Genomic DNA, 72,089 nt, shown 5'->3' with positions numbered 1-72,089 from the left:
TTCATCCTGATCAGATTCCTGAATCACGTCAACTGGTTCCTTTCAATGTGGAGGAGTAACAGCTTGAGTTTGAAAACTCAGTTCAGTTGCTTGTATCCACGACCTTAGTCGTGGATACAAATTCATGACCATAGGTGAGGGTGGGGATGTAGACTGACTGGTAAACAGAGAGTTTTGCTTTACAGTTCAGCTCCGTCTTCACTAAAACAGTCTGTAACAGTGACTGCAATACTGAAGCTGCCTGTCTGCAGCCGTTCTCACAATCACTCTACTCTTCACTTGTGAAAAAGAACCCAAGGCCTCTCCCCCTACATGGACAGCGCATGCCATTCTTTTCTGTGAGAGAGCCATGAACTCAGACTTGGCAGTGAAGAGTGTATCCGCAAAACTTTCTTCGCTTTTGGGGGGTCTGTTTTCACGACACCGGTGTCGATCCACTGTATTCGCTAAGTTTTTAAACCGACTCCCAAGGTGGAAATATTTTGTCACATTCGCGATCCCTCCCTCCTGTAGAGACTGCTGGAGCGCTGTTACTGTGCATGAGCATCTCTCCCCTCCTCCCCGATGACAATAGTTCCTTCTGCTCATGCGCCTGTAAACAAACATGGCGGACCCGTACTGGTATGACTCGTATTCTAGTTTCATCGTCCATATCAGTAGTTTAATAGTTGAGACTCACCCCTGATAGCATACGATTTGTCATCAGTCCATACGATTGTCAGGTACTCTCCATTTTGTTCATGTTTATAGTGTATTGTTCTCTGCACGTAAGAAAAAGCGCCTTCCCATGGCCCGGCATACTAACTACATCGTTGTCAGTGTGTCCACTGCTGCAGTGTGAACGCACTCATGTGAAACGTTGTTGTGTAAACGCAGCCTCAATCAGCCAAAAAGACCTTCCTTCCCTCCTCCACACGATGCCGTCTTTGCCTCGGCTGTGCCTCAACACCCTATCTATGTAAGTCATAAACTGAACGGGTGACAAGATTCAACCTTAGCAGAGTCAAGCAGCCCCCATAAACAAGTGTGACTTAATGCTGACTTGCCAAGTATACAGACGCAGCTCTCACACTGGAAGAACAAAGACTTGCTAGCACACATCAATTTGATATTTTATACTCCCTAAACACCTTTCCCAGTCCCAAAGCACTCGATGGATGAATTCCTATGTCCCATCGATAAGCTGTGAGAGAGTGAAGAGCTGGTCCCTTGTTCCAAGGACTGGGTAGAATCTGAAATATTCCACCTTTATTTGAGATGTAAGCTCGAGACAAAAGTTAGTTGCACTTGGTATGCAAATATTATAATGCAAAGCATTATAAAATAAAATAAAAAAAACACCAAAACAAATATGTGACAGAAATACAATTTTTAATCTGTCAATGAACAATTGTATGGTGTTGTTTTCCAAAAATGTTATGATGAAAATATGAAATAATAAACAATAGAAAATGTAATGTTCATCCATCCATCCATCTTCTATAACGCTTATCCTGTTCAGGGTCACGGGGGATCCCAGCCTACTGTGGGTCAGGGCAGAGTACACCTGGACAGGCCGCCAGTCCCTCACAGGACAAACAAATAAGAGACAGACAACAACTGTCACGACGAGTGAACACTGTTTATTTACAATATATACAGTATTAAAGGAAAAAAGGGCTTTGGTGGTCATGGAGTCTGAACACAGGCAGGCAGGCAGGCAGGCAGGCAGGCAGGCAGGCAGGCAGGCAGGCAGGCAGGCAGGCAGGCAGGCAGGCAGGCAGGCAGGCAGGCAGGCAGGCAGGCAGGCAGGCAGGCAGGCAGGCAGGCAGGCAGAAGGAAACAGTCAGCAGCTGCTCTCAGTAGTTTTCAGTGGCCTTCATTAACTTCCACACAGCTGAATCCACTTGGCCTTTACCAACCAGCCTGAGAGAGGCACGGGGCAGGTCCAAGCCATGGGTCTGACCTGCAAACGCAGCAGGAGAGGGAGGAGCTACTGCAGGTACACACAAACCCAACGTTCCCAACCAGGCACGCAGGCCTGGAGAGCCAGGGCTGTGATATAACACACTCACATTCACACCTACAGACAATTTATTGTCACCAACTAACTGGACAGGTATGTTTTTGGCCAGTATTTGAACCTGAACCTTATTGGTGTGAGGTGAGATCATTTACCACTGCACCAGTTTGATGTATCATGAAATACATTTTGACCTTTTTCTATACACAATGATTTTTTTACTTTTTTTTCAAATAAAAATCAAAAATACCCAAATGGACGAGCATTAAATGTCACATGTTGCTGTTGCTCATAGTAGTGGGTGAGAGCAGTACATGCAAGATGATCTGGACTTTGCTAAGTTGAGTGGGGTACATGTTGTAGCCACTCACAAGGGTGTATATGGTGTTCTTCCATGTTAAAAAAAAAAAAAAAAAGACAAACAGTCCAGAAATTACTCTGTCTCTGTGTACCCCTCCTTGCAACTACAAACACTACACTGCTATGCCAACATAGCAATGGTACAATGCAGGGCTCTACATCAGAATGAACTTTTTGAATCACCTGACATTGTGGCTGATAGATTTTAAAAGTAACAAGGCACTTGTAATTTCCACCAGCCACTCTTCACTCTTTCTCCTCTCTTTCTTTCGCTTTTTGACTTTCCTCTTATGAGTATTTCGGAAAGCGTCTTTGCTGCAGTCTCTTCCTCCCATGCAGTGGCCCCTGCTTTCTCCTGTTGGGCCTTGGTGGTCTCCATAAGGGTGTTTAACCTTATGACCTCCTCGTTCTTCTGCCTCACTTATGTGAAGGTTGGAAAACCGCTCTATGAGGTCGTTGATGGTGACGCAAGATGTTTCAACGTCGTCCTGGCGAGACCGGATGCTGCTTCTCAGGTGCTGCAGCTCCTCCTGGGTCTCTGTCAGCTCTGCCTTGGTGGTCTCCATCAGGGTGTTGAACTTTTTCACCTCCTCGCTTGTGGCTCAATTCAACTCTGAGGTTTTCACAATCAATGTGATTAAAGTGTAGAGCTTCTGCCAGGTTGAAAAACTGCTCCTTAAGGTTCTTGAAGTTGATGCGAGCTTCTTCAGCTTCATCCTGGTGGGACGGCAGACTTTTTCTCAGGTGCTGGACCTCCTCCTGCATCCCTCTCAGGAGTTGGTCCTTCTCCTGGAGCTCGGAGTCCTTCTGCTGCAGTTCACACTCTGAAGCTGTGACCCGGCTCCTCCAGACCTCTTTTTCCTCCCTGCAGTTTCTTGTTCTCATCCTCCAAGCTGCTGAAGCGATGCTGCAACTTGCTGTCGTCTGCAACCATTTCCACACTGAAGTTGCGGTAGAAGAACAAGGCAACAATTGCTTAGGGCTATGGCTATACATTGCATTTGACAATTATTATTGTATAATTGTGCTACTACAGTATTAATGTTATTGCTATTCTTAGAATTATTATATTCTCAAATTATTATTCTATTTTATATTTACTGGTATTCTCATTGTACGATTATTATTGGTATATTATTATATTATATTACCTTCTTAGAATTATCTAATGCTGTTTATCATTATTATAGTTTTTATCATTGGATTATAGTTACTGGATTCTTATATTATGATTGATATTATTATTATAACCATTACTACGGCTGAGTATAGCCAGTAAACTATTTGCCAACGATAACAGTATTATCACAATACAGCGATTCTGCTCGGTATGTCACTGGAAATTTCATCCACGATACATTACGATATCTGTCTCGCTCAAGAAATTCAGAAATTATTGACTGCACTCATTTCACATGATTTACAAAACATTGTCAATCAATTTCACATGAATGACAGCCCAGTAAAACAAAGTGTGTACCGCACATTAACACACACAAACAAAGTGTATACTGCACATCAATGCATACAAAGTGTATACTGCACATTAACACACACTAAACAAAGTAGCTACATGTATGACGTTTTAAAAAAATCAAACAGTTTAGAAATCGTTTTAAAATTCAACTGATAATTCTACTTAAAGATTGAGGAGTATATCTTCCCATCATCGATGTTCATTCCCCCTGCCACCACCACCGGTCCAAGATGGCGGTGCTGTTGCTGTGTCCCTCCTCAGTTATGAGGCGTCTAATCTTTATTATGTCTATGGCCACACTGACATGATCGCCTTTCACTAACTACTTTAGGAAGCCCTCTAACACCTTTCCTTAACCCCGTGACGTCATCCACGGGTTTAAGGTAAAGTCGATAGATAAGGCATTAGGAGGGACAATCCGGACTCCGACAAACCCGGAAATATAAATACGACGAGTGGACACGACCACATTACACCAAAAACCAACATAGCCAGCGGATTTCCTAATCAAACTAAATACTTTTGTTACCGAAACAAAGAAATGACATTTACATTATTGTACAAGAAATAAGAAATGTGTTAAAGGAAAAATAAATTAAATACTTCAAACTTATACTTAATGCAACATTGCCATCTATTGGCATGAACAAAATTTGCTCAATATGACGTCTTTCAAGCAGGAATGGTGTGATCAGGTATCGACTAGTCACGCTGAACAGAAAGACCCGCGAACAGCCCTTGCTGATTTGCATTGTATTGCTTTTGTCTTTTCCAGACGGCTTGACTCATCGAGTAAATGCAATGACAAAAAGCAAATGGAAAAGACAAAGACAAAACAGGAGAAGCATTGACAAAATGGAATAAGCAAAGACAAGATAGAAAAAAAAAACATGACTGCCTTTGTATATGTTTTGTATTGTTGATTGTCTTTATATTTCCACATTTATTTCCTTTTAATTTTGGCACTCCTGTGATTCCATAGCTGGCGACAGATCAATGTGATGCTATTTCAAGATTCAGGGAGCGTTTAAATATTCATCGACATTATGGAAACTCTTCATTTCCATAACTTGAGAACAGTGTGCATGGTTTCACAGCTGACACACAACAATTCAATTGTCCAAAAAAAAATATAAAGGGAGTTTGACAGTTCATTGTCCAAAGTGCACACAAAGCCAACCAACTAATTTCAACAGAGAGGCATGCCGTCAGTGTTTCCAGCTGAGAAACATTTCAAATAAATAAAAAGGGTATGGTGATTGTTCACAAGCATCAAATCGGGAGTGTCTTAAAGATCATCCTGTAAGAATGGACAACACACCCAGTTATTAAGGTTGTCACGCACACATTTTTCATCAAGTACTTGAACACCTGAACAATATAAAAAGGCAAGTGATGCTCAGCAGAGACAGATCCAGCCTTCAGGAAGACTCCTGAAAACTCCTGATCATCATGATGAAGCTGATCCTCTCTTTCACTCTCCTGTGGGCATTCTCCACCAAACATATTTTACAATACAACTTATGCAGGTACAACACAAGTTCATTTATTATTAACACGGAAATACAATTTAGAAATTGTAAAAGAAAGTTTAATGATAATAATAATATTATAACATGTATCCATTAGTAAATCTGCCGAAGCTGTTAAGTTTTACTTTGATTTCTGGAATGAATGACGGATCAAAATAATAGATGAAACATAATTAGTTATTAATTCCTCTGAGAGATATTGAAATGTGACAGCACAGGGAAAAACCTCTGGAGATAGGAATTCAAGAACAAAAAACTAAACTAAAACTGTGAAAGTAGTTATGTACATATGTATAAACCAGGATTAAAGCTCAAAGTTAAATCTAAATGATATTCTGACAAAGACTTCAGACATTCAAGATCTTCAGACATTTCACCGTTCACACATTTCTTTTCATAAAATATTATTTTTCTTTGTTTGTTCCCATTACAGCTGGAGAAATCGAGTGTGACGTATGTACAGATGTCAATGATCTGAGCTGTGCTTTCGGAGAGACAGTTGAAAGAGAAAGGAGAAAGATTGATATATATATTTCAAAGTTATCATGAATACACTTTTTCTTTCTCTATACATACAGAAGACTCTGAATCTGTTTTCTTCGTACTTTAATCATCGACATAAATTTGTCTGTCATGACTAATGAAGAAATTGTTTGACTCAAATTCAATCTTTTCATCCACAGTCTTGAAAGATCGCCAACAGATCCGTGTTAATGGATGTGGAACTTCAAATGTGTGTGACATCGCTAATGACATCAGAAATCTGCCTTTCCTGGAAGAAGTGGGAACAGTTATTTTTACAGCAACCTGTTTCCTTTTTACCACAACAACTACACCTGCCCCAACCACAACTACAACCACTCCCGAGCCCACTACAACCACTCCTGAGCCGACTACAACCACAACCACAACCACTCCTGAGCCGACAACTACTGTTACTGAGGCAACAACAGTTTACACTCCGTCACCTGAACTGTTAGCACAAATAAAAGCTCTGCTGCAGGAACTACAGCAACTGTCAGCCAAGATAAACCTTGAGCTGCTCCAGCAACAACAACTAGTGCTTTTCAACCTGCATCTAAAGCTGCTTGGTGACCAAAACAAGCTGCTGGAACAACAAGAAGAACTGCCAAGTGACTACCACCAGCAAATTCCACTTCACTACCAGCAATGCCTGCTTGTAAACAACCACAAGGTGCTCCTGCATCAGCTCCACCTTTCTCTTTGTGGGCAACAGAACCTTTTGGGGCTCTTCCAGAAAGAACAACAGGTCATCCACCAACTCCAAGAACTACTCCAGAGCCACCACTATAACCTGCTGCCCCACTACGCCAGTCACCTGCAGAACTACTGTGACCATAAGGGCTCTACCACAGCTGAAAATTAGATATATTCTGCTCTCCTTTAAATCATTTAGAGATCATCAACATGCATAATGACTGTGGTGAACTTTTGGATTTCAATTTTGATTTTTCTTCTAGAACTTTTTCTTTAAGACAGTTCAGTGGTTTTAATCAATCATGTGTTTCTTAATGGTCGTTACATAGAAATATACGAAATATAATAATATACATTCATCAAAGCTTAAACCCTTCGATGGGGTCCATTTGAAGACATTCAGTTTTTATCATTCACAAATAAATGATTAAAATTCCAAAATAAAATAGCTGAATTTATTTTATTTGCTTCATATTTCATGACTTTTAACTGATTAAGCATAAAATTATCATGATGACATTTTTTCCAATTCACTGAACACATATTACACGTATTGGTGTTCCACTGGGGTCAATTTGACCCCAAACTGTTTTTGCTGTGTAAAGCTTGTTGGTCTGTCTGTGTGACCGAACATTCCCACACCTGCAGGTGCAGAGCTGATACTTTTGATACAGGGTGAGGTATTCCCGCAACAACATTGGTAGTTCATGCAAAATAAGGGCGGTGCAAACACATCAAAGCTTGCCTGACAGCTCTCTATTCAAATCCTTCCTCATTGTGATCTGTGTGTGCTGCAATCTGCACTGCTTTCTCTCTCTCACCTGAAAATGTCCATTGGGAAAAGGTTTACTGTCCACAAGGATTTGGAACAGCTCTTTGGCTGTGAAAGTGACATAGAGGAGAAAATGTCTGACACAGAAGATTGTGTTGAGGAGGATCCTTCACATCTGATGAGAATAGGCGTGTTGACCCTCCCGTTGTCTCTCAACCACTAGCAAACACCATTCCTTCCAAGAATGTAGAGATAATATGCTCCCTTTCCCCATTTCAACAGCAGGGTAGAATATAGCCATGGTCCCACGCCAGAGCGGGGCGAGGCGGGAGGGTACAGTACGGCAAAGCGCACAAAAGCCCGACTCTGTTTGCGCGGTCCCACCGCACACGTACGGTAACATTTAGGCGGGGTTGTGAACAATGCGGGTATGTGTCGGGCAAACAACAGGTCAGACGGCCATCTGAGTGAAGCCTTGAAGGCCCCTGCATACTCCCTTTTTGAACCCATAAGAACAAGAAGAAAATTCGTCAGTGACGTCAGCCAGCTGCTGAAAAAAAAGCTTTTTCGGCAGGACCGTTCATACTCCGATAAGAAGCTGCCGAACTCGCAGGCCACGCCCCCTCACAGCAGCCACACGTCTGTGATGCAGCGTTTAAACTTTTCAACTGCAGTTTATTTCTGGCCTCCAGTGCTTTCACAAATACATTTCTCTGAACTTTTTCAGTAATAAAAGAAAGTTTTTGTCCGAGCGCGATGTTGGTCTGGTATTAACTACAGGAGATGACAACTGTTCGTGATGCGTTCAGGTGCATCATGTAAAAGCCTTGACATTTTAACGAGCTGCGGCGCTCGTACAGTAGCGATGTTGCAAGCTAAATATGATTAAAATATGACTGATAGTCATGAGCAAACTGGAACACGCGTGCGCAGTGCAGAAGTTTCAGCTTTAGACTCAATTAGACATTGACAAGTAGTGATGGCCATTATACACATTTTTTAGGCGGTTTTTAACAACACATCCACACATTTTTGACGGCTGGACGGCTCACTCCCTAAAACCATGATCACAACTGGTCTTTCATGTTTCTTGTATTTCCTCATATGCTAGATACAAAGACATGCTGAAAGAGGACTGAAAACAAAACAATTAAAGCATTATTCAACAGAAATATCTGACCATCAAAGTAGACACTGTGTTTGTCTCACTGAAACTGCTAACTGGTTTGACATGAGAGGAGCCTGATAACTAAAAGCACCGCCTCTTCATCAACTTTTAGAAAACCTCGGAACCTTTTTCGGAACCAAAAAATAACCTAGCAGAGCTGAAAGTGATCTGGGTAATATGGGACTAAGTAATAGCTCTTTAAGATGTGTTGGAGCTTGGTTGTTGAAAACTAAGTTAAAAGTATATATACTTTTGAAATTTGAAATTTCTTTCCAGATTTCAGAGGAAGCCAATGAAAAGAAGTTAATATTGGAGTCATGTGATTTCTCCTGCTGGTTTCCGACAGTACTCTCACAACAATATTTTGAATCAATCAAAGACTTCATAAGCAGGTGCTGCTATCACGGTGACACAAACAACAGCAGCACAACAATCCTGCTCCACGGCAATGAGGGACAAAAGGAGGGAGTGCAAATTGTGAGTGATTCATATTTTGCTTCAATAGTCTTTTGGAATGTGAAGCTCGTTTAACTTGCAGCACTGAGAAATGAAAGCATGAAACCCAAGTCATTCTTGTTATTGCACATAGACACACACGCAGTATTTCGTCTCTACTCTGTTGTGACTGTTTTTGTTTTTGTTGTTGCTGTTCTTGTTCAACTTCTTAAACGTGTAAACTTGTATTTTTGCTTCACCTCCAAGGGCAAAATCAGGTAATAAACTAGTAAAAGGTACAACTTTGAAGGGTAATAGCATTAATGAGAAAGAATATCAACTTTATGTGAACTAGATGTGATATTCTTTACAACGCAAACAATAGTGCAAACAAACTATTATTAATAGCAAGCTTGTCGAATTTCAATGCAACTTGGTATTCAATTGGATTGACCTTCAAATTTATTTGGTAGATCTTGACAAGTCCTTATTAATTGTGAATTTGTGGCATACTGATTATACCAATGCCTCGGATGCAACAGGAAACATATATGGACATATATATAAGCAGAATTGACAAGTGATGAAGGACTCTTGTATCAATGATCTTATCGTTACTCAGCTGGGCTCCAAACACTGCATCTTGTATCTACGATGAGGGAGTAGCCAGGGACCACTGAGGTGAGGATGGTCCCCCTCGCCGATTCACATGCTGTTCAACTCTTCAACAGAAAGAACACTGATCATATCACTGATATGGGGGAGGCACATATCAGCCTCCCCCATGGATACCAAAGCAAAATCAACAAATGTTGACCAGTTTGATAATAGAACGTGTTAGGTTGATGTGATGCACCACTTTTTAAGTTTATGAGCACTGGAATATACAGTATGTTAATGAAAACCTGGCAAAGCAAAAGCAGGATGAACAAGAAATGAATGCTCATTGAGGAGTTGCAAGTGTTCAAGAAGATAAAGAAAAGACGAGAACAAGACAGCGTTGTTGTAGTATGGAGTTCAAGAGTAGTGTAAAGTAGTATGCATTGTGCAGGAAGATTTTGCCTGGCCCGAGAACAGACCTCCTCTCTGGCATTATGGAAAATCAAAAGCAGAAAACTTCTGAATCACATTAGTTTTTACAGAAGCCATTTTATTTAATGACCAGGCAAACTTTAAACCGGATTACACACGTCTTACACAAAAAACTAACCCAATCAACTAAATATATGAAACTGATTTGTCTTCACCATGAGGTAAATTATATTGATATAAAACAATTGGTTGAAGAGAGAAAAATCACCCAATTAAAGCTGAAAATAAATGCAAAGAGAACCACCATCCTAATCTAAGTGCCAATATTTCAAAGAAAGCTAATTTAGTTGCAGTAGTTGTGTGGAAGTGAGACGTTCTGGTTGATTGTGCCTGTGGGGATGTTGACAGCTGATTTTCAGGTGATGGTGGTGGTTGTACAACAGCACTTGTACTTGGTGGAGAACCAGTTTTTGTTGTTTGAAGAGCTGCAGCCGGTGCGATTGCCCGCAGAGAGAAAGATGGAGCTGATGGAGCAGCAGCTGGTGGTTGCTTCCCAGCAAGCATTGCTGGTAGTACAATGGCAGTTGGTGGTGGTGGTGGTCAATAGGTAGGTCTTCCTGTTGCAGCACCAGTTGTTGGTGGAAGTCAAGCAGATGTAGATGCAGTTGGAAAACCAACCAATGTTGCTGATGGAGCATCTCTTGTTGTATCTGGGCTGACAGCCATTGTAGTTGACGCAACAAGTTTTTTATTGGGATTAACAGATTATGTGGTGGTGCCGAACTTGTTGTCATCTCAGCAGTAGTTGGGGCAGGTATGGTTTTTGTGGTAAAAGGATAGCAGGTTGGTGTACTAAGAACTGCACTCACTTCTCCCAGGAAAGGCAGAACCACAGTTACAGTATGACCTTAGATACACTCCCCATCTCTTTTGAGTCTGGGACCACAACCTTTGTATCTCTAATTGTATATGACGGCAGGAGACACCAAATGCGTGCCACTGTGTTACTGTTAGGTGGTATACTTTGTGCCCAATAGGGACAATCAGTTCTGAACTTGTCGGCACATACCGTTCAACAATTAATTTACCTTCCTGATAGTGTGTCTTCAATTGCAAGCTTGTGCTATGATGTTGGGTAAGAGAAACATCTCAAATAGTTACCTGCACCCTTGAATTATCAGTATCTGCTTGATTCAGAGTACTTGCCATCAATGCATTAACTCTGAGACATGATTATTTAACTTGTTTGATTCAATGTAGTTATAGTAACACAAATCCTTTCTACCCACTTCCCAGGCTCTTTGTGTCAAATTGGGTACAGCGCGTTGACGTGTGGTGACGTAAAATTACTTAAATTGGCCAATAAGTTGCCGGTTGAAAAGTGGAAAATCAAGGCAAAAAAAAAGGTTTATGAAGTTTATCATTACCCCTTGTGATATTTTGTAATTTCAGTCATCCTTTTATAAAAAAGAAGGAATGCATTCCATTTTTTTTTTGTTTTTTTTGAAAAGCAACACGAGAACTGTGTGTTCAGCCCTGGTCACTACAGTGAGGAAGAGGAAGAGAGTTATCCACCTCTGAGTCTGGCTCGACAGAAAGTCAATTAAACATTGTTGCCCAGTTTTATTTTTGACTCTTGCCACACCTGTTCTTGTCACGATAACTATAATTTTCTATTATTATATGCAATTAGTTGGCCCTGCTGAGGGAAATGGCAACTAAAACGGTCTCTTTTGATCCGAAACCGGGATCTTGATGATCAGTCACTTTGATCGTCTGTGGTACGGATCCGAGATCTGCTTCCCTCGCTTCGTACAGCGTGAGTGCATTGCGGCCTGACAGCTCGGTGTTTGACAGCGTGGGAACTTTTTGAAATCGCCACCAAGACGAGTTCTGACAACCCGGAGTGGCTCGCTTTTTGCCTGGATCCGGGTGTCAGCGGTGAAGACAGCAAAATGCCCCCGAGGAAAGCACCGTCAATGGAGGAAGTTGAGGAGATAAAACAGGCTCTCAACTTCATCACGGAGGAACTTTCTGCTGTTAGGAAACAGCAGAAGAGCATCATGGATCTGGTCGGAGAAGTAATGCAACTTCGAATACAGAATGCTGAGAAGGATAAACGCATTCAGCATCTGGAAAGCAGAGTCGCGGACCTGGAACAGTACACCATGGTGAATGACGTGATCGTCACCGGGCTCAAAATCAAACCCCGGTCATACGCGCGGGCGGTGACCCCGGAGAGCGAGGGGGGGGGAGCCCGGTGAGCTGGATGTTAGCTCCACGGAGAAGCAAGTGGCTGGGTTTCTACGGTCCAAGGGGATCGAGTTGGACTGTAATAACATCGAGGCCTGCCACCCTCTGACCAGGAGAAACGCCAGTGAGAATCCAGCGGTAATACTCTGGTTCACAAACAGAAAATACAAAATGGCCCTGCTGAAACAAGGAAGGAAGTTGAAGGGAACCAATGTTTTCATGAATGAGCACCTCTCCAAACATAATTCTGATATAGCCTGGAAAGCACGACAACTCAAAAAACAGAGAAAAATACAAAACACATGGACTTCAAATTGCAAAATATTCATAAAACTGAACGGGACCCCCGAGGAAGCCAGAGTGATCTGCATACGCAGCGTCACTGAACTAGACAAATACCAATGAATGTCTCTGGATTATACTGCATCATCATGGCATGGACTGGATTAAGACTGGATTGGACATGGAGGTAACAAACAAAACTCAAACATGGCTTCACGCACTGACAGAACTAACTGTACACCTGGGGACATGAACCACATCGCACAGAGGATACGTGACTACCAAGAACTGGAGCTGAAAACTTTTGAGTACACCGATTACAACATTCTGGACGTGGAACAGGATCTAGACCCGGACAATAACTTTTTCTCCACCATTAACAATAATTGCTGCTACTATACAGAAGATCAATACAACCAGGATGTCAAATCTATGGGTAAATTATCAATTATTCATTTTAACAGTAGAAGCTTATATGCAAATTTCAAAAAAATTAAGGACTATCTGAATACTTTTTCACAACCTTTCAATATCATTGCAATATCAGAAACATGGATGAATATTGAAAGAGGAATAAACTTTGAAATGGAGGGTTATGAATTCGTATATAAAAACAGAGAAAACAAAGGTGGTGGAGGAGTGGCTTTATATATAGATAAAACATTAGATTTCAAGGTTCTAGAGGGAATGACAACTGTGGTGGATAATGTTCTGGAATGCTTGTCAATTGAAATTTGCAAGAAAAATACGAAAAATATTATTGTGAGCTGTATATATAGAACACCAGATTCTAGCATCGGAACCTTCAGTGAATGGATGGAAAGTATGTTTTCAAATATCGATAGCAAAACAGTTTTTATATGTGCAGATTGGAACATTGACCTTTTAAATGCCAGCAACCATAAACCTACAAATGACTTTATCGATACGATGTACAGTATGAGCTATTTTCCGAGAATCACCAGACCCAGTAGGATTACATCTAGTTCTGCTACTCTCATTGATAACATATTCACAAATGACATTGATAATAAGGCAATTAGTGGATTACTGATTAATGACATTAGTGACCATCTCCCAGTATTTACAGTTAATAATACAAACCTTGGAAAACAAATAGACAAAAAAACAGAATACAGACGAGCAAAGACAGAGGAATCCATAAACGCACTAAGAAATGGACTGTTGGAACAGAGTTGGGATGCAATATATAATGATAACAATGTTGACCATATATATAATGAATTCTTAAAAATATTTACCTTATTATATGATAAACACTGCCCAATTAAGAAATACAACAAAAAACTAGCATCTAATAGTAATCCGTGGATATCAACAGGATTACAAAATGCATGTAAAAAGAAGAATACACTTTACAGAGATTTCATTAGACAGAGAACTATAGAGGCAGAACAAAAATATAAAAAATATAAAAATAAGTTAACTAATATTATAAGAGTGAGTAAGAAAGATTATTATAAAAGAATATTAGAGGATAATAAAAACAACATTAAAGGAACGTGGAAGATACTAAATAATATTATAAGAAACAGTAATACACACAATAGTCTACCTAAGTATTTTATTGATAAGAATGTGGAAAATTATGACATGAATGAAGTAGTTGACAGATTTAATGAATTCTTTGTAAACGTTGGACCTGAACTAGCAGAACAGATCCCTGATACTGGGAGTTATGGAGAGCATATACCAGAAAGAAATCCTTGTTCTTTGTTTCTTAAAGCTGTGACAGAACAGGAAATATTGGATATTGTCACTAAAAGCAAGAATAAAAAATCTACAGATTGTAATGATATTGATATGTCACTAGTGAAAAGGGTAATAGAAGGCATCTCCAAACCATTAACATACATATGTAATGTTTCATAAAATGAAAATAGCCAAGGTCATACCTCTATATAAAACTGGGAACAAGCATCATTTCACTAACTATAGACCGGTCTCATTATTACCACAATTCTCAAAAATACTGGAAAAACTCTTTAACAACAGATTGGACTCATTCTTAGAAAAACACAACATACTTGCAGAGAATCAGTATGGATTTAGATCAAATAGATCAACAACACTGGCAATAACTGAAGCAATAGAACTAATCACCAATGCTATAGACCACAAGAAATATGCTGCAGGGGTGTTCATAGACCTGAAGAAAGCATTTGACACAATCAACCACAACATATTAATCAATAAGCTGGAAAGACATGGTGTCCGGGGAATAGTGCTTGATTGGGTCAAAAGTTATTTAAGTGGGAGACAGCAGTTTGTAAAGGTGGGTGACTATTCCTCATCATGTCTAGAGATTGTTTGTGGCGTCCCCCAGGGGTCAGTATTGGGTCCCAAACTTTTTATTTTGTATATTAATGATATGTATAAGGTTTCTAAGGGGTTACGGGGTTAAGGTAAAGTCGATAGATAAGGCGTTAGGAGGGACAATCCGGACTCCGACAAACCCGGAAATATAAATACGACGAGTGGACACGCCCACATTACACCAAAAACCAACATAGCCAGTGGATTTCCTAATCAAACTAAATACTTTTGTTACCGAAACAAAGAAATGACATTTACAATATTGTACAAGAAATAAGAAATGTGTTAAAGGAAAAATAAATTAAATACTTCAAACTTATACTTAATGCAACAGTGCCATCTATTGGCATGAACAAAATTTGCTCAACATGACGTCTTTCAAGCAGGAATGGTGTGATCAGGTATCGACTAGTCACGCTGAACAGAAAGACCCGCGAACAGCCCTTGCTGATTTGCATTGTATTGCTTTTGTCTTTTCCAGACGGCTTGACTCATCGAGTAAATGCAATGACAAAAAGCAAATGGAAAAGACAAAGACAAAACAGGAGAAGCATTGACAAAATGGAATAAGCAAAGACAAGATAGAAAAAGAACATGACTGCCTTTGTATATGTTTTGTATTGTTGATTGTCTTTATATTTCCACATTTATTTCCTTTTAATTTTGGCACTCCTGTGATTCCATAGCTGGCGACAGATCAATGTGATGCTATTTCAAGATTCAGGGAGCGTTTAAATATTCATCGACATAATGGAAACTCTTCATTTCCATAACTTGAGAACAGTGTGCATGGTTTCACAGCTGACACACAACAATTCAATTGTCCAAAAAAAAATATAAAGGGAGTTTGACAGTTCATTGTCCAAAGTGCACACAAAGCCAACCAACTAATTTCAACAGAGAGGCATGCCGTCAGTGTTTCCAGCTGAGAAACATTTCAAATAAATAAAAAGGGTGTGGTGATTGTTCACAAGAATCAAATCAGGAATGTCTTAAAGATCATCCTGTAAGAATGGACAACACACCCAGTAATTAAGGTTGTTACGCACACATTTTTCATCAAGTACTTGAACACCTGAACATTATAAAAAGGCAAGTGATGCTCAGCAGAGACAGATCCAGCCTTCAGGAAGACTCCTGAAAACTCCTGATCATCATGATGAAGCTGATCCTCTCTTTCGCTCTCCTGTGGGCATTCTCCACCAAACTTATTTTACAATACAACTTATGCAGGTACAACACAAGTTCATTTATTATTAACACGGAAATACAATTTAGAAATTGTAAAAGAACGTTTAATGATAATAATAATATTATAACATGTATCCATTAGTAAATCTGCTGAAGCTGTTAAGTTTTACTTTGATTTCTGGAATGAATGACGGATCAAAATAATAGATGAAACATAATTAGTTATTAATTCCTCTGAGAGATATTGAAATGTGACAGCACAGGGAAAAACCTCTGGAGATAGGAATTCAAGAACAAAAAACTAAACTAAAACTGTTGAAGTAGTTATGTACATATGTATAAACCAGGATTAAAGCTCAATGTTAAATCTAAATGATATTCTGACAAAGGCTTCAGACATTCAGGATCTTCAGACATTTCACCGTTCACACATTTCTTTTCATAAAATATTATTTTTCTTTGTTTGTTCCCATTACAGATGGAGAAATCCAGTGTCACGTATGCACAGATGTCAATGATCTGAGCTGTGCTTTCGGAGAGACAGTTGAATGTGCGCCTGGAGAAATGTGTTTGAATGCCTTCATCACAGGTATTCTTTTCTTCATATCATCTTTTCCTTTTCACTGAACTATTGAAAAATTCAACATGTGTTCCATGAAATTCACAATGCTCTTTTTTTGACAACAGAAACCGATGGAACAGAGAGAATCTACAGGGACTGTGCAGGTCCCGCTGTTTGTCCAACCACAGGCACACAGACTATTGCAGCCAACCTGGGTGGGATACACACAGTTGCAAATGCTGATTGCTGTGATGATGAGAATGAATGCAACTTGAGGACCCTAAGCTGTAAGTATATTTGGATCAGAAGAATTGTGATGAAAAGAACAAACAACAAATATTTCAAAATACTTTTAAAGTTATAAGGGTTAAATATTCACTCTGTGGTTTCATCTCTTTTGTTTCAGTCCCTGCTATTCCTGAAGTAAATGGAATACAATGCAATGGTTGTGATCCCAGCACTGATCAGTGTGACGCAGTAGTGAGTTGTAGAGGAGAGGAGGACACCTGCTTTCAGTCACAGAGTGAGTATTTTTATTGTACATTTAAAAAAAAATCTCTGAATCATTTTTACTTCTGTTTAAACTTGTTTCATGAGTGTAAGGACTTAAAATCACTGCATGCCTTTGAACAGGAAAAAGATTGATATATATATTTCAAAGTCATCATGAATACACTTTTTCTTTCTCTGTACATACAGAAGACTCTGTATCTGTTTTCTTCGTACTTTAATCATCGACATATATTTGTCTGGCATGACTAATGAAGAAATTGTTTGACTCAAATTCAATCTTTTCATCCACAGTCTTGAAAGATCGCCGACAGATCTCTGTTGCTGGATGTGGAACTTCAAATGTGTGTGACATCGCTAATGACATCAGAAATCTGCCTTTCATGGAAGAAGTGGGAACAGTTATTTTTACACCAACCTGTTGGTTTACCACAACAACTACACCTGCCCCAACCACAACCACAACCACAACTACTCCTGAGCCGACGATTACTGTTACTGAATCAACAACAGTTTACACTCCGTCACCTGAACTGTTAGCACAAATAAAAGCTCTGCTGCAGGAACTACAGCAACTGTCAGCCAAGATAAACTTTGAGCCGCTCCAGCAACATCAACTGGTGCTTTTCAACCTGCATCTACAGCTGCTTGAGTACCACCAACAACTGGTGCTCCAACAGGAAGAACTGCCAATCGACCACCATGACCAACTGTCTATGTTCTACCAGCAATGCATGCTGGTAAACCACCAGCAGCAGCTGCTCCATCAGATCCACCCTTCTCTCTGTGGGCAACAGCACCTCCTGCAGCTCTTCAAACAACAACAACTGATTTTCCACCAACTACAAGGACTGCTGCATGGCCACCACCATCATCTGCTGCCCCACTACTACAGTTACCTGCTGCACCACCCCGCCACATCTGTACAGTAGACATCCTTATGGAGTTTTACAGAAACTTGCCGTGTGTAATTAGTCTCACTTTTCCATTTTAATCAATTTTCTTTTACTGTTCTGTCTTTAATATATGTGCTGTATATATCTTGACAGGCAGCTAAACTCTTTTCTAACTCCAAGACTCTGAAGACGTTGTCCGCTTGTCCACAGGTTTATTGAAGTTGCAGAAAAGTGTGAAACTAAAACACACAAAAAACATAATCAGCCTTGTGCAGTATTTATATGTCCATATACACAATGTAAATATACACATTCACATGAAATAAATCCGTTTTTATCCTTACTGTATTTATTGTATTCTAACCTCAAATTAACAGTTTTTTAACCTTATCAAAGAGCAAAAGTATATATTTGTATTTAAGCCTGTGCACTTCTGAAAGATTGCTACATTACTAGGCTGAACACATTTCCATCAATCACACAATTAAAGCTCACAAAATGAAACATTCATTCTAAAAGAGAATCATCTAAGAATAAACATACGAACTACACAATCAATACATACCCAAGATGCTATCAAAGGCTTGAGACATATTGCAGATGCCACTGATTCGAACCACATTACACTACAAGCCATGCTGCTATTTTCTCTGAATACAAGTCACGTGACACCACTAGGGAACACTCCCTTCCTGTTCTTTCTTAAAGGGACCACAGCACAATAAGAGAATCACTTCCTAATAGACTTATTAACATTAATACACTTTAAACAGATGAACTGTGTAACAGCACATTTACTATCTGAGTTCTCTTCTCCCCCCCAAAAAATCGAATCATTACCAATTACGTCAAATGGGTACAAATCAAGTTCAATCGTCTTTTCTTAATGTTTTGATTTAGTCATCTATATGCTGCTGTCATTTCCTCAATCAATCAATAAAGCTACTTTTGCAATTTCATATGATTTCCCCTTTTTCTGTTTCTCACTTTCAAAAAGGCATGATCAAGGCCTTTTCTCGATAAGGACACAATGGAATATAGGTTGCAACAAATTTTAGACCAAGATCTAATGTCGAATTGAAGCTTCTTGATTTGAATTGTGGTTTGCTACCAGCGAATTTCTAATATAGTGAAAGATTGGAGAGCAGAAAACTATTATAATATTTTCGTGAGCCAACGTTGCTTAGCATATCCCGCCTGTCTTTTTACCTACACCTTCAAGATTAGTTATGTAGTTGTTGATGAAGGGAGTAGGCCAACTCATTCGCTAAGAGCATGTCGCTGTGCATTACTGTTACTGAGGTCACTGCAAGAGTTTTTGAGTTTTCTGAAAGTGCCTTCAAAGGGTTTCTGTGTTATGCTGGTGCTGATAACATTAAGGAACCTAACTAGAATTAATGTGTAATTCGGACTTGTACGTCTCTCTCTCTGCATGACCGTTCCCCTACAGATGATGAGGACTAGATATAATGTGTTTGAAGTCTCGCTGTCTTGCCAGCTTTGAGGATTCTGCATTAGAAAACTGTGGGCCACTGTCACTCACCGTCTTATTCAGTATGAAAAACCTCGCAGATGTCGCATGGTGGAGGGGTGGCTTTGTTGTCTGTGAATGATTTCATGAGCATTTTTATCCACGTCTTATTTCATTATATGTCTTGGTGGTTCTCGTTGGTTTTAACTTGAAATGGTGAGTTTTATTGTTTCACTTCCTGTTGAAGCATCTGTGATTGTGCCAATAACTGGCACCTGTCAAACACTCTCCTGACACACTGACCGATAGTGCTGAAGAACAAGTCATGTTGTGGTTCCCCATGAAGTATTAGGGAGTAAGTTATTCTTTACTTGTGGACCTGGAATAAAGTGGCCAACTGTGAACATGTACTATGGGGTGTTTAACGTGAAATAAGAACACTACGATTGGCGAGGAGGATTCAAAACAGAACGCGCAGTTAAATCTGACGAAAGGGGGAGAACGAAAAGAAGACGATGACTGCCCGGAACATAGAGATGCAGCTTTGGATCTCCTATCTGCTCGCTGCTCACCTCCATCACAAGTGATGCTGGACACCTTGGACCTCTGGAGCCGATATGTACAGAAGTACCTTCACCTTGATCAGCTTCTCGTCTTCTTTTCACCCCGGCTACTACAATAGTTGGGGACTCCATCATTCCTGCAGCCTCCCTGGAGCCACATTCCTAGTAATCTTGGAGAAACTTCTTTCTGAGCTCATTCTCATCCTCTATTAAGAGGCTGATGCTCCATGTGGGTTTGAATTACTCTTCTCCTGGACAGTCTGAGCTGACCAAAAGGGATTTTAACAAGGTTTTTATCCTTTTAAATGACTGCGGATGATTTGTGTTTATCTCTAGACCCTTTCTATCACTGAATGCCATGTCCCCCAGTCTCATCCATACCTCTAGCTCCCCCTACTGTCTACATTATATACTTTGACATGACTACTGTGATCACCAACGGACCTCAGATCAGACAAACTACAAACATGGCTGGGCATGGAGTCCCCACCAAATTTTATCTCCATATTTTCTATTAGGAAGGGTAGGAAAGGTGGTTGTACTGCATCAATTTAGTCTGCTTTATTTTGCAGTTGCTCACTTGTGGAAACACTCCACAGTCATTCCCATACACAGGAAAAGTACAAACAAAGTACTCAGTGACTTTAGACCTGTGGCTCTCACCTCCCTCATAATGAAGGCTTTTGAGACAATTATTAAACAACACATCATCGGAGAAAATAACTCACAGATTGACCGTCTCTAGTTTGTTCAAGCACAGGCGTTGATGATACCAATTCACTCTGGACATTTTACACAATCACCTGGAATGTCCTCACACTTCAGCTTGACTCCTGTTTGCCGTTTTCTCCTTGGCATTCAATGGCCTCCAGCCTCACATCCTGGCTAATAAACGCTCCTTGTACTCCCACCTGGATGATCAACTCATCCTGTGGCGATACTGGACTTATTAACTCACAGATCACAGAGAGTGCGGGTCAACATCACCTTCTCTGATCTACAACACACCTTCACTAACTCCCCAGAGGATAGTGTCCTCTCCCCACTGCTCTTCATTCTCTACACAGATGACTGCAGATCCACACAGCCCAACACAGACCTCATGTATTTACTGCCTTAGCCTTCTCAACCCCATGGCTCAGTTCTCCAGGATTTTGTGGTTTGTAGAGTGGTGTGACAACTGTTGTCTGGAGCAGAATGTAAAAAACAAACAAGGAGATGGTAGCAATCTTTTCTAACCAGCAGATGGCACTGTCTACAGCTGTCCCCACCACAAACCATGGAATGCCTCTTGAGCTTTGAGCTTGTGGAGGAGAAAAATTATCTGGGTACAATCTTTGACAATCGGCTAAAATTTTCTTCTAACACCAGAAAATGTCAAAGGCAGTATCTCCTTAGAAAGCTCAGCTCTATTGAAGGAAGGACATTCTCTCCAAAGCCTGTCTGCAGTATATGGACATTTAACATGTAGGTTGGAAAACTGGATAATCCACAACCCCAAGAAAAGAAGAACATTAGGCAGAATGTAAAAAAGAAACTGTAGGATGGCTCACAAGAACAAAAAAGACCAAGCTGAGCAAGCAAACTCAAAATCAGCGATCACGGACCACTACCATGGATCACCATGTAACGTTTTCTTCCATAGCTTTGTTGGGATTTATGGTTGGTTATTAGCATTAAATTACTGTAAGTAATAGATTATTGAAAGTAATAAATCACTGGAATTAATTTATGAAAAATTGAAATTATTAATGGAAGTAAACGGTCATTTACTCATTAACAACTCCTAAAGTAATTGAGTAATTACTTAAAAAAAAAAGAATAAATTATCAAAAATAATTTATTAATAAACAAATTATTAATTTGCATAAATTTGTTATTTATGTATTAATAATAAATTGGGGCACCACCAGATAAACTGGAAATAGCTAATACCAAAATATCAGTCTTGTTTGTAAAAAGTTTATGTAAGTTAGTTAATATTTCTGCATAAAATATAACAATCTTAAATAAAATGGAAGGTGTGAGATCCGAGCACAGACTGTTACAAACCAGTGAATTGTCAACAATAAATACACAAGAATCACCAAGAAGCGTTCAATTCAGCTAACAGGCGTTTATTATCAAAATGTACTAATTCATAAATAATTCTGAAATCATCTCATAAATCAACACATTCAAGTAGCAAACGACATCTAACACGGAGATCTAATCTATTAAACAGCAAACACTACGTACAAAGAGTGCGTGAGTGTGTGTCTGTGTGTGTGTGTGTGTGTGTGTGTGTGTGTGTGTGTGTGTGTGTGTGTGTGTGTGTGTGTGTGTGTGTGTGTGTGTGTGTGTGTGTGTATTGATGAGTGTGTAATGACCTCGAACGCCCAGGTGGAGGCAAACGTTGGCGGGTCAGTGTGGTGACCGTGACGACCACTAGGGGCGTGCGGCGGATGAAACAGAGGGAGAGCGCAATGGCTTGATGTGTCCACCAGGTTGATGTCAAGAGGGATTGCGATGACTCGCTCTTTCTGGGGACGCGGCGGTTGCTTAGCGGCCAGATAAACATGACGTCCGTCGAGCGCGCATGCGCGAGGCCGGTCTCGGAGCGAGGCAGTCTACTGAGGGCGTAACGAACGGGCGGTTCCGTTGGCCTGGTTCTGTGTGCCTGAGTCCTAAGTGGAGGTCGGGACCTGCAGTTAGAACTCTTGTGATCGAGGCAGATGTGCTCTTGCAGCAGATAACAGTTGGGTTTTACATGCAGTTGTGTGTGTCTGTGTCCTAATCTGATCAGGTAAGGGGGGCTCATGGCTGCGGGGGATCACAGGCAGATCAGGATTAGTAGAAGGAGGAGGGTGAATGAGAGAGAAAGACAGAGAATTCTGGTGACGCTCGGTTCTGAAACCTGGTTCCTCCACCCAGAACTTCCAGTGGACTGGAGCTCACTTGGACCTCTGGTTCTGAGTTGGAAAACCCGATTCCCGGACTTGGTTGGTGCGCGTGAACGCGCGTACACAAACCTATGAGATGCTGCGGCCTTCTGAGCGGCACATTGAAACACACATCATGTTAACAGAACATCATTCTACCAATATATCTGCCCAGACAAAAGCTCTCACCGTCCATGGTGCTGTTGGTTCTGTGAGGCTGTGGTAACTGGTTGTTACCGGGTCTGAATTCAGAGGCCTGGCTTCAGCTGCAGGAGTGGACAGCAAGGCAGATGATTTGGAGAGGAGACGCTGGCTCTGGTCTCCAGAATCCCCCCCTAAAAAAGGAAAACATTGAGGAAACAGAAGACGTAGTCCAAACTGGGTCCTGCTCGTCCAGCGGGCTGCCGTTGGTGTTTCTTTTGTTCCCACTTGATGCTCTCTAATACCATCCTGAGGCAAGCAGAGACTTGTGTCTCCCTTGATGGTCAGATTGAGAAGCAGAGAGAGTTGGTAGGAAAAGTTTCACCAAGCTTGAATTTCGGATCCCTGTGGTGTTTGGGTCAGACTCGACCATCCTCATTGGTTATCAAGCTGGGGGTTCGTAAAACTTCCGGGCTCTCTGGCTCGCTCCCTGCTGTTTTATGGCCTGTTCATTGTTGCTGGTGTTTGTCTTCTGTCACAGAAAATGCTTGGAGGAGTTCAATGGAATCTTCAGCCCAACAGCATGCTTCAAATGAGACATAAAGTTGAAATTTTTCTTTGGCTGTAGATTTGGCACTTGTGAATATGATGGCAAATGTTTAACCCAGTTAACCCCTTTCCTCTGACATTTCAGGAGGTCATACATGATCTATTTCCTGAGCATTTCGCGGGTCCTCTCTACCGTTCCTTGGCTTTGGAGATGGTACAGTGAAGTCTCAAGTATTCTCACTTGCACTGATTCCATCAGCCTTCCCACTGCTCCCCTAAACTCTCCTTGATCGTGCTGAAAAACCTGGAGTGAGCCATGTTCACTGTAGATATGTTACTAAGTTGACTTTACTTTATAATGATTTCAGCCATGTGTATTGACTAAAGATCCATTCCAGTGAGGATATATTGAAATGTGACATGAACGTATTTGATCTTACTCTTTTCCATATCAAGGAGGTCAAACTGATACCGATCCTGTACTTCTTTGGCCCAGATGGGCCTCGGAATAGGCACATTTCCAAATGTGTTCTGGTAGCAGCTGGAGCCCTTCAGGGCTTTTTGAACTTTCCTTTCACTAATTCCAAAGTATTGATCATTTAAGGTCGGCACACAGTACAGGATTCTTCAAACCTTCACAGATTTAGAGACCACACACTTGAGTACTCTTGATGTTTCTCAGTACTCTTAAAGTTTTTCATAGCTGCTCCAGGAAAAATTAATGATAGGACGAAGATATAGCAGTAAGTTAGCGCTGGCAACTTCCTCGTGTGATCCCCTCGTGTCAAAATTAAAGATGGATGAGGCTGTCCGATCATCTCAGCTCAGTTTCCGTGTGTTCCCACTTTAAAATGCAGCATTGTTTGTCATGTTTTACTGTAGTTTTATTGACAAGATAAAAAAGAGCGGTCTGTCGTTCACCAGAAGCTATATTGTCTGTCAGTAGATGTCGAAAAATAAAATACAGAAGTAACAGAAGAATTGAAAGTGAATGGGGTGGAAAAAGATTAATAATGGTGAGTTATCATGGTAAGACGGTGCTACCCCCAGAAACAATAAAAAAAAAACACACACAAAATAAATTAACAAACATAATAATGTAATAATGTCCAATATCTTTATGCCGACAAACTGACATTGAGCCTTGAACTGTATGTGCCTCCTTGGGGCGCTTTTACTGATTAACAATATAAGTGACTGACATAAAATTAAACCAGCATCGTTTGATGTCCGTGGTTTGGGAGGCTTTTTAAATTTAAATTGTCCATTGACAGACTTGCTTGGTCATCGGCTAAAGTCAGTTCAGGTTTATTTTCGTGTTTTCCTACAAGATGTGTAATTGTGTACGTTTCAAAAAGAGAAATTTGGCTGAAAAGTTGCAGGTCAGGTTCAACTTTCTCCATTATAGTTACGGGAGACCGGGGATGGTTGTAACACTATTTGCTTCAGCACTTGTAACTCACTGAATCTTTGAACTAGAGTTCTCAAACCTTCATACAAAGTACCCACAATTGTTTTCTACAAATGGCATCAATTCAAACCTCTGCAAGAATAACACAGACAGCGTGAGTTAATGTCAAATACATGGTGTTCCTTTGTTACACCCTATCCCACCACAGGGGTAGGTTGTAACACATGCTGCGGTAGGTTGTAACAATTAGACAAAAGAAGCAAAAACTGAAGACAGGCCATGTAATATGCTTCAAAAAGAGGTTTTGAAATACAAGAAGAATCTGGAACGTTACTGAACCAGTCAGGCCCTGCCATCTGCTTTTCATCTCATGTTTGTGGGTGTTTATGTTATCTATAACAATACAAACTTTCTGAGCTAAAATAAAGTGGACTAGATAACCTGAGTACAAAGACACAAACAGTTTTTCAATTTATTTTGCACCTACGCTAGTATTCAATTCTTCTCTGGTCTAACCTGTCATATTACTGACTAGCCTGGCATATGCTTTGTCCATAATCCATAAGTCCATAATAAAAGTCTGCTGCCTGAGTCAAATAGTCAGCCATTTCCTCCTGCTCCTCAGAAAACTTTGTTGCTTCTCCAGTAACCTACACTGGGAAGACCACTGGAGCCCTGGTCTCTCAGCTTCTGCAGTGTTTTGCAGTATCTGCTTAGTGTTCCATGGCAGATCCCATGTGCCTTCGCCACTGATCTTCCTGACTTGCCCTTCTTTGTGACCTCATCAGATGCTTTTTTAAAAGCATTTGCAGGCACACCTTGATCAGTCTTTCTTTTCCACTGCCTAGGCATTCTGTAAAAGCATTAAAATCAAGAAAGTGGTATTAATTCTATGTAAGAGGATGGTTGTAACACTTATTAAATATGTGTTACAACCCACCCCACCCGCCTGCCATTGTTTAGCTCGCTGTATTAGCATCGTGGTTTGAAATCTGCAGGGAAAACATGCATCACATTTTGCCTATGAAAACTATGAGCAATAATATAGGTACTAAACAAAATATAGTCTTGGTCAAAGAAATTACTTTCATACCTCAAAATTCCTTTTTTCTCTGTAGAATCTGCATACATCTGTTTTCAGCCTTGATAATCACCATGTGGGATCAGGGAGGAAGTGGGTAAACACTGATATCATCATATGACTTCTATCTTCTCCCTTTTTGGTGGAACTGGTGGTGTTACAACTCTCCCCATGTTAGAACCATCCCCGGTCTCCCCTACTATTAAATGCACACAAACACACATGTAGTCAGAATTTTATAGATGTGTTCTGATTTGTTAATGGTTTATAAATGTTTAGACATGCTCATATTTATTCAGGACTTAAAATCAAAGAGCTCAAAAAAGTTTATCTTTTTTGAGGCACAATCCTAAATGATTTGAAAGATGGACTGATGACATGAATCATGAAAATATACCTGTGTTTGGCTTTTGTTTTCTCTAAACTGTCAGACTTACTTGTCATTTCAAGTAAACCACCCCCAAAATATATTGAATATATCATAGTAATTCAAGAACAATGAAGAGCCCTACAGAACAACTTTTCCACCAGCTGCCACTGGTAAAATCCAACAAAAACGAAATGTAAACTTCACAAAAACATAGCCAAAATAAAGTTAAAAGTGTAAACAATAAGTTAAGTACAATCATCTCAAATATTCTGAGCATTTAACAGTTTCTTACGTGTACATTCTCACAGGCATTTCAGCCATGTTGCCTTTAGTCAGTCTCTCGTAGCTGTGATAGAATTACCCACAATGCCTCGCCATATCTACACCGCGACAGAACTGCAGTTACACTTTTAGGACAGTAGGTGTCAGTGCAGCCCAACTTAAAGCGTTAGTGTGTCTGTGTTCACCAACATACACTTCAGCATGGAAGGATATAGAAGGCACTACGATCAAAGGGATCCCCATAACTCCATTATTGTGTGACACCAGACTACAGGCAGAACAGGAAATCCCACAAGGCTCAATGACAGAGAGTTTTCCGAAGTCCTGGCAGGAAATAGTTCAAATGTTTGGGGTTAAAGAAGCATCCAAAATGATGAGGTGGTGTGCCTATGGCTCAGATTTTATTCCTAATAAAAACAATGGTAGATTTAAGACCTGGATCACTAAAGGTTTAACTACATATTCTTCATAAGTCCAGGAAGGAGCATTCAAGAGCTTTGAAACCCTACAACAGGATCATGGACTGGAAAGACAGGATTTCTTTTTAGATACCTGCAAGTGAGAACCTACTTTGACAAAAACCTCAAGGAAGAATTGGGGAAAAGTGAGAAATGGAAATATTTTTTATCATTAACAAAGCCCAGATTAGGTAACAAGATCATCTCCAAATTATATTAATCCATACAATTATCTAAACCGCAGAAAACAGAATACAATAACAATAAATGGGAAAAGGAAATATGGGTACCAATTCCTCAAGACAGCTGGGAGAAAATATGCCATCTACAATGGGTCACAACTAGGTCACACACGGAGGGAATTCTGCTGGAAAAACATCTCAAGATTTTTCATCACACCCATTCAGAAGAGACATCAAGGCAACGGTGATGCTTGTTGGAGGCTCTGTGGGTCTGACGGGGTCAATCATTGCCATATAATTTGGGGCTGCCAGGTAATAAGACCTTTTTGGACTGAGATCCACCAACATATTACCAATGAGTTTAATGTGAACATTCCATTAGAGTGTGTGAACATATATTTGGGATGTTTGTTTGATACATGGAACACGAGGGATAAAAAGCTGTTGATAGTACTGTTGGCAGCCAGCAAGAAAGCCATCACCAGGAAATGGTTAAAAGCAGATCCTCGCACCATTGAGGAATGGATAGAAATCATCCATGGAATTTATGTGATGGAGAAGATATCCTCTTCCCTCAGAGTTGAAAAAGACAAATTTTACCAGGTCTGAAGTAAATGGACTGAGTACGTGAAACCAATCAGGTCTGATCGAACCCTAACCCCAGTTATTCTCTTTCTTATTGTGTTCACTTGTAATATTGTTTAAAATGTATAAAGAAATATAAAACAAAACACGGAAGGGCAGTATGGACAGAATCTAATTATTACCATTCTCTTCTATGTTTTGGAGTCAATGTTGATGTGAATAATATTTGTGATGGAAATTTGCCTTTCTAAATAAAAAGAGAATCCCCCCCCAAAAAAAGAAAAGAAAAAGAAAGTTTACAAAAACATAGCAAAAATAAAGTTAAAAGTGCAAACAATAAGTTCATCATCTCAAATATTCTGATCATTTAACAGTTTCATACGTGTACATTCTCACAGGCATTTCAGCCACGTTGCCTTTAGTCAGTCTCTCTTAGCTGTGAAAGAAGTATCCACAATGCTTCGCCATATCTACACCAAGACAGAACTGCAGTTACACTTTTAGGACAGTAGGTGTCAGTGTTGCATCATAGAGCTGAATTGAATCCGGCCCTTTTCAACTATGTTACATAGCCTCGCTTCCACTGCACAAAAAGTGCCGGGATGGAAGGGAGCACTACGGAGCAGTACGGCAAAGTGTAACCAAAGCCAAATCTGGTGAGCGTTTACTCTGCAGAAAATAGTTAAAATGTCGGCGGGGTTGAGAGCTCTGCAGATATGTGGCGATGCAACAGTAATCTCAGCTTGGGCGTCAGATCTGGACCTTATCAATCCTCTGTTGTTGTTTACGTACTCCGCTTAGCACTAGTTGTTTTGTTAACTTTTTCTTTTTTTTGAAGCCACAGAGCTGCAGCTGCAACTTTCGTGTAGGTTCCGAGAGAGCTAACGCTGGCCGGTGTAGTTGCCAGATCTGTCCGGTTTACCAGATCTGTCCGGGGCGGGGCTTGCGCATGCGCCTGAGCTACCAGAGCTGTCCAGGGTGGGGCTTGAACCCGCGCACGGTGATGGTATATGTCTATGCCTACAACGGCATTTGGGACTTGAGAGGAAACATATACTCACTATGTGACTAAGGTCGGCATACAGTGGCTATGTAGTAACCTGTTCTACATTCGTACACGTCCATCATATTTAACTTTCCCTCTTTTACTTCCAATTAACGTGCGTATGCGTCTACTTCCTGCTACTATATAGCCACCGCAACCAGGAACGGTGTGATCAGGTATCGACTAGTCACCCTGAACAGAAAGACCCGCCCACAGCCCTTGCTGGTTTGCATTGTATTGCTTTTGTCTTTTCCAGACGGCTTGACTCATTGAGTAAAATGCAATGACAAAAGCAAATGGAAAAGACAAAGACAAAACAGGAGAAGCATTGACAAAATGGAATAAGCAAAGACAAGATAGAAAAAGAACATGACTACCTTTGTATATTTTTTGTATTATTGATTCTCTTTATATTTCCACATTTATTTCTTTTTAATTTGGCACTCCTGTAATTCCATAAAAACACAGCAAAAACAGTTTGGGGTCAAATTGACCCCAGTGGAACACCAATACGTGTAATATGTGTTCAGTAAATTGGAAAAAATGTCATCATGATAATTTTATGCTTAATTATTTAAAAGTCATGAAATATGAAGCAAATAAAATATATTAAGCTATTTTATTTTCGAATTTTAATCATTTATTTTTGAATGATAAACACTGAATGTCTTCAAACTGACCCCATAGAAGGGTTTAAGCTTTGAAGAATGTATATTATTATATTTTGTATATATTTCTATGTAAAGCTTTTATGTATTTCTTTTATTTCTTTGTAGAACACTGAATTACCTTGTGTTTCAATGGTGCTTTATAAATCCATTTCACTTGCCTTCCCTTATAGTCTGTTGCCAGGTTTGAGAATGATGCAATAAACCAGCGCAATAATTTCAATGCAACATCAGTGTTTTATGCATCTTGAGACCTCAATATTTTATGACTTGACTGCTGTTTTGTTCTTAGACACTTTTTTTTTTTTTTTACAGTTTTTCTCAATTGATAAAACATTAAATTCCATTCACTGCACACAGCCACCAACTGACTGCACACATTTTTCAATACTGTAAGTGCTTGTGCCTTGAGTGTTGCTATCTGAGCCTTTGGAAATGGAATTGTGTTCATGTGTGCATTTTTAAAGACAATTAAAGGTCTCTCTCTTCAAATCTGTCTGTCTGTCTGTCTGTCTGTCTGTCTGTCTGTCTGTCTGTCTGTCTGTCTGTCAACTGCATCCCCTCAAATGGAAAAGTCTTTTGTCATGAAGGTGTGACACAGAAAAAGTCAAAATCATAATTACTTGCAGATGTTCTTTATTGAACTGACAATTTAAACTTGGAGCAGTATTGAATAGAATTACAACATAAGCATAGAAAGAACCTGATTTACTTAAATCATTCAGAGATGAATCATTTTGACGTGTAATGAAATCACTTGTTTTAATATTTGTCAAAAGAGAAAAATCCCGACTGATACTTGCAAACGACCATTAAGAAACACATGATTGATTAAAACCACTGAACTGTCTTAAAGAAAAAGTTCAAGAAGAAAAATCAAAATTGAAATCCAAAAGTTAACCACAGTGATTATGCATGTTGATGATCTCTAAATGATTTAAAGGAGAGCAGAATATATCTAATCTTCAGCTGTGGTAGAGCCATTATGGTCACAGTAGTTCTGCAGGTGACTGGCGTAGTGGGGCAGCAGGTTTGAGTGGTGGCTCTGGAGTAGTTCTTGGAGTTGGTGGATGACCTGTTGTTCTTTCTGGAAGAGCCCCAAAAGGTTCTGTTGCCCACAGAGAGAAAGGTGGAGCTGATGCAGGAGCACCTGGTGGTTGTTTACAAGCAGGCATTGCTGGTAGTGAAGTGGAAGTTGCTGGTGGTGGTCACTTGGCAGTTCTTCTTGTTGTTCCAGCAGCTTGTTTTGGTCACCAAGCAGCTTTAGATGCAGGTTGAAAAGCACCACTTGTTGTTGCTGGAGCAGCTCAAGGTTTATCTTGGCTGACAGTTGCTGTAGTTCCTGTAGCAGAGCTTTGATTTGTGCTAACAGTTCAGGTGACGGAGTGTAAACTGTTGTTGATTCAGTAACGGTAGTTGTCGGCTCAGGAGTGGTTGTAGTTGTGGTTGTAGTCGGCTCAGGAGTGGTTGTGGTTGTGGTTGTAGTCGGCTCAGGAGTGGTTGTAGTTGTGGTTGTGGTTGTAGTCGGCTCAGGAGTGGTTGTAGTTGTGGTTGTAGTCGGCTCAGGAGTGGTTGTAGTTGTGGTTGTGGTTGTAGTCGGCTCAGGAGTGGTTGTAGTTGTGGTTGTGGTTGTAGTCGGCTCAGGAGTGGTTGTAGTTGTGGTTGTGGTTGTAGTCGGCTCAGGAGTGGTTGTAGTTGTGGTTGTGGTTGGGGCAGGTGTAGTTGTTGTGGTAAAAAGGAAACAGGTTGGTGTAAAAATAACTGTTCCCACTTCTTCCAGGAAAGGCAGATTTCTGATGTCATTAGCGATGTCACACACATTTGAAGTTCCACATCCAGCAACAGAGATCTGTTGGCGATCTATCAAGACTGTGGATGAAAAGATTGAATTTGAGTCAAACAATTTCTGCATTAGTCATGACAGACAAATATATGTTGATGATTAAAGTACGAAGAAAACAGATTCAGAGTCTTCTGTATGTATAGAGAAAGAAAAAGTGTATTCATGATGACTTTGAAATATATATATCAATCTTTTTCCTGTTCAAAGGCATGCAGTGATTTTGAGTCCTTACACTCATGAAACAAGTTTAAACAGAAGTAAAAATGATTCAGAGATTTTTTTTAAATGTACAATAAAAATACTCACTATCTGACTGAAAGCAGGTGTCCTCCTCTCCTCTACAACTCACTACTGCGTCACACTGATCAGTGCTGGGATCACAACCATCGCATTGTATTCCATTTACTGCAGGAATAGCAGGGACTGAAACAAAAGAGATGAAACCACAGAGTGAATATTCAAGCCTTTTAACTTTAAAAGTATTTTGAAATATTTGTTGTTAATTCTTTTCATCACAATTCTTCTGATCCAAATATACTTACAGCTTAGGGTCCTCAAGTTGCATTCATTCACGTCATCACAGCACTCAGCATTTGCAACTGTGTGTATCCCACCCAGGTTGGCTGCAATAGTCTGTGTGCCTGTGGTTGGACAAACAGCGGGACCTGCACAGTCCCTGTAGATTCTCTCTGTTCCATCGGTTTCTGTTGTCAAAAAAAGAGTATTATGAATTTCATGGAACACATGTTGAATTTTTCAATAGTTCAGTGAAAAGGAAAAGATGATATGAAGAAAAGAATACCTGTGATGAAGGCATTCAAACACATTTCTCCAGGCGCACATTCAACTGTCTCTCCGAAAGCACAGCTCAGATCATTGAAATCTGTACATACGTGACACTGGATTTCTCCATCTGTAATGGGAACAAACAAAGAAAAATAATATTTTATGAAAAGAAATGTGTGAACGGTGAAATGTCTGAAGATCCTGAATGTCTGAAGTCTTTGGCAGAATATCATTTAGATTTAACATTGAGCTTTAATCCTGGTTTATACATATGTACATAACTACTTTCACAGTTTTAGTTTAGCTTTTTGTTCTTGAATTCCTATCTCCAGAGGTTTTTCCCTGTGCTGTCACATTTCAATATCTCTCATAGGAATTAATAACTAATTATGTTTCATCTATTATTTTTGATCCATCATTAATTCCAGAAATCAAAGTAAAACTTAACAGCTTCAGCAGATTTACTAATAGATACATGTTATAATATTATTATTATCATTAAACTTTCTTTTACAATTTCTAAATTGTATTTCCGTGTTAATAATAAATGAACTTGTGTTGTACCTGCATAAGTTGTATTGTAAAATAAGTTTGGTTACCTGCGCTGGAGAATGCCCACAGGAGAGCGAAAGAGAGGATCAGCTTCATCATGATGATCAGGAGTTTTCAGGAGTCTTCCTGAAGGCTGGATCTGTCTCTGCTGAGCATCACTTGCCTTTTTATATTCATTTGCTGAAATAATTGAAGAAAATTAAATGCGTAAGCACCTTAATTACTGGGTGTTTATGTACATTGTTCGAGGATAATCCTTCAGATACTCCCCATGATTCATGGGAACAATCCCCACACCCCATTTATTTAGAAGAGATGTTCCTCTGCTCAAAACACTGAAGGCCTCTGAGTTAAAAAAAATAAAGAAAATAGTTGATTGTTTTTGCGTGCACTTTGGACAATGAACTGTCCACCTCCCTTTATTTTCCATTTGACAATTGAATAGTTGTGTGTCAGCTGTGAAACCACGCACCCTGTTCTACAGTTTTACATTATATCTATGAATATTTAAACGCTCCCTGAATCTTGAAATAGCATCACATATATGGCTACAAACAGATGCAGCAAGCATCAGGGTTTCACGTTATTTGTTGATGTGTTTGTTTTTTCACACATTTAAATTGAATCATTACACAACAAATCTTTTTAAATTCTCATTAACGTGAAGGACTCCACTCAGCAGGAGTGGTCCAGATCACGTCTTTAAAACGTCATTTCCACACTTCCAGAAGACGTCTTCAGGGAGGCCAGAATGAAAGTTTGTTTGTACGTCTCTCCTGGACATTGCATTGAGGCCCTGTCTGGACGTCACATGAACGTCCAGACAGTTTGAAAGTTTGAGAACTCTAGCTCAAACATTCAGTGAGTTACAAGTGCTGAAGCAAAAAGTGTTACAACCATCCCTTGTCTCCCCTATATTCTAAACTTTAAAATATATTTGGGTTGCACCCATAGTATATGTGTCAGTGTTTTGTTGTGTTGTTCCCCACATTGCATCAGTTCAATAGCTAATCAAGAGTAATTTTTTTCCGTAAAAGTGTAATTATGTGTATAGAAAGAGATAAAGACAGAAAAACAGAAGATAAAACAGTGCTATGTGAATGTACCATACCGTCTCCACGCGATAAGACAGACCTCCAGAAATGTGGATACTTCACCGATAACAAAAGGTTCAACAGAAGAAAGGAACGATACAAATTAAGGGCATCAGTAATTTACATGTTGAAAACCGTGACGTAGTACCAACCATAGTACCAGGAGTTGTTGCTGCAATGGAAATAAAGAGCAGCAGTGTGTAGAGGAGAGGATGAGTGTGTTTTTACCAGAGAGCGAATAAAAAGTTTAAATACTTTTACATACTCAAGTAAAAGTGTTTTAACTGTAACATAATATTTCTAAAATAAAAATAAAAAGGAGGCTTACAAAAAGATTACTGGAGTAAGCGTATTTGAATTACTTAAGTGGTGAGTAATTACTGAGTAATCGTTCATTAAATTACAAAAGCTAAAATAGAGTGAAACAATACGACATGAAAGTAGAAACAAATGTGTTAGAGTAATTTTATACATAGTTGCCATATCCGTGCTTAATTATATTCATGTTCAAGTTCAGTTATATTCCTTGTGTTCTTTCTTAAACAGCGCCTCTGAGGCGCTGCTCACTAATCATATTTTCTGAGCAGGTCAACCTGACCAAGGCTGATAAGCAGGATGAGCCGCGCTATCCACACAGCCGCCTTCTCGAGGTCCCATGCGCAGGGGATGGCCTTTGATTGTACTCATAGTCGCTACAACTGTTAAAGCTCACAGAATGTTTGTTTCTATGATATGTATCCTGTAAACCCTCCCCTTTGTTGAATGGAATAAAAACGCAGGAGAAATGGCCTGGGAGCAGAGTGGATAGGAGGTGTATTTGGGCACACTCCTAGCCATTTCTCCTCGAGTAATCAAAAGCTCATTCTTGTTGTCTTCTTCTTTCTTGCAGATTTGATAAATGTCCGTAGCCTAAACCTGACATTAACTTGGTCCTTCGAGTCGGATGCCAACAACGCCTGAGGATTCCGACAGACGCGGAGATCAGCAGAAAGACCACGGCCGTGGCAGGCTCACTAGGTGAGACCTAAGCTCCTTTTCCGGGACTGGTGGTCTCCCCAACTGTCGGAATCCGACGGCTGACGGCATCCAACGGCGAGAGGAAAAAGACTCCGAAGGGTGAGCATTGTTTTGGGTTAAAAAGAAAAATGTGCGACTGAGGGTTGCAGGATAATAAAACCCTGTGAATTCTAGACTCTAACAGGTAAAATAGAAAGACGCTGAGGTAATGAACACCTGAGAATAGTTCATGTTAAACGGGCGACGGAGTCCACGGTTGAGCGTCTACCAAAAATCCGCGAGAAAGAAAATAAAAGTGTGCACGTTGAATGAGTGGGTGGCCTGTGAACCACTAGGTTACAGCCATCATTTAAAACAACAGGGAAGTAAGTAGTGGGCTGACGTGGATGCACAGGCAAGAATTCTCCACCTGAGAGGGCTGAAGCGAGAATTACCACGTTCAGTTACAGATTAACCACTACCCTGTTGAAGAAGTAACAAAGCGGAACCATAGACTACCCCAGGTAGTAGGGTCCGTCCAAATTTAAAAACAAAATGGGACAAGGGAACACCAAAAAAACCTAAACCGCGCGATAAATTAACTTGTAAAGATTGGAAATATGTAGAACGCTGCAGCGAAGAAAATGTAAAACATTTGGATAACTGGATCGCAAAATACGGCTTCGACGGGAGCCTCAATACACAAAAAATAACAGTTTTACAAGATGCGATTAAAGAAAAAACTAAAAAAAAAAAAAACAAGGCGCTAAACTAAAAGATAGCATCTATTTCTGACCAGAAAACAAACCAATCCTACCAAAAAACCTATACAAATGGGCAGCAATATTTGAGCCATGTCACATGTCACATGTCACATGGCTCAAACAGGAGGGAGGGTAGGACAAATACACAAAATATATACAACCTATGGCTTTAATTCTTACTCAAAAATTTTTGTAGGACATGTTTAAACATGCGCTAAACATAATCCGCAAGGGAACATAAAACCAAAGAGAGGGAAATTCCCAGAACCAAAATATCCATTTCAAGTAATACACATGGATTACATAGAATTAAACAAAAGTGAAGGTTATGAATACTGCCTAGCGATAATCGACGCATTCACTAAATGGATAGAGGTATTTCCGACAAGGACACCAGATTCCTTGACAGTAGCCAAAGCATTATGTAAAGACATAATAATAAACAATTCCAGAGGTAATCAGAAGCGATAATGCTAGACATTTTGTAAATGCAGTGATTAAACATATAGGAACTTTGTTTCACATAGATCTAAAAAATCATTGTTCATATCATCCGCAGAGTGCAGGTCTAGTAGAGCGAATGAATGGAACAATAAAAAATAGATTAAAGAAGTGCATGGAAGAAACAAATAGACCATGGACAAAATGCTTAGATTTGGTAAAAATGTACATTAACATCACCAGTACAAATGGCTTAACGCCATATGAAATGTTATTTGGACGACCTTACAGAATACCAACCTTTAAAAATTATTGGGAACCTTAACATTGGGAAGTTAATGTCAGGTTTAGGCTACGGACATTTATCAAATCTGCAAGAAAGAAGAAGACAACAAGAATGAGCTTTTGATTACTCGAGGAGAAATGGCGAGGAGTGTGCCCAAATACACCTCCTATCCACTCTGCTCCCAGGCCATTTCTCCTGCGTTTTTATTCCATTCAACAAAGGGGAGGGTTTACAGGATACATATCATAGAAACAAACATTCTGTGAGCTTTAACAGTTGTAGCGACTATGAGTACAATCAAAGGCCATCCCCTGCGCATGGGACCTCGAGAAGGCGGCTGTGTGGATAGCGCGGCTCATCCTGCTTATCAGCCTTGGTCAGGTTGACCTGCTCAGAAAATATGATTAGTGAGCAGCGCCTCAGAGGCGCTGTTTAAGAAAGAACACAAGGAATATAACTGAACTTGAACATGAATATAATTAAGCACGGATATGGCAACTATATATAAAATTACTCTAACAAAATGCATCTTAACAAAAATACATTGAAGCAACCTAAGCCAAATCTTTTTAAATCCTTTTTATATGAAGTGATAACCGTTAAAAAACGTGTTTCACATTAGTTTAAGTCCATTTGGACCTGTGCTTCTCCATTTTCTCAACCCTGTGTTTGGGTGACTTTATTTTGGTCAAAAACTCAGGAAACTGTCTTTATATTAATGTTTTATTAAAGGACATTTATTTCAATTGACCTGGTGCTTTATGAAGAATACTGCAGTACTTTTTCATGTGAGACACATCCCACAAGAAGCTGCCCTGGGCTGTTATTCTAGAAAAACCAAAAATATTGGGCGTGCCTGGTCAGCCTCTAATACTGTAGAACTTGACTAGAGTTCATCCTGATCAGATACCTGAATCACGTCAACTGGTTCCTTTCAATGTGGAGGAGTAACAGCTTGAGTTTGAAAACTCAGTTCAGTTGCTTGTATCCACGACCTTAGTCGTGGATACAAATTCATGACCATAGGTGAGGGTGGGGATGTAGACTGACTGGTAAACAGAGAGTTTTGCTTTACAGTTCAGCTCCGTCTTCACTAAAACAGTCTGTAACAGTGACTGCATTACTGAAGCTGCCTGTCTGCAGCCGTTCTCACAATCACTCTACTCTTCACTTGTGAAAAAGAACCCAAGGCCTCTCCCCCTACATGGACAGCGCATGCCATTCTTTTCTGTGAGAGAGCCATGAACTCAGACTTGGCAGTGAAGAGTGTATCCGCAAAACTTTCTTCGCTTTTGGGGGGTCTGTTTACACAACACCGGTGTCGATCCACTGTATTCGCTAAGTTTTTAAACCGACTCCCAAGGTGGAAATATTTTGTCACATTCGCGATCCCTCCCTCCTGTAGAGACTGCTGGAGCGCTGTTACTGTGCATGAGCATCTCTCCCCACCTCCCCGATGACAATAGTTCCTTCTGCTCATGCGCCTGTAAACAAACATGGCGGACCCGTACTGGTATGACTCGTATTCTAGTTTCATCGTCCATATCAGTAGTTTAATAGTTGAGACTCACCCCTGATAGCATACGATTTGTCATTAGTCCATACGATTGTCAGGTACTCTCCATTTTGTTCATGTTTATAGTGTATTGTTCTCTGCACGTAAGAAAAAGCGCCTTCCCATGGCCCGGCATACTAACTACATCGTTGTCAGTGTGTCCACTGCTGCAGTGTGAACGCACTCATGTGAAACGTTGTTGTGTAAACGCAGCCTCAATCAGCCAAAAAGACCTTCCTTCCCTCCTCCACACGATGCCGTCTTTGCCTCGGCTGTGCCTCAACACCCTATCTATGTAAGTCATAAACTGAACGGGTGACAAGATTCAACCTTAGCAGAGTCAAGCAGCCCCCATAAACAAGTGTGACTTAATGCTGACTTGCCAAGTATACAGACGCAGCTCTCACACTGGAAGAACAAAGACTTGCTAGCACACATCAATTTGATATTTTATACTCCCTAAACACCTTTCCCAGTCCCAAAGCACTCGATGGATGAATTCCTATGTCCCATCGATAAGCTGTGAGAGAGTGAAGAGCTGGTCCCTTGTTCCAAGGACTGGGTAGAATCTGAAATATTCCTCCTTTATTTGAGATGTAAGCTCGAGACAAAAGTTAGTTGCACTTGGTATGCAAATATTATAATGCAAAGCATTATAAAATAAAATAAAAAAAACACCAAAACAAATATGTGACAGAAATACAATTTTTAATCTGTCAATGAACAATTGTATGGTGTTGTTTTCCAAAAATGTTATGATGAAAATATGAAATAATAAACAATAGAAAATGTAATGTTCATCCATCCATCCATCTTCTATAACGCTTAACCTGTTCAGGGTCACGGGGGATCCCAGCCTACTGTGGGTCAGGGCAGAGTACACCTGGACAGGCCGCCAGTCCCTCACAGGACAAACAAATAAGAGACAGACAACAACTGTCACAACGAGTGAACACTGTTTATTTACAATATATACAGTATTAAAGGAAAAAAGGGCTTTGGTGGTCATGGAGTCTGAACACAGGCAGGCAGGCAGGCAGGCAGGCAGGCAGGCAGGCAGGCAGGCAGGCAGGCAGGCAGGCAGGCAGGCAGGCAGGCAGGCAGGCAGGCAGGCAGGCAGGCAGGCAGGCAGAAGGAAACAGTCAGCAGCTGCTCTCAGTAGTTTTCAGTGGCCTTCATTAACTTCCACACAGCTGAATCCACTTGGCCTTTACCAGCCAGCCTGAGAGAGGCACGGGGCAGGTCCAAGCCATGGGTCTGACCTGCAAACGCAGCAGGAGAGAGAGGAGCTACTGCAGGTACACACAAACCCAACGTTCCCAACCAGGCACGCAGGCCTGGAGAGCCAGGGCTGTGATATAACACACTCACATTCACACCTACAGACAATTTATTGTCACCAACTAACTGGACAGGTATGTTTTCGGCCAGTATTTGAACCTGAACCTTATTGGTGTGAGGTGAGATCATTTACCACTGCACCAGTTTGATGTATCATGAAATACATTTTGACCTTTTTCTATACACAATGATTTTTTTACTTTTTTTTCAAATAAAAATCAAAAATACCCAAATGGACGAGCATTAAATGTCACATGTTGCTGTTGCTCATAGTAGTGGGTGAGAGCAGTACATGCAAGATGATCTGGACTTTGCTAAGTTGAGTGGGGTACATGTTGTAGCCACTCACAAGGGTGTATATGGTGTTCTTCCATGTTAAAAAAAAAAAAAAAGACAAACAGTCCAGAAATTACTCTGTCTCCGTGTACCCCTCCTTGTAACTACAAACACTACACTGCTATGCCAACATAGCAATGGTACAATGCAGGGCTCTACATCAGAATGAACTTTTTGAATCACCTGACATTGTGGCTGATAGATTTTAAAAGTAACAAGGCACTTGTAATTTCCACCAGCCACTCTTCACTCTTTCTCCTCTCTTTCTTTCGCTTTTTGACTTTCCTCTTATGAGTATTTCGGAAAGCGTCTTTGCTGCAGTCTCTTCCTCCCATGCAGTGGCCCCTGCTTTCTCCTGTTGGGCCTTGGTGGTCTCCATAAGGGTGTTTAACCTTATGACCTCCTCGTTCTTCTGCCTCACTTATGTGAAGGTTGGAAAACCGCTCTATGAGGTCGTTGATGGTGACGCAAGATGTTTCAACGTCGTCCTGGCGAGACCGGATGCTGCTTCTCAGGTGCTGCAGCTCCTCCTGGGTCTCTGTCAGCTCTGCCTTGGTGGTCTCCATCAGGGTGTTGAACTTTTTCACCTCCTCGCTTGTGGCTCAATTCAACTCTGAGGTTTTCACAATCAATGTGATTAAAGTGTAGAGCTTCTGCCAGGTTGAAAAACTGCTCCTTAAGGTTCTTGAAGTTGATGCGAGCTTCTTCAGCTTCATCCTGGTGGGACGGCAGACTTTTTCTCAGGTGCTGGACCTCCTCCTGCATCCCTCTCAGGAGTTGGTCCTTCTCCTGGAGCTCTGAGTCCTTCTGCTGCAGTTCACACTCTGAAGCTGTGACCCGGCTCCTCCAGACCTCTTTTTCCTCCTGCAGTTTCTTGTTCTCATCCTCCAAGCTGCTGAAGCGATGCTGCAACTTGCTGTCGTCTGCAACCATTTCCACATTGAAGTTGCGGTAGAAGAACAAGGCAACAATTGCTTAGGGCTATGGCTATACATTGCATTTGACAATTATTATTGTATAATTGTGCTACTACAGTATTAATGTTATTGCTATTCTTAGAATTATTATATTCTCAAATTATTATTTTATTTTATATTTACTGGTATTCTCATTGTACGATTATTATTGGTATATTATTATATTATATTACCTTCTTAGAATTATCTAATGCTGTTTATCATTATTATAGTTTTTATTATTGGATTATAGTTACTGGATTCTTATATTATGATTGATATTATTATTAGAACCATTACTACGGCTGAGTATAGCCAGTAAACTATTTGCCAACGATAACAGTATTATCACAATACAGCGATTCTGCTCGGTATGTCACTGGAAATTTCATCCACGATACATTACGATATCTGTCTCGCTCAAGAAATTCAGAAATTATTGACTGCACTCATTTCACATGATTTACAAAACATTGTCAATCAATTTCACATGAATGACAGCCCAGTAAAACAAAGTGTGTACCGCACATTAACACACACTAAACAAAGTGTATACTGCACATCATGCACACAAACAAAGTGTATACTGCACATCATGCACACTAAACAAAGTGTATACTGCACATCATGCACACAAACAAAGTGTAGACTGCACATCAATGCATACAAAGTGTATACTGCACATTAACACACACTAAACAAAGTAGCTACATGTATGACGTTTTAAAAAAAATCAAACAGTTTAGAAATCGTTTTAAAATTCAACTGATAATTCTACTTAAAGATTGAGGAGTATATCTTCCCATCATCGATGTTCATTCACCCCTGCCACCACCACCGGTCCAAGATGGCGGTGCTGTTGATGTGTCCCTCCTCAGTTATGAGGCGTCTAATCTTTATTATGTCTATGGCCACACTGACGTGATCGCCTTTCACTAACTACTTTAGGAAGCCCTCTAACACCTTTCCTTAACCCCGTGACGTCATCCACGGGGTTAAGGTAAAGTCGATAGATAAGGCGTTAGGAGGGACAATCCGGACTCCGACAAACCCGGAAATATAAATACGATGAGTGGACACGCCCACATTACACCAAAAACCAACATAGCCAGATGATTTCCTAATCAAACAAAATACTTTTGTTACCGAAACAAAGAAATGACATTTACAATATTGTACAAGAAATAAGAAATGTGTTAAAGGAAAAATAAATTAAATACTTCAAACTTATACTTAATGCAACAGTGCCATCTATTGGCATGAACAAAATTTGCTCAACATGACGTCTTTCAAGCAGGAATGGTGTGATCAGGTATCGACTAGTCACGCTGAACAGAAAGACCCGCGAACAGCCCTTGCTGATTTGCATTGTATTGCTTTTGTCTTTTCCAGACGGCTTGACTCATCGAGTAAATGCAATGACAAAAAGCAAATGGAAAAGACAAAGACAAAACAGGAGAAGCATTGACAAAATGGAATAAGCAAAGACAAGATAGAAAAAGAACATGACTGCCTTTGTATATGTTTTGTATTGTTGATTGTCTTTATATTTCCACATTTATTTCCTTTTAATTTTGGCACTCCTGTGATTCCATAGCTGGCGACAGATCAATGTGATGCTATTTCAAGATTCAGGGAGCGTTTAAATATTCATCGACATAATGGAAACTCTTCATTTCCATAACTGGAGAACAGTGTGCATGGTTTCACAGCTGACACACAACAATTCAATTGTCCAAAAAAAAATATAAAGGGAGTTTGACAGTTCATTGTCCAAAGTGCACACAAAGCCAACCAACTAATTTCAACAGAGAGGCATGCCGTCAGTGTTTCCAGCTGAGAAACATTTCAAATAAATAAAAAGGGTATGGTGATTGTTCACAAGAATCAAATCGGGAGTGTCTTAAAGATCATCCTGTAAGAATGGACAACACACCCAGTAATTAAGGTTGTCACGCACACATTTTTCATCAAGTACTTGAACACCTGAACAATATAAAAAGGCAAGTGATGCTCAGCAGAGACAGATCCAGCCTTCAGGAAGACTCCTGAAAACTCCTGATCATCATGATGAAGCTGATCCTCTCTTTCGCTCTCCTGTGGGCATTCTCCACCAAACATATTTTACAATACAACTTATGCAGGTACAACACAAGTTCATTTATTATTAACACGGAAATACAATTTAGAAATTGTAAAAGAAAGTTTAATGATAATAATAATATTATAACATGTATCCATTAGTAAATCTGCTGAAGCTGTTAAGTTTTACTTTGATTTCTGGAATGAATGACGGATCAAAATAATAGATGAAACATAATTAGTTATTAATTCCTATGAGAGATATTGAAATGTGACAGCACAGGGAAAAACCTCTGGAGATAGGAATTCAAGAACAAAAAGCTAAACTAAAACTGTGAAAGTAGTTATGTACATATGTATAAACCAGGATTAAAGCTCAATGTTAAATCTAAATGATATTCTGACAAAGGCTTCAGACATTCAGGATCTTCAGACATTTCACCGTTCACACATTTCTTTTCATAAAATATTATTTTTCTTTGTTTGTTCCCATTACAGATGGAGAAATCCAGTGTGACGTATGTACAGAGTTCAATGATCTGAGCTGTGCTTTCGGAGTGACAGTTGAATGTGCGCCTGGAGAAATGTGTTTGAATGCCTTCATCACAGGTATTCTTTTCTTCATATCATCTTTTCCTTTTCACTGAACTATTGAAAAATTCAACATGTGTTCCATGAAATTCACAATGCTCTTTTTTTGACAACAGAAACCGATGGAACAGAGAGAATCTACAGGGACTGTGCAGGTCCCGCTGTTTGTCCAACCACAGGCACACAGACTATTGCAGCCAACCTGGGTGGGATACACACAGTTGCAAATGCTGAGTGCTGTGATGATGAGAATGAATGCAACTTGAGGACCCTAAGCTGTAAGTATATTTGGATCAGAAGAATTGTGATGAAAAGAACAAACAACAAATATTTCAAAATACTTTTAAAGTTAAAAGGCTTAAATATTCACTCTGTGGTTTCATCTCGTTTGTTTCAGTCCCTGCTATTCCTGCAGTAAATGGAATACAATGCAATGGTTGTGATCTCAGCACTGATCAGTGTGACGCTGTAGTGAGTTGTAGAGGAGAGGAGGACACCTGCTTTCAGTCACAGAGTGAGTATTTTTATTTTATTTATTTTGTTTAAACTTGTTTCATGAGTGTAAGGACTTAAAATCACTGCATGCCTTTGAACAAGAGAAAGATTGATATATATATTTCAAAGTCATCATGAATACACTTTTTCTTTCTCTATACATACAGAAGACTCTGAATCTGTTTTCTTCGTACTTTAATCATCGACATATATTTGTCTGGCATGACTAATGAAGAAATTGTTTGACTCAAATTCAATCTTTTCATCCACAGTCTTGAAAGATCGCCAACAGATCCGTGTTAATGGATGTGGAACTTCAAATGTGTGTGACATCGCTAATGACATCAGAAATCTGCCTTTTCTGGAAGAAGTGGGAACAGTTATTTTTACAGCAACCTGTTTCCTTTTTACCACAACAACTACACCTGCCCCAACCACAACTACAACCACTCCCGAGCCAACTACAACCACTCCTGAGCCGACTACAACCACAACCACAACCACTCCTGAGCCGACAACTACTGTTACTGAGGCAACAACAGTTTACACTCCGTCACCTGAACTGTTAGCACAAATAAAAGCTCTGCTACAGGAACTACAGCAACTGTCAGCCAAGATAAACCTTGAGCTGCTCCAGCAACAACAAGTGGTGCTTTTCAACCTGCATCTAAAGCTGCTTGGTGACCAAAACAAGCTGCTGGAACAACAAGAAGAACTGCCAAGTGACTACCACCAGCAAATTCCACTTCACTACCAGCAATGCCTGCTTGTAAACAACCACCAGGTGCTCCTGCATCAGCTCCACCTTTCTCTTTGTGGGCAACAGAACCTTTTGGGGCTCTTCCAGAAAGAACAACAGGTCATCCACCAACTCCAAGAACTACTCCAGAGCCACCACTATAACCTGCTGCCCCACTACGCCAGTCACCTGCAGAACTACTGTGACCATAATGGCTCTACCACAGCTGAAAATTAGATATATTCTGCTCTCCTTTAAATCATTTAGAGATCATCAACATGCATAATCACTGTGGTTAACTTTTGGATTTCAATTTTGATTTTTCTTCTAGAACTTTTTCTTTAAGACAGTTCAGTGGTTTTAATCAATCATGTGTTTCTTAATGGTCGTTACATAGAAATATACGAAATATAATAATATACATTCATCAAAGCTTAAACCCTTCTATGGGGTCCATTTGAAGACATTCAGTTTTTATCATTCACAAATAAATGATTAAAATTCCAAAATAAAATAGCTGAATTTATTTTATTTGCTTCATATTTCATGACTTTTAACTGATTAAGCATAAAATTATCATGATGACATTTCTTCCAATTCACTGAACACATATTACACGTATTGGTGTTCCACTGGGGTCAATTTGACCCCAAACTGTTTTTGCTGTGTAAAGCTTGTTGGTCTGTCTGTGTGACCGAACATTCCCACACCTGCAGGTGCAGAGCTGATACTTTTGATACAGGGTGAGGTATTCCCGCAACAACATTGGTAGTTCATGCAAAATAAGGGCGGTGCAAACACATCAAAGCTTGCCTGACAGCTCTCTATTCAAATCCTTCCTCATTGTGATCTGTGTGTGCTGCAATCTGCACTGCTTTCTCTCTCTCACCTGAAAATGTCCATTGGGAAAAGGTTTACTGTCCACAAGGATTTGGAACAGCTCTTTGGCTGTGAAAGTGACATAGAGGAGAAAATGTCTGACACAGAAGATTGTGTTGAGGAGGATCCTTCACATCTGATGAGAATAGGCGTGTTGACCCTCCCGTTGTCTCTCAACCACTAGCAAACACCATTCCTTCCAAGAATGTAGAGATAATATGCTCCCTTTCCCCATTTCAACAGCAGGGTAGAATATAGCCATGGTCCCACGCCAGAGCGGGGCGAGGCGGGAGGGTACAGTACGGCAAAGCGCACAAAAGCCCGACTCTGTTTGCGCGGTCCCACCGCACACGTACGGTAACATTTAGGCGGGGTTGTGAACAATGCGGGTATGTGTCGGGCAAACAACAGGTCAGACGGCCATCTGAGTGAAGCCTTGAAGGCCCCTGCATACTCCCTTTTTGAACCCATAAGAACAAGAAGAAAATTCGTCAGTGACGTCAGCCAGCTGCTGAAAAAAAAGCTTTTTCGGCAGGACCGTTCATACTCCGATAAGAAGCTGCCGAACTCGCAGGCCACGCCCCCTCACAGCAGCCACACGTCTGTGATGCAGCGTTTAAACTTTTCAACTGCAGTTTATTTCTGGCCTCCAGTGCTTTCACAAATACATTTCTCTGAACTTTTTCAGTAATAAAAGAAAGTTTTTGTCCGAGCGCGATGTTGGTCTGGTATTAACTACAGGAGATGACAACTGTTCGTGATGCGTTCAGGTGCATCATGTAAAAGCCTTGACATTTTAACGAGCTGCGGCGCTCGTACAGTAGCGATGTTGCAAGCTAAATATGATTAAAATATGACTGATAGTCATGAGCAAACTGGAACACGCATGCGCAGTGCAGAAGTTTCAGCTTTAGACTCAATTAGACATTGACAAGTAGTGATGGCCATTATACACATTTTTTAGGCGGTTTTTAACAACACATCCACACATTTTTGACGGCTGGACGGCTCACTCCCTAAAACCATGATCACAACTGGTCTTTCATGTTTCTTGTATTTCCTCATATGCTAGATACAAAGACATGCTGAAAGAGGACTGAAAACAAAACAATTAAAGCATTATTCAACAGAAATATCTGACCATCAAAGTAGACACTGTGTTTGTCTCACTGAAACTGCTAACTGGTTTGACATGAGAGGAGCCTGATAACTAAAAGCACCGCCTCTTCATCAACTTTTAGAAAACCTCGGAACCTTTTTCGGAACCAAAAAATAACCTAGCAGAGCTGAAAGTGATCTGGGTAATATGGGACTAAGTAATAGCTCTTTAAGATGTGTTGGAGCTTGGTTGTTGAAAACTAAGTTAAAAGTATATATACTTTTGAAATTTGAAATTTCTTTCCAGATTTCAGAGGAAGCCAATGAAAAGAAGTTAATATTGGAGTCATGTGATTTCTCCTGCTGGTTTCCGACAGTACTCTCACAACAATATTTTGAATCAATCAAAGACTTCATAAGCAGGTGCTGCTATCACGGTGACACAAACAACAGCAGCACAACAATCCTGCTCCACGGCAATGAGGGACAAAAGGAGGGAGTGCAAATTGTGAGTGATTCATATTTTGCTTCAATAGTCTTTTGGAATGTGAAGCTCGTTTAACTTGCAGCACTGAGAAATGAAAGCATGAAACCCAAGTCATTCTTGTTATTGCACATAGACACACACGCAGTATTTCGTCTCTACTCTGTTGTGACTGTTTTTGTTTTTGTTGTTGCTGTTCTTGTTCAACTTCTTAAACGTGTAAACTTGTATTTTTGCTTCACCTCCAAGGGCAAAATCAGGTAATAAACTAGTAAAAGGTACAACTTTGAAGGGTAATAGCATTAATGAGAAAGAATATCAACTTTATGTGAACTAGATGTGATATTCTTTACAACGCAAACAATAGTGCAAACAAACTATTATTAATAGCAAGCTTGTCGAATTTCAATGCAACTTGGTATTCAATTGGATTGACCTTCAAATTTATTTGGTAGATCTTGACAAGTCCTTATTAATTGTGAATTTGTGGCATACTGATTATACCAATGCCTCGGATGCAACAGGAAACATATATGGACATATATATAAGCAGAATTGACAAGTGATGAAGGACTCTTGTATCAATGATCTTATCGTTACTCAGCTGGGTTCCAAACACTGCATCTTGTATCTACGATGAGGGAGTAGCCAGGGACCACTGAGGTGAGGATGGTCCCCCTCGCCGATTCACATGCTGTTCAACTCTTCAACAGAAAGAACACTGATCATATCACTGATATGGGGGAGGCACATATCAGCCTCCCCCATGGATACCAAAGCAAAATCAACAAATGTTGACCAGTTTGATAATAGAACGTGTTAGGTTGATGTGATGCACCACTTTTTAAGTTTATGAGCACTGGAATATACAGTATGTTAATGAAAACCTGGCAAAGCAAAAGCAGGATGAACAAGAAATGAATGCTCATTGAGGAGTTGCAAGTGTTCAAGAAGATAAAGAAAAGACGAGAACAAGACAGCGTTGTTGTAGTATGGAGTTCAAGAGTAGTGTAAAGTAGTATGCATTGTGCAGGAAGATTTTGCCTGGCCCGAGAACAGACCTCCTCTCTGGCATTATGGAAAATCAAAAGCAGAAAACTTCTGAATCACATTAGTTTTTACAGAAGCCATTTTATTTAATGACCAGGCAAACTTTAAACCGGATTACACACGTCTTACACAAAAAACTAACCCAATCAACTAAATATATGAAACTGATTTGTCTTCACCATGAGGTAAATTATATTGATATAAAACAATTGGTTGAAGAGAGAAAAATCACCCAATTAAAGCTGAAAATAAATGCAAAGAGAACCACCATCCTAATCTAAGTGCCAATATTTCAAAGAAAGCTAATTTAGTTGCAGTAGTTGTGTGGAAGTGAGACGTTCTGGTTGATTGTGCCTGTGGGGATGTTGACAGCTGATTTTCAGGTGATGGTGGTGGTTGTACAACAGCACTTGTACCTGGTGGAGAACCAGTTTTTGTTGTTTGAAGAGCTGCAGCCGGTGCGATTGCCCGCAGAGAGAAAGATGGAGCCGATGGAGCAGCAGCTGGTGGTTGCTTCCCAGCAAGCATTGCTGGTAGTACAATGGCAGTTGGTGGTGGTGGTGGTCAATAGGTAGGTCTTCCTGTTGCAGCACCAGTTGTTGGTGGAAGTCAAGCAGATGTAGATGCAGTTGGAAAACCAACCAATGTTGCTGATGGAGCATCTCTTGTTGTATCTGGGCTGACAGCCATTGTAGTTGACGCAACAAGTTTTTTATTGGGATTAACAGATTATGTGGTGGTGCCGAACTTGTTGTCATCTCAGCAGTAGTTGGGGCAGGTATGGTTTTTGTGGTAAAAGGATAGCAGGTTGGTGTACTAAGAACTGCACTCACTTCTCCCAGGAAAGGCAGAACCACAGTTACAGTATGACCTTAGATACACTCCCCATCTCTTTTGAGTCTGGGACCACAACCTTTGTATCTCTAATTGTATATGACGGCAGGAGACACCAAATGCGTGCCACTGTGTTACTGTTAGGTGGTATACTTTGTGCCCAATAGGGACAATCAGTTCTGAACTTGTCGGCACATACCGTTCAACAATTAATTTACCTTCCTGATAGTGTGTCTTCAATTGCAAGCTTGTGCTATGATGTTGGGTAAGAGAAACATCTCAAATAGTTACCTGCACCCTTGAATTATCAGTATCTGCTTGATTCAGAGTACTTGCCATCAATGCATTAACTCTGAGACATGATTATTTAACTTGTTTGATTCAATGTAGTTATAGTAACACAAATCCTTTCTACCCACTTCCCAGGCTCTTTGTGTCAAATTGGGTACAGCGTGTTGACGTGTGGTGACGTAAAATTACTTAAATTGGCCAATAAGTTGCCGGTTGAAAAGTGGAAAATCAAGGCAAAAAAAAAGGTTTATGAAGTTTATCATTACCCCTTGTGATATTTTGTAATTTCAGTCATCCTTTTATAAAAAAGAAGGAATGCATTCCATTTTTTTTTTGTTTTTTTTGAAAAGCAACACGAGAACTGTGTGTTCAGCCCTGGTCACTACAGTGAGGAAGAGGAAGAGAGTTATCCACCTCTGAGTCTGGCTCGACAGAAAGTCAATTAAACATTGTTGCCCAGTTTTATTTTTGACTCTTGCCACACCTGTTCTTGTCACGATAACTATAATTTTCTATTATTATATGCAATTAGTTGGCCCTGCTGAGGGAAATGGCAACTAAAACGGTCTCTTTTGATCCGAAACCGGGATCTTGATGATCAGTCACTTTGATCGTCTGTGGTACGGATCCGAGATCTGCTTCCCTCGCTTCGTACAGCGTGAGTGCATTGCGGCCTGACAGCTCGGTGTTTGACAGCGTGGGAACTTTTTGAAATCGCCACCAAGACGAGTTCTGACAACCCGGAGTGGCTCGCTTTTTGCCTGGATCCGGGTGTCAGCGGTGAAGACAGCAAAATGCCCCCGAGGAAAGCACCGTCAATGGAGGAAGTTGAGGAGATAAAACAGGCTCTCAACTTCATCACGGAGGAACTTTCTGCTGTTAGGAAACAGCAGAAGAGCATCATGGATCTGGTCGGAGAAGTAATGCAACTTCGAATACAGAATGCTGAGAAGGATAAACGCATTCAGCATCTGGAAAGCAGAGTCGCGGACCTGGAACAGTACACCATGGTGAATGACGTGATCGTCACCGGGCTCAAAATCAAACCCCGGTCATACGCGCGGGCGGTGACCCCGGAGAGCGAGGGGGGGGGAGCCCGGTGAGCTGGATGTTAGCTCCACGGAGAAGCAAGTGGCTGGGTTTCTACGGTCCAAGGGGATCGAGTTGGACTGTAATAACATCGAGGCCTGCCACCCTCTGACCAGGAGAAACGCCAGTGAGAATCCAGCGGTAATACTCTGGTTCACAAACAGAAAATACAAAATGGCCCTGCTGAAACAAGGAAGGAAGTTGAAGGGAACCAATGTTTTCATGAATGAGCACCTCTCCAAACATAATTCTGATATAGCCTGGAAAGCACGACAACTCAAAAAACAGAGAAAAAAACAAAACACATGGACTTCAAATTGCAAAATATTCATAAAACTGAACGGGACCCCCGAGGAAGCCAGAGTGATCTGCATACGCAGCGTCACTGAACTAGACAAATATCAATGAATGTCTCTGGATTATACTGCATCATCATGGCATGGACTGGATTAAGACTGGATTGGACATGGAGGTAACAAACAAAACTCAAACATGGCTTCACGCACTGACAGAACTAACTGTACACCTGGGGACATGAACCACATCGCACAGAGGATACGTGACTACCAAGAACTGGAGCTGAAAACTTTTGAGTACACCGATTACAACATTCTGGACGTGGAACAGGATCTAGACCCGGACAATAACTTTTTCTCCACCATTAACAATAATTGCTGCTACTATACAGAAGATCAATACAACCAGGATGTCAAATCTATGGGTAAATTATCAATTATTCATTTTAACAGTAGAAGCTTATATGCAAATTTCAAAAAAATTAAGGACTATCTGAATACTTTTTCACAACCTTTCAATAGCATTGCAATATCAGAAACATGGATGAATATTGAAAGAGGAATAAACTTTGAAATGGAGGGTTATGAATTCGTATATAAAAACAGAGAAAACAAAGGTGGTGGAGGAGTGGCTTTATATATAGATAAAACATTAGATTTCAAGGTTCTAGAGGGAATGACAACTGTGGTGGATAATGTTCTGGAATGCTTGTCAATTGAAATTTGCAAGAAAAATACGAAAAATATTATTGTGAGCTGTATATATAGAACACCAGATTCTAGCATCGGAACCTTCAGTGAATGGATGGAAAGTATGTTTTCAAATATCGATAGCAAAACAGTTTTTATATGTGCAGATTGGAACATTGACCTTTTAAATGCCAGCAACCATAAATCTACAAATGACTTTATCGATACGATGTACAGTATGAGCTATTTTCCGAGAATCACCAGACCCAGTAGGATTACATCTAGTTCTGCTACTCTCATTGATAACATATTCACAAATGACATTGATAATAAGGCAATTAGTGGATTACTGATTAATGACATTAGTGACCATCTCCCAGTATTTACAGTTAATAATACAAACCTTGGAAAACAAATAGACAAAAAAACAGAATACAGACGAGCAAAGACAGAGGAATCCATAAACGCACTAAGAAATGGACTGTTGGAACAGAGTTGGGATGCAATATATAATGATAACAATGTTGACCATATATATAATGAATTCTTAAAAATATTTACCTTATTATATGATAAACACTGCCCAATTAAGAAATACAACAAAAAACTAGCATCTAATAGTAATCCGTGGATATCAACAGGATTACAAAATGCATGTAAAAAGAAGAATACACTTTACAGAGATTTCATTAGACAGAGAACTATAGAGGCAGAACAAAAATATAAAAAATATAAAAATAAGTTAACTAATATTATAAGAGTGAGTAAGAAAGATTATTATAAAAGAATATTAGAGGATAATAAAAACAACATTAAAGGAACGTGGAAGATACTAAATAATATTATAAGAAACAGTAATACACACAATAGTCTACCTAAGTATTTTATTGATAAGAATGTGGAAAATTATGACATGAATGAAGTAGTTGACAGATTTAATGAATTCTTTGTAAACGTTGGACCTGAACTAGCAGAACAGATCCCTGATACTGGGAGTTATGGAGAGCATATACCAGAAAGAAATCCTTGTTCTTTGTTTCTTAAAGCTGTGACAGAACAGGAAATATTGGATATTGTCACTAAAAGCAAGAATAAAAAATCTACAGATTGTAATGATATTGATATGTCACTAGTGAAAAGGGTAATAGAAGGCATCTCCAAACCATTAACATACATATGTAATGTTTCATAAAATGAAAATAGCCAAGGTCATACCTCTATATAAAACTGGGAACAAGCATCATTTCACTAACTATAGACCGGTCTCATTATTACCACAATTCTCAAAAATACTGGAAAAACTCTTTAACAACAGATTGGACTCATTCTTAGAAAAACACAACATACTTGCAGAGAATCAGTATGGATTTAGATCAAATAGATCAACAACACTGGCAATAACTGAAGCAATAGAACTAATCACCAATGCTATAGACCACAAGAAATATGCTGCAGGGGTGTTCATAGACCTGAAGAAAGCATTTGACACAATCAACCACAACATATTAATCAATAAGCTGGAAAGACATGGTGTCCGGGGAATAGTGCTTGATTGGGTCAAAAGTTATTTAAGTGGGAGACAGCAGTTTGTAAAGGTGGGTGACTATTCCTCATCATGTCTAGAGATTGTTTGTGGCGTCCCCCAGGGGTCAGTATTGGGTCCCAAACTTTTTATTTTGTATATTAATGATATGTATAAGGTTTCTAAGGGGTTACGGGGTTAAGGTAAAGTCGATAGATAAGGCGTTAGGAGGGACAATCCGGACTCCGACAAACCCGGAAATATAAATACGACGAGTGGACACGCCCACATTACACCAAAAACCAACATAGCCAGTGGATTTCCTAATCAAACTAAATACTTTTGTTACCGAAACAAAGAAATGACATTTACAATATTGTACAAGAAATAAGAAATGTGTTAAAGGAAAAATAAATTAAATACTTCAAACTTATACTTAATCCAACAGTGCCATCTATTGGCATGAACAAAATTTGCTCAACATGACGTCTTTCAAGCAGGAATGGTGTGATCAGGTATCGACTAGTCACGCTGAACAGAAAGACCCGCGAACAGCCCTTGCTGATTTGCATTGTATTGCTTTTGTCTTTTCCAGACGGCTTGACTCATCGAGTAAATGCAATGACAAAAAGCAAATGGAAAAGACAAAGACAAAACAGGAGAAGCATTGACAAAATGGAATAAGCAAAGACAAGATAGAAAAAGAACATGACTGCCTTTGTATATGTTTTGTATTGTTGATTGTCTTTATATTTCCACATTTATTTCCTTTTAATTTTGGCACTCCTGTGATTCCATAGCTGGCGACAGATCAATGTGATGCTATTTCAAGATTCAGGGAGCGTTTAAATATTCATCGACATAATGGAAACTCTTCATTTCCATAACTGGAGAACAGTGTGCATGGTTTCACAGCTGACACACAACAATTCAATTGTCCAAAAAAAAATATAAAGGGAGTTTGACAGTTCATTGTCCAAAGTGCACACAAAGCCAACCAACTAATTTCAACAGAGAGGCATGCCGTCAGTGTTTCCAGCTGAGAAACATTTCAAATAAATAAAAAGGGTGTGGTGATTGTTCACAAGAATCAAATCAGGAATGTCTTAAAGATCATCCTGTAAGAATGGACAACACACCCAGTAATTAAGGTTGTTACGCACACATTTTTCATCAAGTACTTGAACACCTGAACAATATAAAAAGGCAAGTGATGCTCAGCAGAGACAGATCCAGCCTTCAGGAAGACTCCTGAAAACTCCTGATCATCATGATGAAGCTGATCCTCTCTTTCACTCTCCTGTGGGCATTCTCCACCAAACTTATTTTACAATACAACTTATGCAGGTACAACACAAGTTCATTTATTATTAACACGGAAATACAATTTAGAAATTGTAAAAGAAAGTTTAATGATAATAATAATATTATAACATGTATCCATTAGTAAATCTGCTGAAGCTGTTAAGTTTTACTTTGATTTCTGGAATGAATGACGGATCAAAATAATAGATGAAACATAATTAGTTATTAATTCCTCTGAGAGATATTGAAATGTGACAGCACAGGGAAAAACCTCTGGAGATAGGAATTCAAGAACAAAAAACTAAACTAAAACTGTTGAAGTAGTTATGTACATATGTATAAACCAGGATTAAAGCTCAATGTTAAATCTAAATGATATTCTGACAAAGGCTTCAGACATTCAGGATCTTCAGACATTTCACCGTTCACACATTTCTTTTCATAAAATATTATTTTTCTTTGTTTGTTCCCATTACAGATGGAGAAATCCAGTGTCACGTATGCACAGATGTCAATGATCTGAGCTGTGCTTTCGGAGAGACAGTTGAATGTGCGCCTGGAGAAATGTGTTTGAATGCCTTCATCACAGGTATTCTTTTCTTCATATCATCTTTTCCTTTTCACTGAACTATTGAAAAATGCAACATGTGTTCCATGAAATTCACAATGCTCTTTTTTTGACAACAGAAACCGATGGAACAGAGAGAATCTAAAGGGACTGTGCAGGTCCCGCTGTTTGTCCAACCACAGGCACACAGACTATTGCAGCCAACCTGGGTGGGATACACACAGTTGCAAATGCTGAGTGCTGTGATGATGAGAATGAATGCAACTTGAGGACCCTAAGCTGTAAGTATATTTGGATCAGAAGAATTGTGATGAAAAGAACAAACAACAAATATTTCAAAATACTTTTAAAGTTATAAGGGTTAAATATTCACTCTGTGGTTTCATCTCTTTTGTTTCAGTCCCTGCTATTCCTGAAGTAAATGGAATACAATGCAATGGTTGTGATCCCAGCACTGATCAGTGTGACGCAGTAGTGAGTTGTAGAGGAGAGGAGGACACCTGCTTTCAGTCAGATAGTGAGTATTTTTATTGTACATTTAAAAAAAAATCTCTGAATCATTTTTACTTCTGTTTAAACTTGTTTCATGAGTGTAAGGACTTAAAATCACTGCATGCCTTTGAACAGGAAAAAGATTGATATATATATTTCAAAGTCATCATGAATACACTTTTTCTTTCTCTATACATACAGAAGACTCTGTATCTGTTTTCTTCGTACTTTAATCATCGACATATATTTGTCTGGCATGACTAATGAAGAAATTGTTTGACTCAAATTCAATCTTTTCATCCACAGTCTTGATAGATCGCCAACAGATCTCTGTTGCTGGATGTGGAACTTCAAATGTGTGTGACATCGCTAATGACATCAGAAATCTGCCTTTCATGGAAGAAGTGGGAACAGTTATTTTTACACCAACCTGTTGGTTTACCACAACAACTACACCTGCCCCAACCACAACTACAACCACAACTACTCCTGAGCCGACGATTACTGTTACTGAATCAACAACAGTTTACACTCCGTCACCTGAACTGTTAGCACAAATAAAAGCTCTGCTGCAGGAACTACAGCAACTGTCAGCCAAGATAAACCTTGAGCCGCTCCAGCAACATCAACTGGTGCTTTTCAACCTGCATCTACAGCTGCTTGAGTACCACCAACAACTGGTGCTCCAACAGGAAGAACTGCCAATCGACCACCATGACCAACTGTCTATGTTCTACCAGCAATGCATGCTGGTAAACCACCAGCAGCAGCTGCTCCATCAGATCCACCCTTCTCTCTGTGGGCAACAGCACCTCCTGCAGCTCTTCAAACAACAACAACTGATTTTCCACCAACTACAAGGACTGCTGCATGGCCACCACCATCATCTGCTGCCCCACTACTACAGTTACCTGCTGCACCACCCCGCCACATCTGTACAGTAGACATCCTTATGGAGTTTTACAGAAACTTGCCTTGTGTAATTAGTCTCACTTTTCCATTTTAATCAATTTTCTTTTACTGTTCTGTCTTTAATATATGTGCTGTATATATCTTGACAGGCAGCTAAACTCTTTTCTAACTCCAAGACTCTGAAGACGTTGTCCGCTTGTCCACAGGTTTATTGAAGTTGCAGAAAAGTGTGAAACTAAAACACACAAAAAACATAATCAGCCTTGTGCAGTATTTATATGTCCATATACACAATGTAAATATACACATTCACATGAAATAAATCCGTTTTTATCCTTACTGTATTTATTGTATTCTAACCTCAAATTAACAGTTTTTTAACCTTATCAAAGAGCAAAAGTATATATTTGTATTTAAGCCTGTGCACTTCTGAAAGATTGCTACATTACTAGGCTGAACACATTTCCATCAATCACACAATTAAAGCTCACAAAATGAAACATTCATTCTAAAAGAGAATCATCTAAGAATAAACATACGAACTACACAATCAATACATACCCAAGATGCTATCAAAGGCTTGAGACGTATTGCAGATGCCACTGATTCGAACCACGTTACACTACAAGCCACGCTGCTATTTTCTCTGAATACAAGTCACGTGACACCACTAGGGAACACTCCCTTCCTGTTCTTTCTTAAAGGGACCACAGCACAATAAGAGAATCACTTCCTAATAGACTTATTAACAGAAATACACTTTAAACAGATGAACTGTGTAACAGCACATTTACTATCTGATTTCTCTTCTCCCCCCCAAAAAATCGAATCATTACCAATTACGTCAAATGGGTACAAATCAAGTTCAATCGTCTTTTCTTAATGTTTTGATTTAGTCATCTATATGCTGCTGTCATTTCCTCAATCAATCAATAAAGCTACTTTTGCAATTTCATATGATTTCCCCTTTTTCTGTTTCTCACTTTCAAAAAGGCATGATCAAGGCCTTTTCTCGATAAGGACACAATGGAATATAGGTTGCAACAAATTTTAGACCAAGATCTAATGTCGAATTGAAGCTTCTTGATTTGAATTGTGGTTTGCTACCAGCAAATTTCTAATATAGTGAAAGATTGGAAAGCAGAAAACTATTATAATATTTTCGTGAGCCAACATTGCTCAGCATATCCCGCCTGTCTTTTTACCTACACCTTCAAGATTAGTGATGTAGTTGTTGATGAAGTGAGTAGGCCAACTCATTCGCTAAGAGCATGTCGCTGTGCATTACTGTTACTGAGGTCACTGCAAGAGTTTTTGAGTTTTCTGAAAGTGCCTTCAAAGGGTTTCTGTGTTATGCTGGTGCTGATAACATTAAGGAACCTAACTAGAATTAATGTGTAATTCGGACTTGTACGTCTCTCTCTCTGCATGACCGTTCCCCTACAGATGATGAGGACTAGATATAATGTGTTTGAAGTCTCGCTGTCTTGCCAGCTTTGAGGATTCTGCATTAGAAAACTGTGGGCCACTGTCACTCACCGTCTTATTCAGTATGAAAAACCTCACAGATGTCGCATGGTGGAGGGGTGGCTTTGTTGTCTGTGAATGATTTCATGAGCATTTTTATCCACGTCTTATTTCATTATATGTCTTGGTGGTTCTCGTTGGTTTTAACTTGAAATGGTGAGTTTTATTGTTTCACTTCCTGTTGAAGCATCTGTGATTGTGCCAATAACTGGCACCTGTCAAACACTCTCCTGACACACTGACCGATAGTGCTGAAGAACAAGTCATGTTGTGGTTCCCCATGAAGTATTAGGGAGTAAGTTATTCTTTACTTGTGGACCTGGAATAAAGCGGCCAACTGTGAACATGTACTATGGGGTGTTTAATGTGAAATAAGAACACTACGATTGGCGAGGAGGATTCAAAACAGAATGCGCAGTTAAATCTGACGAAAGGGGGAGAACGAAAAGAAGACGATGACTGCCCGGAACATAGAGATGCAGCTTTGGATCTCCTATCTGCTCGCTGCTCACCTCCATCACAAGTGATGCTGGACACCTTGGACCTCTGGAGCCGATATGTACAGAAGTACCTTCACCTTGATCAGCTTCTCGTCTTCTTTTCACCCCGGCTACTACAATAGTTGGGGACTCCATCATTCCTGCAGCCTCCCTGGAGCCACATTCCTAGTAATCTTGGAGAAACTTCTTTCTGAGCTCATTCTCATCCTCTATTAAGAGGCTGATGCTCCATGTGGGTTTGAATTACTCTTCTCCTGGACAGTCTGAGCTGACCAAAAGGGATTTTAACAAGGTTTTTATCCTTTTAAATGACTGCGGATGATTTGTGTTTATCTCTAGACCCTTTCTATCACTGAATGCCATGTCCCCCAGTCTCATCCATACCTCTAGCTCCCCCTACTGTCTACATTATATACTTTGACATGACTACTGTGATCACCAACGGACCTCAGATCAGACAAACTACAAACATGGCTGGGCATGGAGTCCCCACCAAATTTTATCTCCATATTTTCTTGTAGGAAGGGTAGGAAAGGTGGTTGTACTGCATCAATTTAGTCTGCTTTATTTTGCAGTTGCTCACTTGTGGAAACACTCCACAGTCATTCCCATACACAGGAAAAGTACAAACAAAGAACTCAGTGACTTTAGACCTGTGGCTCTCACCTCCCTCATAATGAAGGCTTTTGAGACAATTATTAAACAACACATCATCGGAGAAAATAACTCACAGATTGACCGTCTCTAGTTTGTTCAAGCACAGGCGTTGATGATACCAATTCACTCTGGACATTTTACACAATCACCTGGAATGTCCTCACACTTCAGCTTGACTCCTGTTTGCCGTTTTCTCCTTGGCATTCAATGGCCTCCAGCCTCACATCCTGGCTAATAAACGCTCCTTGTACTCCCACCTGGATGATCAACTCATCCTGTGGCGATACTGGACTTATTAACTCACAGATCACAGAGAGTGCGGGTCAACATCACCTTCTCTGATCTACAACACACCTTCACTAACTCCCCAGAGGATAGTGTCCTCTCCCCACTGCTCTTCATTCTCTACACAGATGACTGCAGATCCACACAGCCCAACACAGACCTCATGTATTTACTGCCTTAGCCTTCTCAACCCCATGGCTCAGTTCTCCAGGATTTTGTGGTTTGTAGAGTGGTGTGACAACTGTTGTCTGGAGCAGAATGTAAAAAACAAACAAGGAGATGGTAGCAATCTTTTCTAACCAGCAGATGGCACTGTCTACAGCTGTCCCCACCACAAACCATGGAATGCCTCTTGAGCTTTGAGCTTGTGGAGGAGAAAAATTATCTGGGTACAATCTTTGACAATCGGCTGAAATTTTCTTCTAACACCAGAAAATGTCAAAGGCAGTATCTCCTTAGAAAGCTCAGCTCTATTGAAGGAAGGACATTCTCTCCAAAGCCTGTCTGCAGTATATGGACATTTAACATGTAGGTTGGAAAACTTGATAATCCACAACCCCAAGAAAAGAAGAACATTAGGCAGAATGTAAAAAAGAAACTGTAGGATGGCTCACAAGAACAAAAAAGACCAAGCTGAGCAAGCAAACTCAAAATCAGCGATCACAGACCACTACCATGGATCACCATGTAACGTTTTCTTCCATAGCTTTGTTGGGATTTATGGTTGGTTATTAGCATTAAATTACTGTAAGTAATAGATTATTGAAAGTAATAAATCACTGGAATTAATTTATGAAAAATTGAAATTATTAATGGAAGTAAACGGTCATTTACTCATTAACAACTCCTAAAGTAATTGAGTAATTACTTTAAAAAAAAGAATAAATTATCAAAAATAATTTATTAATAAACAAATTATTAATTTGCATAAATTTGTTATTTATGTATTAATAATAAATTGGGGCACCACCAGATAAACTGGAAATAGCTAATACCAAAATATCAGTCTTGTTTGTAAAAAGTTTATGTAAGTTAGTTAATATTTCTGCATAAAATATAACAATCTTAAATAAAATGGAAGGTGTGAGATCCGAGCACAGACTGTTACAAACCAGTGAATTGTCAACAATAAATACACAAGAATCACCAAGAAGCGTTCAATTCAGCTAACAGGCGTTTATTATCAAAATGTACTAATTCATAAATAATTCTGAAATCATCTCATAAATCAACACATTCAAGTAGCAAACGACATCTAACACGGAGATCTAATCTATTAAACAGCAAACACTACGTACAAAGAGTGTGTGAGTGTGTGTCTGTGTGTGTGTGTGTGTGTATGTGTGTATTGATGAGTGTGTAATGACCTCGAACGCCCAGGTGGAGGCAAAAGTTGGCGGGTCAGTGTGGTGACCGTGACGACCACTAGGGGCGTGCGGCGGATGAAACAGAGGGAGAGCGCAATGGCTTGATGTGTCCACCAGGTTGATGTCAAGAGGGATTGCGATGACTCGCTCTTTCTGGGGACGCGGCGGTTGCTTGGCCAGATAAACAAGACGTCCGTCGAGCGCGCATGCGCGAGGCCGGTCTCGGAGCGAGGCAGTCTACTGAGGGCGTAACGAACGGGCGGTTCCGTTGGCCTGGTTCTGTGTGCCTGAGTCCTAAGTGGAGGTCGGGACCTGCAGTTAGAACTCTTGTGATCGAGGCAGATGTGCTCTTGCAGCAGATAACAGTTGGGTTTTACATGCAGTTGTGTGTGTCTGTGTCCTAATCTGATCAGGTAAGGGGGGCTCATGGCTGCGGGGGATCACAGGCAGATCAGGATTAGTAGAAGGAGGAGGGTGAATGAGAGAGAAAGACAGAGAATTCTGGTGACGCTCGGTTCTGAAACCTGGTTCCTCCACCCAGAACTTCCAGTGGACTGGAGCTCACTTGGACCTCTGGTTCTGAGTTGGAAAACCCGATTCCCGGACTTGGTTGGTGCGCGTGAACGCGCGTACACAAACCTATGAGATGCTGCGGCCTTCTGAGCGGCACATTGAAACACACATCATGTTAACAGAACATCATTCTACCAATATATCTGCCCAGACAAAAGCTCTCACCGTCCATGGTGCTGTTGGTTCTGTGAGGCTGTGGTAACTGGTTGTTACCGGGTCTGAATTCAGAGGCCTGGCTTCAGCTGCAGGAGTGGACAGCAAGGCAGATGATTTGGAGAGGAGACGCTGGCTCTGGTCTCCAGAATCCCCCCCATAAAAAGGAAAACATTGAGGAAACAGAAGACGTAGTCCAAACTGGGTCCTGCTCGTCCAGCGGGCTGCCGTTGGTGTTTCTTTTGTTCCCACTTGATGCTCTCTAATACCATCCTGAGGCAAGCAGAGACTTGTGTCTCCCTTGATGGTCAGATTGAGAAGCAGAGAGAGTTGGTAGGAAAAGTTTCACCAAGCTTGAATTTCGGATCCCTGTGGTGTTTGGGTCAGACTCGACCATCCTCATTGGTTATCAAGCTGGGGGTTCGTAAAACTTCCGGGCTCTCTGGCTCGCTCCCTGCTGTTTTATGGCCTGTTCATTGTTGCTGGTGTTTGTCTTCTGTCACAGAAAATGCTTGGAGGAGTTCAATGGAATCTTCAGCCCAACAGCATGCTTCAAATGAGACATAAAGTTGAAATTTTTCTTTGGCTGTAGATTTGGCACTTGTGAATATGATGGCAAATGTTTAACCCAGTTAACCCCTTTCCTCTGACATTTCAGGAGGTCATACATGATCTATTTCCTGAGCATTTCGCGGGTCCTCTCTACCGTTCCTTGGCTTTGGAGATGGTACAGTGAAGTCTCAAGTATTCTCACTTGCACTGATTCCATCAGCCTTCCCACTGCTCCCCTAAACTCTCCTTGATCGTGCTGAAAAACCTGGAGTGAGCCATGTTCACTGTAGATATGTTACTAAGTTGACTTTACTTTATAATGATTTCAGCCATGTGTATTGACTAAAGATCCATTCCAGTGAGGATATATTGAAATGTGACATGAACGTATTTGATCTTACTCTTTTCCATATCAAGGAGGTCAAACTGATACCGATCCTGTACTTCTTTGGCCCAGATGGGCCTCGGAATAGGCACATTTCCAAATGTGTTCTGGTAGCAGCTGGAGCCCTTCAGGGCTTTTTGAACTTTCCTTTCACTAATTCCAAAGTATTGATCATTTAAGGTCGGCACACAGTACAGGATTCTTCAAACCTTCACAGATTTAGAGACCACACACTTGAGTACTCTTGATGTTTCTCAGTACTCTTAAAGTTTTTCATAGCTGCTCCAGGAAAAATTAATGATAGGACGAAGATATAGCAGTAAGTTAGCGCTGGCAACTTCCTCGTGTGATCCCCTCGTGTCAAAATTAAAGATGGATGAGGCTGTCCGATCATCTCAGCTCAGTTTCCGTGTGTTCCCACTTTAAAATGCAGCATTGTTTGTCATGTTTTACTGTAGTTTTATTGACAAGATAAAAAAGAGCGGTCTGTCGTTCACCAGAAGCTATATTGTCTGTCAGTAGATGTCGAAAAATAAAATACAGAAGTAACAGAAGAATTGAAAGTGAATGGGGTGGAAAAAGATTAATAATGGTGAGTTATCATGGTAAGACGGTGCTACCCCCAGAAACAATAAAAAAAAAACACACACAAAATAAATTAACAAACATAATAATGTAATAATGTCCAATATCTTTATGCCGACAAACTGACATTGAGCCTTGAACTGTATGTGCCTCCTTGGGGCGCTTTTACTGATTAACAATATAAGTGACTGACATAAAATTAAACCAGCATCGTTTGATGTCCGTGGTTTGGGAGGCTTTTTAAATTTAAATTGTCCATTGACAGACTTGCTTGGTCATCGGCTAAAGTCAGTTCAGGTTTATTTTCGTGTTTTCCTACAAGATGTGTAATTGTGTACGTTTCAAAAAGAGAAATTTGGCTGAAAAGTTGCAGGTCAGGTTCAACTTTCTCCATTATAGTTACGGGAGACCGGGGATGGTTGTAACACTATTTGCTTCAGCACTTGTAACTCACTGAATCTTTGAACTAGAGTTCTCAAACCTTCATACAAAGTACCCACAATTGTTTTCTACAAATGGCATCAATTCAAACCTCTGCAAGAATAACACAGACAGCGTGAGTTAATGTCAAATACATGGTGTTCCTTTGTTACACCCTATCCCACCACAGGGGTAGGTTGTAACACATGCTGCGGTAGGTTGTAACAATTAGACAAAAGAAGCAAAAACTGAAGACAGGCCATGTAATATGCTTCAAAAAGAGGTTTTGAAATACAAGAAGAATCTGGAACGTTACTGAACCAGTCAGGCCCTGCCATCTGCTATTCATCTCATGTTTGTGGGTGTTTATGTTATCTATAACAATACAAACTTTCTGAGCTAAAATAAAGTGGACTAGATAACCTGAGTACAAAGACACAAACAGTTTTTCAATTTATTTTGCACCTACGCTAGTATTCAATTCTTCTCTGGTCTAACCTGTCATATTACTGACTAGCCTGGCATATGCTTTGTCCATAATCCATAAGTCCATAATAAAAGTCTGCTGCCTGAGTCAAATAGTCAGCCATTTCCTCCTGCTCCTCAGAAAACTTTGTTGCTTCTCCAGTAACCTACACTGGGAAGACCACTGGAGCCCTGGTCTCTCAGCTTCTGCAGTGTTTTGCAGTATCTGCTTAGTGTTCCATGGCAGATCCCATGTGCCTTCGCCACTGATCTTCCTGACTTGCCCTTCTTTGTGACCTCATCAGATGCTTTTTTAAAAGCATTTGCAGGCACACCTTGATCAGTCTTTCTTTTCCACTGCCTAGGCATTCTGTAAAAGCATTAAAATCAAGAAAGTGGTATTAATTCTATGTAAGAGGATGGTTGTAACACTTATTAAAGATGTGTTACAACCCACCCCACCCGCCTGCCATTGTTTAGCTCGCTGTATTAGCATCGTGGTTTGAAATCTGCAGGGAAAACATGCATCACATTTTGCCTATGAAAACTATGAGCAATAATAAAGGTACTAAACAAAATATAGTCTTGGTCAAAGAAATTACTTTCATACCTCAAAATTCCTTTTTTCTCTGTAGAATCTGCATACATCTGTTTTCAGCCTTGATAATCACCATGTGGGATCAGGGAGGAAGTGGGTAAACACTGATATCATCATATGACTTCTATCTTCTCCCTTTTTGGTGGAACTGGTGGTGTTTCAACTCTCCCCATGTTAGAACCATCCCCGGTCTCCCCTACTATTAAATGCACACAAACACACATGTAGTCAGAATTTTATAGATGTGTTCTGATTTGTTAATGGTTTATAAATGTTTAGACATGCTCATATTTATTCAGGACTTAAAATCAAAGAGCTCAAAAAAGTTTATCTTTTTTGAGGCACAATCCTAAATGATTTGAAAGATGGACTGATGACATGAATCATGAAAATATACCTGTGTTTGGCTTTTGTTTTCTCTAAACTGTCAGACTTACTTGTCATTTCAAGTAAACCACCCCCAAAATATATTGAATATATCATAGTAATTCAAGAACAATGAAGAGCCCTACAGAACAACTTTTCCACCAGCTGCCACTGGTGAAATCCAACAAAAACGAAATGTAAACTTCACAAAAACATAGCCAAAATAAAGTTAAAAGTGTAAACAATAAGTTAAGTACAATCATCTCAAATATTCTGAGCATTTAACAGTTTCTTACGTGTACATTCTCACAGGCATTTCAGCCATGTTGCCTTTAGTCAGTCTCTCGTAGCTGTGATAGAATTACCCACAATGCCTCGCCATATCTACACCGCGACAGAACTGCAGTTACACTTTTAGGACAGTAGGTGTCAGTGCAGCCCAACTTAAAGCGTTAGTGTGTCTGTGTTCACCAACATACACTTCAGCATGGAAGGATATAGAAGGCACTACGATCAAAGGGATCCCCATAACTCCATTATTGTGTGACACCAGACTACAGGCAGAACAGGAAATCCCACAAGGCTCAATGACAGAGAGTTTTCCGAAGTCCTGGCAGGAAATAGTTCAAATGTTTGGGGTTAAAGAAGCATCCAAAATGATGAGGTGGTGTGCCTATGGCTCAGATTTTATTCCTAATAAAAACAATGGTAGATTTAAGACCTGGATCACTAAAGGTTTAACTACATATTCTTCATAAGTCCAGGAAGGAGCATTCAAGAGCTTTGAAACCCTACAACAGGATCATGGACTGGAAAGACAGGATTTCTTTTTAGATACCTGCAAGTGAGAACCTACTTTGACAAAAACCTCAAGGAAGAATTGGGGAAAAGTGAGAAATGGAAATATTTTTTATCATTAACAAAGCCCAGATTAGGTAACAAGATCATCTCCAAATTATATTAATCCATACAATTATCTAAACCGCAGAAAACAGAATACAATAACAATAAATGGGAAAAGGAAATATGGGTACCAATTCCTCAAGACAGCTGGGAGAAAATATGCCATCTACAATGGGTCACAACTAGGTCACACACGGAGGGAATTCTGCTGGAAAAACATCTCAAGATTTTTCATCACACCCAGTCAGAAGAGACATCAAGGCAACGGTGATGCTTGTTGGAGGCTCTGTGGGTCTGACGGGGTCAATCATTGCCATATAATTTGGGGCTGCCAGGTAATAAGACCTTTTTGGACTGAGATCCACCAACATATTACCAATGAGTTTAATGTGAACATTCCATTAGAGTGTGTGAACATATATTTGGGATGTTTGTTTGATACATGGAACACGAGGGATAAAAAGCTGTCGATAGTACTGTTGGCAGCCAGCAAGAAAGCCATCACCAGGAAATGGTTAAAAGCAGATCCTCGCACCATTGAGGAATGGATAGAAATCATCTATGGAATTTATGTGATGGAGAAGATATCCTCTTCCCTCAGAGTTGAAAAAGACAAATTTTACCAGGTCTGAAGTAAATGGACTGAGTACGTGAAACCAATCAGGTCTGATCGAACCCTAACCCCAGTTATTCTCTTTCTTATTGTGTTCACTTGTAATATTGTTTAAAATGTATAAAGAAATATAAAACAAAACACGGAAGGGCAGTATGGACAGAATCTAATTATTACCATTCTCTTCTATATTTTGGAGTCAATGTTGATGTGAATAATATTTGTGATGGAAATTTGCCTTTCTAAATAAAAAGAGAATCCCCCCCCAAAAAAAGAAAAGAAAAAGAAAGTTTACAAAAACATAGCAAAAATAAAGTTAAAAGTGCAAACAATAAGTTCATCATCTCAAATATTCTGATCATTTAACAGTTTCATACGTGTACATTCTCACAGGCATTTCAGCCACGTTGCCTTTAGTCAGTCTCTCTTAGCTGTGAAAGAAGTATCCACAATGCTTCGCCATATCTACACCAAGACAGAACTGCAGTTACACTTTTAGGACAGTAGGTGTCAGTGTTGCATCATAGAGCTGAATTGAATCCGGCCCTTTTCAACTATGTTACATAGCCTCGTTTCCACTGCACAAAAAGTGCCGGGATGGAAGGGAGCACTACGGAGCAGTACGGCAAAGTATAACCAAAGCCAAATCTGGTGAGCGTTTACTCTGCAGAAAATAGTTAAAATGTAGGCGGGGTTGAGAGCTCTGCAGATATGTGGCGATGCAACAGTAATCTCAGCTTGGGCGTCAGATCTGGACCTTATCAATCCTCTGTTGTTGTTTACGTACTCCGCTTAGCACTAGTTGTTTTGTTAACTTTTTCTTTTTTTTGAAGCCACAGAGCTGCAGCTGCAACTTTCGTGTAGGTTCCGAGAGAGCTAACTTCGGCCGGTGTAGTTGCCAGATCTGTCCGGTTTACCAGATCTGTCCGGGGCGGGACTTGCGCATGCGCCTGAGCTACCAGAGCTGTCCAGGGTGGGGCTTGAACCCGCGCACGGTGATGGTATATGTCTATGCCTACAACGGCATTTGGGACTTGAGAGGAAACATATACTCACTATGTGACTAAGGTCGGCATACAGTGGCTATGTAGTAGCCTGTTCTACATTCGTACACGTCCATCATATTTAACTTTCCCTCTTTTACTTCCAATTAACGTGCGTATGAGTCTACTTCCTGCTACTATATAGCCACCACAAGCAGGAACGGTGTGATCAGGTATCGACTAGTCACCCTGAACAGAAAGACCCGCCCACAGCCCTTGCTGGTTTGCATTGTATTGCTTTTGTCTTTTCCAGACGGCTTGACTCATCGAGTAAAATGCAATGACAAAAGCAAATGGAAAAGACAAAGACAAAACAGGAGAAGCATTGACAAAATGGAATAAGCAAAGACAAGATAGAAAAAGAACATGACTACCTTTGTATATTTTTTGTATTATTGATTCTCTTTATATTTCCACATTTATTTCTTTTTAATTTGGCACTCCTGTAATTCCATAAAAACACAGCAAAAACAGTTTGGGGTCAAATTGACCCCAGTGGAACACCAATACGTGTAATATGTGTTCAGTAAATTGGAAAAAATGTCATCATGATAATTTTATGCTTAATTATTTAAAAGTCATGAAATATGAAGCAAATAAAATATATTAAGCTATTTTATTTTCGAATTTTAATCATTTATTTTTGAATGATAAACACTGAATGTCTTCAAACTGACCCCATAGAAGGGTTTAAGCTTTGAAGAATGTATATTATTATATTTTGTATATATTTCTATGTAAAGCTTTTATGTATTTCTTTTATTTCTTTGTAGAACACTGAATTACCTTGTGTTTCAATGGTGCTTTATAAATCCATTTCACTTGCCTTCCCTTATAGTCTGTTGCCAGGTTTGAGAATGATGCAATAAACCAGCGCAATAATTTCAATGCAACATCAGTGTTTTATGCATCTTGAGACCTCAATATTTTATGACTTGACTGCTGTTTTGTTCTTAGACACTTTTTTTTTTTTTTTTTACAGTTTTTCTCAATTGATAAAACATTAAATTCCATTCACTGCACACAGCCACCAACTGACTGCACACATTTTTCAATACTGTAAGTGCTTGTGCCTTGAGTGTTGCTATCTGAGCCTTTGGAAATGGAATTGTGTTCATGTGTGCATTTTTAAAGACAATTAAAGGTCTCTCTCTTCAAATCTGTCTGTCTGTCTGTCTGTCTGTCTGTCTGTCTGTCTGTCTGTCTGTCTGTCTGTCTGTCTGTCTGTCAGTCAACTGCATCCCCTCAAATGGAAAAGTCTTTTGTCATGAAGGTGTGACACAGAAAAAGTCAAAATCATAATTACTTGCAGATGTTCTTTATTGAACTGACAATTTAAACTTGGAGCAGTATTGAATAGAATTACAACATAAGCATAGAAAGAACCTGATTTACTTAAATCATTCAGAGATGAATCATTTTGACGTGTAATGAAATCACTTGTTTTAATATTTGTCAAAAGAGAAAAATCCCGACTGATACTTGCAAACGACCATTAAGAAACACTTGATTGATTAAAACCACTGAACTGTCTTAAAGAAAAAGTTCAAGAAGAAAAATCAAAATTGAAATCCAAAAGTTAACCACAGTGATTATGCATGTTGATGATCTCTAAATGATTTAAAGGAGGGCAGAATATATCTAATCTTCAGCTGTGGTAGAGCCCTTATGGTCACAGTAGTTCTGCAGGTGACTGGCGTAGTGGGGCAGCAGGTTATAGTGGTGGCTCTGGAGTAGTTCTTGGAGTTGGTGGAGGACCTGTTGTTCTTTCTGGAAGAGCCCCAAAAGGTTCTGTTGCCCACAGAGAGAAAGGTGGAGCTGATGCAGGAGCACCTTGTGGTTGTTTACAAGCAGGCATTGCTGGTAGTGAAGTGGAATTTGCTGGTGGTGGTCACTTGGCAGTTCTTCTTGTTGTTCCAGCAGCTTGTTTTGGTCACCAAGCAGCTTTAGATGCAGGTTGAAAAGCACCAGTTGTTGTTGCTGGAGCAGCTCAAGGTTTATCTTGGCTGACAGTTGCTGTAGTTCCTGCAGCAGAGCTTTTATTTGTGCTAACAGTTCAGGTGACGGAGTGTAAACTGTTGTTGATTCAGTAACAGTAGTTGTCGGCTCAGGAGTGGTTGTAGTTGTGGTTGTGGATGTGGTTGTGGTCGGCTCAGGAGTGGTTGTGGTTGTGGTTGTGGTTGTAGTCGGCTCAGGAGTGGTTGTAGTTGTGGTTGTGGTTGTAGTCGGCTCAGGAGTGGTTGTAGTTGTGGTTGTGGTCGGCTCAGGAGTGGTTGTAGTTGTGGTTGTAGTCGGCTCAGGAGTGGTTGTAGTTGTGGTTGTAGTCGGCTCAGGAGTGGTTGTAGTTGTGGTCGTGGTTGTGGTTGTAGTCGGCTCAGGAGTGGTTGTAGTTGTGGTTGTGGTTGGGGCAGGTGTAGTTGTTGTGGTAAAAAGGAAACAGGTTGGTGTAAAAATAACTGTTCCCACTTCTTCCAGGAAAGGCAGATTTCTGATGTCATTAGCGATGTCACACACATTTGAAGTTCCACATCCAGCAACAGAGATCTGTTGGCGATCTATCAAGACTGTGGATGAAAAGATTGAATTTGAGTCAAACAATTTCTTCATTAGTCATGACAGACAAATATATGTTGATGATTAAAGTACGAAGAAAACAGATTCAGAGTCTTCTGTATGTATAGAGAAAGAAAAAGTGTATTCATGATGACTTTGAAATATATATATCAATCTTTCTCCTGTTCAAAGGCATGCAGTGATTTTAAGATTTTACACTCATGAAACAAGTTTAAACAGAAGTAAAAATGATTCAGAGATTTTTTTTAAATGTACAATAAAAATACTCACTATCTGACTGAAAGCAGGTGTCCTCCTCTCCTCTACAACTCACTACAGCGTCACACTGATCAGTGCTGGGATCACAACCATCGCATTGTATTCCATTTACTGCAGGAATAGCAGGGACTGAAACAAAAGAGATGAAACCACAGAGTGAATATTCAAGCCTTTTAACTTTAAAAGTATTTTGAAATATTTGTTGTTAATTCTTTTCATCACAATTCTTCTGATCCAAATATACTTACAGCTTAGGGTCCTCAAGTTGCATTCATTCACGTCATCACAGCACTCAGCATTTGCAACTGTGTGTATCCCACCCAGGTTGGCTGCAATAGTCTGTGTGCCTGTGGTTGGACAAACAGCGGGACCTGCACAGTCCCTGTAGATTCTCTCTGTTCCATCGGTTTCTGTTGTCAAAAAAAGAGCATTGTGAATTTCATGGAACACATGTTGAATTTTTCAATAGTTCAGTGAAAAGGAAAAGATGATATGAAGAAAAGAATACCTGTGATGAAGGCATTCAAACACATTTCTCCAGGCGCACATTCAACTGTCACTCCGAAAGCACAGCTCAGATCATTGAAATCTGTACATACGTGACACTCGATTGCTCCAGCTGTAATGGGAACAAACAAAGAAAAATAATATTTTTTGAAAAGAAATGTGTGAACGGTGAAATGTCTGAAGATCCTGAATGTCTGAAGTCTTTGTCAGAATATCATTTAGATTAAACATTGAGCTTTAATCCTGGTTTATACATATGTACATAACTACTTTCACAGTTTTAGTTTAGCTTTTTGTTCTTGAATTCCTATCTCCAGAGGTTTTTCCCTGTGCTGTCACATTTCAATATCTCTCAGAGGAATTAATAACTAGTTATGTTTCATCTATTATTTTGATCCGTCATTCATTCCAGAAATCAAAGTAAAACTTAACAGCTTCAGCAGATTTACTAATGGATACATGTTATAATATTATTATTATCATTAAACTTTCTTTTACAATTTCTAAATTGTATTTCCGTGTTAATAATAAATGAACTTGTGTTGTACCTGCATAAGTTGTATTGTAAAATAAGTTTGGTTACCTGCGCTGGAGAATGCCCACAGGAGAGCGAAAGAGAGGATCAGCTTCATCATGATGATCAGGAGTTTTCAGGAGTCTTCCTGAAGGCTGGATCTGTCTCTACTGAGCATCACTTGCCTTTTTATATTCATTTGCTGAAATAATTGAAGAAAATTAAATGCGTAAGCACCTTAATTACTGGGTGTTTATGTACATTGTTCGAGGATAATCCTTCAGATACTCCCCATGATTCATGGGAACAATCCCCACACCCCATTTATTTAGAAGAGATGTTCCTCTGCTCAAAACACTGAAGGCCTCTGAGTTAAAAACAATTTAAAAAATTGTTGATTGTCTTTGCGTGCACTTTGGACAATGAACTGTCCACCTCCCTTTATTTTCCATTTGACAATTGAATAGTTTTGTGTCAGCTGTGAAACCACGCACCCTGTTCTACAGTTTTACATTATATCTATGAATATTTAAACGCTCCCTGAATCTTGAAATAGCATCACATATATGGCTACAAACAGATGCAGCAAGCATCAGGGTTTCACGTTATTTGTTGATGTGTTTGTTTTTTCACACATTTAAATTGAATCATTACACAACAAATCTTTTTAAATTCTCATTAACGTGAAGGACTCCACTCAGCAGGAGTGGTCCAGATCACGTCTTTAAAACGTCATTTCCACACTTCCAGAAGACGTCTTCAGGGAGGCCAGAATGAAAGTTTGTTTGTACGTCTCTCCTGGACATTGCATTGAGGCCCTGTCTGGACGTCACATGAACGTCCAGACAGTTTGAAAGTTTGAGAACTCCAGCTCAAACATTCAGTGAGTTACAAGTGCTGAAGCAAAAAGTGTTACAACCATCCCCGGTCTCCCCTATATTCTAAACTTTAAAATATATTTGGGTTGCACCCATAGTATATGTGTCAGTGTTTTGTTGTGTTGTTCCCCACATTGCATCAGTTCAATAGCTAATCAAGAGTAATTTTTTTTACCGTAAAAGTATAATTATGTGTATAGAAAGAGATAAAGACAGAAAAACAGAAGATAAAACAGTGCTATGTG

At 39.9% G+C, this 72,089-nt stretch overlaps 3 protein-coding genes across 3 annotated transcripts; 1 reads left to right on the top strand and 2 right to left on the bottom strand.

Annotated features, from left to right (window-relative positions):
• The first annotated feature begins 15,982 nt into the window (after window positions 1–15,982).
• LOC308115220 (uncharacterized protein) lies at window positions 15,983–18,985 on the top strand. The gene is made up of 5 exons (XM_080472631.1): window positions 15,983–16,101; window positions 16,538–16,648; window positions 16,747–16,908; window positions 17,028–17,144; window positions 17,426–18,985. The coding sequence occupies exons 2-5, from the start codon at window positions 16,624–16,626 to the stop codon at window positions 18,061–18,063; spliced, it is 942 nt and encodes a 313-aa protein (XP_080328757.1). The 5' UTR covers window positions 15,983–16,101; window positions 16,538–16,623; the 3' UTR covers window positions 18,064–18,985.
• Window positions 18,986–30,375: 11,390 nt separating this feature from the next.
• Window positions 30,376–33,076, bottom strand: LOC308115331 (uncharacterized protein). Its single transcript, XM_080472777.1, has 5 exons — window positions 32,983–33,076; window positions 32,400–32,510; window positions 32,140–32,301; window positions 31,904–32,020; window positions 30,376–31,623 (listed from the first exon to the last, which is right to left on the bottom strand). The coding sequence occupies exons 1-5, from the start codon at window positions 33,032–33,034 to the stop codon at window positions 30,713–30,715; spliced, it is 1,353 nt and encodes a 450-aa protein (XP_080328903.1). The 5' UTR covers window positions 33,035–33,076; the 3' UTR covers window positions 30,376–30,712.
• A 35,339-nt stretch (window positions 33,077–68,415) lies between these two features.
• On the bottom strand, window positions 68,416–71,138 carry LOC308115439 (uncharacterized protein). Its single transcript, XM_080472949.1, has 5 exons — window positions 71,036–71,138; window positions 70,454–70,564; window positions 70,194–70,355; window positions 69,958–70,074; window positions 68,416–69,677 (listed from the first exon to the last, which is right to left on the bottom strand). The coding sequence occupies exons 1-5, from the start codon at window positions 71,085–71,087 to the stop codon at window positions 68,755–68,757; spliced, it is 1,365 nt and encodes a 454-aa protein (XP_080329075.1). The 5' UTR covers window positions 71,088–71,138; the 3' UTR covers window positions 68,416–68,754.
• Window positions 71,139–72,089: the final 951 nt, after the last annotated feature.

Source organism: Lipophrys pholis (assembly GCF_963383615.2).
Source record: "Lipophrys pholis genome assembly, chromosome: 10".
NCBI lineage: Eukaryota > Metazoa > Chordata > Actinopteri > Blenniiformes > Blenniidae > Lipophrys > Lipophrys pholis.
The sequence above is the reverse complement of the archived record's forward strand: the minus strand, read 5'-3'. Positions and strand labels throughout refer to the sequence as shown.

Bases quoted from the DNA above. Each gene is read 5' to 3' on its own strand.
- LOC308115439 (XM_080472949.1), bottom strand. From the start codon at position 71,087: ATGATGAAGCTGATCCTCTCTTTCGCTCTCCTGTGGGCATTCTCCAGC. The intron at 70,356-70,453 runs GTATTCTTTTCT...TTTTGACAACAG, and splicing joins TTTGAATGCCTTCATCACAG to AAACCGATGGAACAGAGAGA. The intron at 70,075-70,193 runs GTAAGTATATTT...CTTTTGTTTCAG, and splicing joins CAACTTGAGGACCCTAAGCT to TCCCTGCTATTCCTGCAGTA.
- LOC308115331 (XM_080472777.1), bottom strand. From the start codon at position 33,034: ATGATGAAGCTGATCCTCTCTTTCGCTCTCCTGTGGGCATTCTCCAGC. The intron at 32,021-32,139 runs GTAAGTATATTT...CTTTTGTTTCAG, and splicing joins CAACTTGAGGACCCTAAGCT to TCCCTGCTATTCCTGCAGTA. The intron at 31,624-31,903 runs GTGAGTATTTTT...TTTCATCCACAG, and splicing joins CACCTGCTTTCAGTCAGATA to TCTTGATAGATCGCCAACAG.
- LOC308115220 (XM_080472631.1), top strand. From the start codon at position 16,624: ATGTGTTTGAATGCCTTCATCACAG. The intron at 16,649-16,746 runs GTATTCTTTTCT...TTTTGACAACAG, and splicing joins TTTGAATGCCTTCATCACAG to AAACCGATGGAACAGAGAGA. The intron at 17,145-17,425 runs GTGAGTATTTTT...TTTCATCCACAG, and splicing joins CACCTGCTTTCAGTCACAGA to TCTTGAAAGATCGCCGACAG.